This window comes from Triticum aestivum, chromosome 7B (assembly GCF_018294505.1).
Source record: "Triticum aestivum cultivar Chinese Spring chromosome 7B, IWGSC CS RefSeq v2.1, whole genome shotgun sequence".
Lineage (NCBI taxonomy): Eukaryota > Viridiplantae > Streptophyta > Magnoliopsida > Poales > Poaceae > Triticum > Triticum aestivum.
In genome coordinates this window covers 92,462,004-92,534,092 of record NC_057813.1, presented here as the reverse complement: position 1 = coordinate 92,534,092, position 72,089 = coordinate 92,462,004, and the positions used below count along the sequence as shown (strand labels likewise).

General features: G+C 47.0%; 1 protein-coding gene across 1 annotated transcript; it reads left to right on the top strand.

The window, feature by feature from the left end:
• The first annotated feature begins 14,233 nt into the window (after nucleotides 1-14,233).
• LOC123162967 (putative laccase-9) lies at nucleotides 14,234-21,983 on the top strand. The gene is made up of 5 exons (XM_044580731.1): nucleotides 14,234-14,478; nucleotides 14,554-14,708; nucleotides 20,332-20,576; nucleotides 20,661-21,746; nucleotides 21,853-21,983. Exons 1-5 carry the CDS (start codon nucleotides 14,368-14,370, stop codon nucleotides 21,981-21,983), a joined length of 1,728 nt encoding a protein of 575 aa, XP_044436666.1. The 5' UTR covers nucleotides 14,234-14,367.
• The last annotated feature ends 50,106 nt before the right edge of the window (nucleotides 21,984-72,089 follow it).

Sequence of the window (72,089 nt, the reverse complement as noted above, 5' to 3'; positions counted from 1 at the left end):
TCCACCAAATCCTGTAGTTGAGATGTTGTGGCCTTCCTGATCGTGAGCGGCATGCCCAAATACTTGCACGGAAACATCGTGCTTGAGCAACCAAGTTTGGTGGAGACCAACTGCAACTCCTCTTGGGAGCAACGAATCGGCACGACAGCACTCTTGTTCATGTTGACAACTAAGCTCGATGCCTGCCCAAAAAGGTGTAAGATTGCTCCACATGTGTTTGTTTCCAGCTCATTGGGTTTGAAAAATATGACGACATCATCCGCAAACATTGAAACCCTTTGGTGCACACGAGACCGAGTCAAGGGCGCAAGTAGGCCGCGCTCTGTTGCGTGCTTGAACATAGCATGCAAAGGCTCCATGCAGAGAATGAAGATCATGGGCGAGAGAGGGTCCCCTTGCCTTAAGCCTTGACATGCGAGAATTGGTTTGCCGGGTCGCCCATTGATCATGATCCTAGTGGAGGAGGTGGCAAGCAGTCCACATATCGATGCTATCCACTTTTCCCCAAAACCAAATCTCCTTAAAACCTCAAGCACGAAAGGCCAACTGATGGAGTTGAAAGCTTTGGTAATATCCAGTTTAAGCAGTACCATAGGGGATCTCAGAGCATGAAATCTCCTTGCAGTGCATTGGACAATCATAAAATTGTCGTGGAGGGAACGGCCCTTAACAAACGTGCTCTGATGCTGCCCAATTAGCTTCGGCAAGTCCTTCGCAAGCCTAGTGGCAAGAATCTTGTCAAATATTTTGATTGGGCCACTAATAAGGCTCACTAGGCAGTAATCCTTGATATCCAGCGCCCCGACCTTCTTTGGTAACAGAGAAACTAGGGCTTTGTTCACTGCCCCCATACCACGCACATCCTCCTTGTGAAAGTGCTCAAGTGCCCTCATGAAGTCAGACTTAATGACGTGCCAACATGTTACGAAGAATCTCCCGGTGAATCCGTCAGGCCCAGGAGCTTTGTCGAACGGCATGCCCTTGATGGCCCTGTGGACTTCCTCCTCCGTGAAAGGTGCTTCGAGGTGCACCAAGTTCAGAGAAGGTAGGTCCAGAGCATCAAGATTTATTGTGGTTTCTCTGGCTCGTGTCGATCCGAACAGATCCTGAAAGTACTTATCGGCCACCTTCACTATTTCCTCTTGTCCCGTGCAGATAATCCCTTCATGTTGTAGCTTGGTAATGGTGTTCTTCCTCTGCCTGTGTCTTGCATGACGCTGAAAAAGTGCCATGTTAGCATCCCCCACTTTCAGGTGTAACAATCGAGAGCGCTGCCTCGCCATCGTTCGCTCCAATGAGCATAAACCCAACAATTTCTGCTTGAGAAGTTTCTGAAGCCCATGTTCCTAGTCCGACAGGGCCCTCGGCTCCACCGCCATATCTAGGTGTGATATGACTTCCATGGCAATGGAAATCTGAAGGCGAATGTTACCTATCCAACAATCACTCCAGCTTTGCAAGGCTTTAGCAGTGGCATGCAGCTTATTGTCCAGTACCACAAATGGTTATCCACAGAGGGGGTGGATTGCCAAGCCTGCTGAACTATGTCCAAGAACCCATCCACTTTGGGCCAAAGACATTCAAACTTGAAGCGCCGACCCACCTCAAATTCTGCATCAACATCCACCAGGAGCGTGCAGTGATCAGAGATTGCAGAGCCGAGCGACGTGAGGAGGCTCCTACGGTATATATCCTCCCATGAATTGGTGAAAAAAACGTGGTCAATCTTCTCCATAGTCGGATCCCGCTGTTCATTGCTCCACGTATGCCGCTTCCCTTTGAGGCACAACTCCTTCAGTTCAAGTCTATTCAGCATTGCCCGGACACGAGCCATCACGCGCCTGTTTATTGTGGCCTTGTTCTTATTCTCCGGGTTGACAAGCAAAGTAAAGTCCCCAACTATCGCCCATGGACCTGCATGAAAGTCTCGCACCTCCCGGATTTCCTCCAGGAACACCACCTTCCTCGCGTCACCTTGAGGCCCATACACTCCTGTTAGCCACCAGATTGGTGTCCCATCTTGCTTGATGAGCATCGTTAGAGTGTTAGGCTTAATGTGCCTACTCGTTACGGACACGACCAGATGATCCCACGCAATTAGGATTCCACTCCTAGTGCCGGTCGCTGGGACGTAATAGAAATTTTCAAATTTATTGCCAAGGCATTGTCGTACAACCTCGTCTGAGATCACCTCCATCTTCGTCTCTTGTAGGCATACAATGTCCACCTTTGCCGCCACTACCATTTGATAGATAGTGCTTCTACGTGCCGGAGAGTTTAGGCCCCTCACATTCCACACTAAAATCTTCAGTGGTTGTGTAGTCATCGGAGTAGACCCACATCCACAAGCTACCCACACGGCATTACTGCCCCTGCACCACCATGTCTTCGTCCCCTTGTAAAGGCAGGATCGACGCATCCCAACCAAAGAGTGCCAAAATGGCCTTTACGTGACAGTCCAATAGTGGCTTGTCAAAAAGCCTCGCATATGCTTGAAGAACTTCGTCCCTGATCGCACCCCCCTCATTCGCAAGGCATAGCTTCTTGATTGGAACTGCCCCTTGTTTGGATGCCTTAGAGCCCCGTCCACCCTTGGCTAGGCGAACACTCCGTCTGGGGGTCGTCACCTGAGGTTTCTTTTGGCGCGGCTTCCTCTGTTTAGCAGCCAGACCCCGGGTAGTGGGTTGCTCCAGGAGGTGGGTGATGGGGTCACGTAGCTCGGAGCAAAACTGGTCGACACGATCTTGGAGGGCTGGTGTAGGAGTGTCCTGGGTAGGTGAAGCCTTAGGAATGTCATGTTGTTCGGAAAGATTCACCAGAAACCAACCAGCATCACGAGTGCATGGCGGTGTCACATCACCGTGCAGATCCGGCCCCACCACCGGTGTCTCTTCCTCTGTCCGGCCAGGCAGATTGCATAGAAAAGAGTTGGCCAGAATGGCGCGAGATGCTCCAGATGCCCGTCCTCGATTGGCGTGGCTGCCCCCTCATTAGGCAGACACAGATCCCACCCCCACTCTGATATGCTGCAAATCTCCAGCATGCAAATCATGCATGGGCCCCGGGAGCGGAGACTGGGAACCCACCACTAATTCGCCATGCCGTCCACCAGGGCCAACCTGTGGCGCTCCACCTGGTTGGGGGACAGATCCCAAACCTGCCTCTCGAAGCAGCTGCGTTGGCCCTGAAGGAAATATGCCCTAGAGGCAATAATAAAGTTATTATTTATTTCCTTATATCATGATAAATGTTTATTATTCATGATAGAATTGTATTTAACCGGAAACATAATACATGTGTGAATACATAGACAAACAGAGTGTCACTAGTATGCCTCTACTTGACTAGCTCATGAATCAAAGATGGTTAAGTTTCCTAACCATAGACATGAGTTGTCATTTGATTAACGGGATCACATCATTAGGAGAATGATGTGATTGACTTGACCAATTCCGTTAGCTTAGCACTTGATCATTTAGTATGTTGCTATTGCTTTCTTCATGACTTATACATGTTCCTATGACTATGAGATTATGTAACTCCAGCTTACCGGAGGAACACTTTGTGTGCTACCAAACGTCACAACATAACTGGGTGATCATAAAGGTGCTCTACAGGTGTCTCCGAAGGTACTTGTTGAGTTGACGTATATCAAGATTAGGATTTGTCACTCTGATTGTCAGAGAGGTATCTCTGGGCCCTCTCGGTAATGCACATCACTATAATCCTTGCAAGAAATGTAGCTAATGAGTTAGTTACGGGATGATGCATTACGTAACGAGTAAAGAGACTTGACGGTAATGAGATTGAACTAGGTATTGAGATACTGACGATCGAATCTCGGGCAAGTAACATACCATGACAAAGGGAACAACATATGTTGTTATGCGGTTTGACCAATAAAGATCTTCATAGAATATGTAGGAGCCAATATGAGCATCGAGGTTCCGCTATTGGTTATTGACTGGAGACGTGTCTCAGTCATGTCTACATAGTTCTCGAACCTGTAGGGTCCGCACGCTTAAAGTTAGATGACGGTTATATTATGAGTTTATGTGTTTTGATGTACCGAAGGTAGTTCGTAGTCCCGGATGTGATCACAGACATGACGAGGAGTCTTAGAATGGTCGAGACATGAAGATTGAATATTGGATGACTATATTCGGACATCGGAATGGTTCCGGGGGTTATCGGATATATACCGGAGTAACGGGGGGTTACCCGAACCCCCCGGAGGTTAATGGGCCTCATTGGCCCAAGTGGTGGAAGAGGAGAGGTGGCCAAGGGGCAGCCTCGCGCCCCTCCCCCCCAAGTCCGAATTGGACAAGGAAGGGGGCGACGCCCCCCCCTTTCCTTTCCCCCTCTCTCTCCTTCACTCTGCTCTCCTACTCCAACAAGGAAGGGGGGGAGTCCTACTCCCGGTGGGAGTAGGACTCCTCATGGGGCGCGCCAAGGGTGGCCGGACCCCTCCCCCTCCTCCACTCCTTTATATACGGGGAGGGAGGCACCCCCTAGAGACACAACAATTGATCCTTGAGATCTCTTAGCCGTGTACGGTGCCCCCTCCACCATAGTTCACCTCGATAATATCGTAGCGGTGCTTAGGCGAAGCCCTGGGTCGATAGAACATCATCATCGTCACCACGCCGTCGTGCTGACGGAACTCTCCCTCAAAGCTCTACTGGATCGGAGTTCGAGGGACGTCATCGAGCTGAACGTGTGCAAAACTGGGAGGTGCCGTGCGTTCGGTACTTGATCGGTCGAATCATGAAGACGTACGGCTACATCAACCGCGTTGTGCTAACGCTTCCGCTTTCGGTCTAGGAGGGTACGCGGACACACTCTCCCCTCTCGTTGCTATGCATCACCATGATCTTGTGTGTGCTTAGGAAATTTTTGAAATTACTACGTTCCCCAACAGTGGCATCCGAGCCTGGTTTTATGCGTTGATGTTATATGCACGAGTAGAACACAAGTGAGTTGTGGGCGATACAAGTCATACTGCTTACCAGCATATGTCATACTTTGGTTCGGCGGTATTGTTGGATGAAGCGGCCCGGACCGACATTACGCGTATGCTTACGCGAGACTGGTTCTGCCGACGTGCTTTGCACACAGGTGGCTGGCGGGTGTCAGTTTCTCCAACTTTAGTTGAACCGAGTGTGGCTAGCCTGGTACTTGAGAAGGTTAAAACAACATTAACTTGACGAACTATCGTTGTGGTTTTGATGTGTAGGTAAGAATGGTTCTTGCTAAGCCCATAGCAACCACGTAAAACTTGCAACAACAAAGTAGAGGACGTCTAACTTGTTTTTGCAGGGCATGTTGTGATGTGATATGGTCAAGACGTGATGCTATATTGTATGAGATGATCATGTTTTGTAACCGAGTTATCGGCAACTGGCAGGAGCCATATGGTTGTCGCTTTATTGTATGCAATGCAATCGCCCTGTAATTGCTTTACTTTATCACTCAGCGGTAGCGATAGTCGTAGAAGCAATAGTTGGCGAGACGACAACGATGCTACGATGGAGATCAAGGTGTCGCGTCGGTGACGATGGTGATCATGACGGTGCTTCGGAGATGGAGATCACAAGCACATGATGATGATGGCCATATCATATCACTTATATTTATTGCATGTGATGTTTATCTTTTATGCATCTTATCTTGCTTTGATTGACGGCAGCATTATAAGATGATCTCTCACTAAATTTCAAGATAAAAGTATTCTCCCTGAGTATGCACCGTTGCCAAAGTTCGTCGTGCCCAGACACCACGTGATGATCGGGTTTGATAAGCTCTACGTCCATCTACAACGGGTGCAAGCCAGTTTTGCACACGCAGAATACTCAGGTTAAACTTGACGAGCCTAGCATATGCAGATATGGCCTCGGAACACTGATACCGAAAGGTCGAGCGTGAATCATATAGTAGATATGATCAACATAGTGATGTTCACCATTGAAAACTACTCCATTTCACGTGATGATCGGTTATGGTTTAGTTGATTTGGATCACGTGATCACTTAGATGATTAGAGGGATGTCTATCTAAGTGGGAGTTCTTAAGTAATATGATTAATTGAACTTAAATTTATCATGAACTGAGTACCTGATAGTATTTTGCTTGTCTATGTCTATTGTAGATAGATGGCCCGTGTTGTTGTTCCGTTAAATTTTAATGCGTTCCTTGAGAAAGAAAAGTTGAAAGATGATGGTAGCAATTACACGGACTAGGTCCATAACTTGAGGATTATCCTCATTGATGCACAGAAGAATTACGTCCTGGAAGCACCGCTGGGTGCCAGGACTGCTGCAGATGCAACTGACAACGTTAAGAACGTCTGGCAGAGCAAAGCTGATGACTATCAATAGTTCAGTGTGCCATGCTTTACGGCTTAGAACCGGAACTTCAACGATGTTTTGAACGTCATGGAGCATATGAGATGTTCCAGGAGTTGAAGTTAATATTTCAAGCAAATGCCCGGATTGAGAGATATGAAGTCTCCAATAAGTTCTACAGCTGCAAGATGGAGGAGAATGGTTCTGTAAGTGAATATATACTCAAAATGTTTGGGTATTGCAATCACTTGATTCAACTGGGAGTTAATCTTCCGGATGATAGTGTCATTGACAGAATTCTTCAATCACTGCCACCAAGCTACAAGAGCTTCGTGATGAACTATAATATGCAAGGGATGAACAAGACAATTCCCGAGCTCTTCGCAATGCTAAAGGTTGCGGAGGTAGAAATCAAGAAGGAGCATCAAGTATTGATGGTCAATAAGACCAGCAGTTTCAAGAAAAAGGGCAAAGCGAAGAAGAAGGGGAACTTCAAGAAGAACGACAAACAAGTTGCTGCTCAAGAGAAGAAACCCAAGTCTGGACCTAAGCCTGAGACTGAGTGCTTCTACTGCAAGCAGACTGGACAATGGAAGCGGAACTGCCCCAAGTATTTGGCGGATAAGAAGGATGGCAAGGTGAACAAAGGTATATGTGATATACATGTTATTGATGTGTACCTTACCAGAGCTCGCAGTAGCACCTGGGTATTTGATACTGGTTCCGTTGCTAATATTTGCAAGTCGAAACAGGGACTACGGATTAAGGGGACACTGGCTAAGGACGAGATGATGATGCACGTGGGAAATGGTTCCAAAATCGATGTGATCGCCATCGACACGCTACCTCTACATCTACCTTCAGAATTAGTTTAAACCTAAATAATTGTTATTTGGTGCCAGCGTTGAGCATGAACATTATATCTGGATCTTGTTTGATGCGAGACGGTTATTCATTTAAATCTGAGAATAATGGTTGTTCTATTTATATGAGTAATATCTTTTATGGTCATGCACCCTTAAAGAGTGGTCTATTTCTGATGAATCTCGATAGTAGTGATACACATATTCATAATGTTGAAGCCAAAAGATGTAGAGTTGATAATGATAGTGCAACTTATTTGTGGCACTGCCGTTTGGGTCATATTGGTGTAAAGCGCATGAAGAAACTCCATACTGATGGACTTTTGGAATCACTTGGTACTTGCGAACCATGCCTCATGGGCAAGATGACTAAAACGCCGTACTCCGGAACTATGGAGCGAGCAACTGATTTATTGGAGATCATACATACTGATGTATGTGGTCCAATGAATATTGAGGCTCGCGGCGGGTATCGTTATTTCTCACCTTCATAGATGATTTGAGCAGATATGGGTACATCTACTTAATGAAACATAAGTCTGTAACATTTGAAAAGTTCAAAGAATTTCAGAGTGAAGTTGAAAATCATCGTAACAAGAAAATAAAGTTTCTATGATCTGATCGTGGAGGAGAATATTTGAGTTACGAGTTTGGTCTACATTTGAAACAATGCAGAATAGTTTCACAACTCACGCCACTCGGAACACCACAACGTAATGGTGTGTCCGAATGTCGTAATCGTACTTTACTAGATATGGTGCGATCTATGATGTCTCTTACTGATTTACCGCTATCATTTTGGGGTTATGCTTTAGAGACGGCTGCATTCACGTTAAATAGGGCACCATCAAAATCCGTTGAGACGACACCTTATGAACTGTGGTTTGGCAAGAAACCAAAGTTGTCGTTTCTTAAACTTTGGGGCTGCGATGCTTATGTGAAAAAGCTTCAACCTGATAAGCTAAAACCCAAATCGGATAAATGTGTCTTCATAGGATACCCAAAGGAAACTGTTGGGTACACCTTCTATCACAGATCCAAAGGAAAGACATTCGTTGCCAAGAATGGATCCTTTCTTGAGAAGGAGTTTCTCTCGAAAGAAGTGAGTGGGAGGAAAGTAGAACTTGATGAGGTAACTATACATGCTCCCTTATTGTAAAATAGTTCATCACAGAAACCGGTTCCTGTGACGATTACACCAATTAGTGAGGAAGTTAATGATATTGATCATGAAACTTCAGATCAAGTTACTACTGAACCTCGTAGGTCAACCAGAGCAAGATCCACACCAGAGTGGTATGGTAATCCTATTCTGGAAGTCATGTTACTTGACCATGGCGAACCTACGAACTATGAGGAAGCGATGATGAGCCCAGATTCTGCAAAATGGCTTGAGGCCATGAAATCTGAGATGGGATCCATGTATGAGAACAAAGTGTGGACTTTGGTTGACTTGCCCGATGATCGGCAAGCCATCGAGAATAAATGGATCTTCAAGAAGAAGACTGACGCTGATGGTAATGTTGCTGTCTACAAAGCTCGACTTGTTGCAAAAGGTTTTCGACAAGTTCAAGGGGTTGACTACGATGAGACTTTCTCACCCGTAGCGATGCTTAAGTCTGTCCGAATCATGTTAGCAATTGCCGCATTTTATGATTATGAAATTTGGCAAATGGATGTCAAAACTGCATTCCTGAATGGATTTCTGGAAGAAGAGTTGTATATGATGCAACCAGAAGGTTTTGTCGATCCAAAGGATGCTAACAAAGTGTGCAAGCTCCAGCGATCCATTTATGGACTGGTGCAAGCCTCTCAGAATTGGAATAAATGCTTTTATAGTGTGATCAAAGCATATGGTTTTATACAGACTTTTGGAGAAGCCTGTATTTACAAGAAAGTGAGTGGGAGCTCTGTAGCATTTCTAATATTATATGTGGACGACATATTATTGATTGGAAATGATATGGAATTTCTGGATAGCATAAAAGGATACTTGAATAAAAGTTTTTCAATGAAAGACCTCGGTGAAGCTGCTTATATATTAGGCATCAAGATCTATAGAGATAGATCAAGACACTTAATTGGACTTTCACAAAGTACATACCTTGATAAAGTTTTGAAAAAGTTCAAAATGGATCAAGCAAAGAAAGGGTTCTTGCCTGTAATACAAGGTGTGAAATTGAGTCAGACTCAATGCCCGGCCACTGCAGAAGATAGAGAGAAAATGAAAGAAGTTCCCTATGCTTCAGCCATAGGCTCTATCATGTATGCAATGTTGTGTACCAGACCTGATGTGTGCCTTGCTATTAGTTTAGCAGTGAGGTACCAAAGTAATCCAGGAGTGGATCACTGGACAGCGGTCAAGAACATCCTGAAATACCTAAAAAGGACTAAGGATATGTTTCTCGTTTATGGAGGTGACAAAGAGCTAGTCGTAAATGGTTACGTTGATGCAAGCTTTGACATTGATCCGAACGATTCTAAATCGCAAACTGGATACGTGTTTATATTGAGCAGTGGAGCTGTCAGTTGGTGCAGTTCTAAACAAAGCGTCGTGGCAGGATCTACATGTGAAGCGGAGTACATAGCTGCTTCGGAAGCAGCAAGTGAAGGAGTCTGGATGAAGGAGTTCATATCCGATCTAGGTGTCATATCTAGTGCATCGGGTCCAATGAAAATCTTTTGTGACAATACTGGTGCAATTGCCTTGGCAAAGGAATCCAGATTTCACAAGAGAACCAAGCACATCAAGAGCCGCTTCAATTCCATCCGGGACCAAGTCCAGGTGGGAGACATAGAGATTTGCAAGATACATACGGATCTGAATGTTGCAGACCTATTGACTAAGCCTCTTCCACGAGCAAAACATGATCAGCACCAAGGCTCCATGGGTGTTAGAATCATTACTGTGTAATCTAGATTATTGACTTTAGTCAAGTGGGAGACTGAAGGAAATATTCCCTAGAAGCAATAATAAAGTTATTATTTATTTCCTTATATCATGATAAATGTTTATTAGTCATGCTAGAATTGTATTAACCGGAAACATAATACATGTGTGAATACATAGACAAACAGAGTGTCACTAGTATGCCTCTACTTGACTAGCTCGTGAATCAAAGATGGTTAAGTTTCCTAACCATAGACATGAGTTGTCATTTGATTAACGGGATCACATCATTAGGAGAATGATGTGATTGACTTGATCCATTCCGTTAGCTTAGCACTTGATCATTTAGTATGTTGCTATTGCTTTCTTCACGACTTATACGTGTTCCTATGACCATGAGATTATGTAACCCCCGCTTACCGGAGGAACACTTTGTGTGCTACCAAACGTCACGACATAACTGGGTGATTATAAAGGTGCTCTACAGGTGTCTCTGAAGGTACTTGTTGAGTTGACGTATTTCGAGATTAGGATTTGTCACTCCGATTGTCGGAGAGGTATCTCTGGGCCCTCTCGGTAATGCACATCACTATAAGCCTTGCAAGCAATGTAGCTAATGAGTTAGTTACGGGATGATGCATTATGTAACGAGTAAAGAGACTTGCCGATAACGAGATTGAACAAGGTATTAAGATACCGACGACCGAATCTCGGGCAAGTAACATACCGATGACAAAAGGAACAACGTATGTTGTTATGTGGTTTGACCGATAAAGATCTTCGTAGAATATGTAGGAGCCAATATGAGCATCCAGGTTCCGCTATTGGTTATTGACCAGAGATGTGTCTCGGTCATGTCTACATAGTTCTCGAACCCGCAGGGTCCGCATGCTTAAAGTTAGATGACGGTTATATTATGAGTTTATGTGTTTTGATGTACCGAAGGTAGTTCGGAGTCCCAGATGTGATCACAGACATGACGAGGAGTCTCGAAATGGTCGAGACATGAAGATTGATATATTGGACGACTATATTCGGACACGGAATGGTTTCGAGGGTTATCGGATATATACTGGAGTACCGAGGGGTTACCGGAACCCCCCCGGAGGTTAATGGGCCTCATGGCCCAAGTGGTGGAAGAGGAGAGGCGGCCAAGGGGCAGCCGCGCGCCCCTCCCCCCAAGTCTGAATTGGACAAGGAAGGGGGGCGTCCCCCCCCTTTCCTTTCCCCCTCTCTCTCTCTCCCTCTCCTCTCCTACTCCAACAAGGAAGGGGAGAGTCCTACTCCCGGTGGGAGTAGGACTCCTCATGGGGCACGCCAAGGGTGGCCGGCCCCCTCCCCCCCCTCCACTCCTTTATATACGGGGAGGGAGGCACCCGCTAGAGACACACCAATTGATCCTTGAGATCTCTTAGCCGTTGTGGTGCCCCCCTCCACCATAGTTCACCTCGATAATATCGTAGTGGTGCTTAGGCGAAGCCCTGCGTCGGTAAAACATCATCATCGTCACCACGCCGTCGTGCTGACGGAACTCTCCCTCAAAGCTCGGCTGGATCAGAGTTCGAGGGACGTCATCGAGCTGAATGTGTGCAGAACTCGGAGGTGTCGTGCGTTCGGTACTTGATCGGTCGAATCGTGAAGACGTACGACTACATCAACCGCGTTGTGCTTCCGCTTCTGAGGGTATGTGTACACACTCTCCCCTCTCGTTGCTATGCATCACCATAATCTTGTGTGTGCATAGGAAATTTTTGAAATTACTACATTCCCCAACAGGCCCGCCTTGTCCTGGTCTGCATGGCGTGTGGCCGAATCTGATGCCCCCGCGAGGCCGACCCTGCTTTCCACCAACGGCATGACCCTGCAGGTCGAACCGTCCAGAGCGCGGTTGGTTGCCAATGGTCGATCCACACTAGCCGCGTCTGTCCCACTGACCTCACCCACGATCATGGCCTCGCCAGCTGTGTCCCATGACTCAGCATCTGTACGGTCTCCCCTGGTCTATTGACTGTCCACCCGATTTTGAAAATCAGCCTGACGAGCATATCTCCCCTGGTCTGGTGACTGTCCACGGGGTAGCTTGAAACGGGACATAGAGTACACTGGCACTTCTTGTGCAACAAACTTGACGAGCACATCTTTCCCTCCCAAGAGAGAATTGTTTTCATTCATCCCTTAACTTTGTTCCAAACACTTTCTTTGAGATATTTGAAACCTCTGTTTTTGTTGTTTCTAGACAAGTTTTCATTGGGGACATCGAGTATTCCTTTCACCTCATTCCTGATAAGCTCAGAACATCCTTTACTAAAGAATACCGAAGACTTAGAAAGGTTTATTTATTTTGTCCTGAAGCCTAACAATAAGTGTCCAACAACGAGGTTACCAAAGTTGCACCCTCACCTTCAGCCTTGACGAACAACAGGTTGTCATCTGCAAAGAGTAAATGGCTTACCGGTGGTGCCGGCTCTTCCACTTTCATCTCACTAATATGAGATGGCCGATTCTGACTTTTTAAGAGGCATGATAGGCCCTCTGCTGCCATCAAGAAAAGGTAGGGCAAGATTGGGTCTCCCTGCCGAATTTTCCTTGTAGGTCTAAATTCCTCGAGCTTCTTTCCATTAAACAAAACTGAGAATTTAACAAAGGTCACCATTTTTATCACAGAAGAGATCTAGACAGGTGCAAAATCCAGCTTGGTCATCATAACTTGAAGATATTTCCATTCCAAACGAACCTCACCTACCTCTGTTTGATCTGATTCCCTCGTGGGTCATTACAGGGCCCAGGTTGGCCCTCACATAACTTCGTCAGTGGTTGTTTTGTATACTAGTCGAATGCCCCGTGCGTTGCTGCGGGAGTTTATGTAAAATAAAAACTGCGTTGAACTAATCAACTTAGGTATTGTCTTTACGGTTTCTCCTATATCAAGATAATTTTTATCAATATTTTACTAATCAATGAATAAATGTATATCTCTATGTATAAGTTCAAAATTGGATGAAAACAAAAGAAAATATGCATGTATGCATGACTTTCCTTCCATATATCACTGGAGTATCAGGTGCATGCATGCGTCAATTTTTGTCTTGATTATACACTATTTAGATGGCAGTTACTGCATATGCATGCGTCATTTAGTACATGTGATTTGTCCAGCAGTTCTTAATGTGCAGATCGGATGACTATTGTGGACTCATCTAGTACCTCCAATGGCTAAATTAATTTGGATGGTGTGGCTTAAGGAGAAGCGGGAGAATTCCTAATAATGGGGGCTAGCTATTTAGATATTAGTAGATTAGTAGATTAGTAGATTCAATGGTGGTCCTAAAAGATTATATTCAATGGTCACACCGCGGTTTGACAGTCCAGGTTAGTATTTCCTTGACGGCCGGACATACATGCATGATTGTTTCCTTGTGTTGATTGCGTAGTTGATCACGTCTCCCGGTTACCACAAATGTCAGCTTGACCTGCATTTCCACACGCGTTGATTAGCTTCCTCATTTCTGCTAAAGAAGCTGACACAAAGTGGTCAAAATTCTACTTTCTATGTTCGCAAATATAAGATATTTTAGATATTTAATATGAACTACATACTGGCTGAGATGAGTGACGAACACACTAAAATATGTCTATACACATTTAATTTAGAAAAAAAGTTGTAACATTTTATATTTCTGAACGGAGGGAGTAACAACGATAGCATCGAAAGCAGGACTGGATGCATGCATCCACCGCATGTTCCAAAAGCTTGTGTTGATTTTTTGATTAATTTTCGAAAAAGTACGTGTGTTTGGATAGATTAATCTACTGGAACTAAATTCTGCGGGCAGTTGCTGCGAAGGGCTCAAGGCCTTGACGCTGTCGTCGTCACAGACAGCATGCATGACACCAACGATAATCAATTCAGGGATAACTGCATGCACGCATGCATTTCACGTCGTCGCGGTGGGCGGCTCGGCCAAAGCCTCCGCTTTCTAGCGATTATATTTGACAACAAGCTAATCATATGAAACCATGCACGCGCGCACGCATCGTCGACCGGGCTCAATCCTGTCACCCTCCCCGTGTGACCTATAAATACCTCGTGCGTCTGCTTGGGATTTCCATCAGCAGTCCATTCCATCCCACACATTAGTTTCCACATTTGCTCAAGCAGCACAGCAGCTAGCGTGCGTGCATAACTTGTGGCTAGCTAGCTTCTTGATCTCCCACGGTTCACGGTCGAGCTGAGCAGAGCTCGGTGAGGGGCGACGGCCGACGGCCGGCGATGGGTATAGCTAAGATACCGGCGCTGCTTTGGTTACTTGGGGCAGTGCTATCGCTGGGAGTTTCCGTTAGCCCCGCTCAGGGCGCCAAGACTCGTCACCATGATTTCTTTGTAAGTTTGTTTGTACTTAACATGTACACATGCCATCTCAACATGTCATAAACTCACCGTCATTTTATTTTGCAGATTAAGGAGAGCAACTACACGAGCAGGCTCTGCAAGGAGAGGACCGTCCTCACCGTCAACGGCCAGTTCCCCGGCCCCACCATCTACGCGCGCAAGGGCGACCTCGTCATCGTCAATGTCTACAACCAAGGCGATAAAAACATCACCATCCACTGGTAAGTTAGTTAGTCTGGTTTCCCTAGGTTTCCCCTAGCGTAAGGCTAGGGTTTTTTATCCTCTCTGGCGATTCCGTCGCCCGTGAGTACCCGCTACTATCGATCTCCCTCCTCCCTGTAGGAGGCCTACGAACGACGCCCTCAGGTCCTGCTTCCTCTCGGTAGCGATGGATCCACCTGCGGTCGCCCTCTCAGGAACCAGTGTTGGCGGCGGCTCATCCGGGGCGTTGGATCTTGGTGATGTGCTGGAACAACTCAATTTGGAAGACGAAGAATTTGATGATCTGGTGATAGATGAAGCCGATCCAGAGATCAATGAAAGTGTGAGATGGCTTGCGCTGGCTAGGGTTTGCACGGACAAGACCTTCAGCCAGTCGGCTTTCTACAAAAATATGCGTGCAGCATGGAATCCTGCGCAGCCGGTGAGGTTCCGCCTGGTAGGTCCGAAGCTCTTTGTCGTGCAGGCGTCATGCTTGGGAGACTGGGAACGGATGATGGATCAAGGGCCATGGCTCTTCAGGAATCTACTTGTGCTGATGGTTCCATATGATGGCTTCACAAAAGCAGAAGAGGTGCCGATGGTGTTCATGCCGATCTGGCTCCAAATTCATAAGATCCTGGAGGCGTTCTGTAAGAAAAACATTGTGGAAAATCTGCTTCGGAATTCAGGAGAGATTGTAGAGATGAGGCTCAATGGTAATACTCGTGGTGATTACATTAGGGTTAGGGTTCGGCATGATGTCCGCCGACCCCTTACCAAGTTTGTCAGTGTTATGAGGGGGAAAGAACACCAGATTTATTTGGTGAGATATGAAAAATTGGCACGCTTTTGCAGTGTATGTGGGCTGATTGGACACGACTGCAAGGAGTGCGGATCCGGTGTGCATGAGGAGAAGGATAAGAAGTATGGCGCTTGGCTCTATGCGGACGGCCTAAATAAGCCTCCTTCCCATGATAGCTTTAGCCGAGGGGGGAACCAGAAGCAGTCCGCTCCTCAACCCTCGCAGAACATATCGCCAGGGGTGAAGGTGTTTGATCCGGAGACCCTGGATGCGGCAACAAGCCTGTCTAAGGAGGCATGCACAAACATGCAAGTTGATCCTGCTGCTAGGAAAAGACTCGCATTGGATGGTGACCAATCAGGGTCTAATAATGTGGCAAACAACAGTTCTCGAGGTGTTTTGGCTCTTACCGAAGGGAAGGGGGAGGATGAGATGGAGAACTCCTCTCCTTCCAGCACCAACAACAGCAAGAGAGCCCGTGTTGACTTGAGCAATGGGTCGGATGATAGATCGGCGGCCTCCTTCGAGGAGGACCGCCGGGAGCAATGAATATCCTCGTGTGGAACTGCTGGGGGGTGGGGAACCGCCGGACAGTTCGTGAGGTTTTGGCCCTCTCAAAAGCCAATTCCCCAGGGCTTGTGTTTTTGTCTGAGACAAGGCAGGCCTCTACAAAGATGGAGAGATTAAGATGGAGGTTACATATGAAGGGTTTTGCAGGTGTTTCGAGTGATGGTCTTAGTGGAGGACTCGCACTCTATTGGGATGAGAAGCTTAACGTGACTGTGTTGGATTCATGTGCATGGTACATTGATGTGCGAGTGGAGGACAGGGCGAGTGAAAAGATTTGGAGGACGACCTTTGTATATGGCGAACCTCGGGTGGAGAACCGACACCGCATGTGGAGTGCACTTTCCTAGTTGCGTGCGAGCTCTTCTGATCCGTGGTTGGTTTGTGGCGACTTTAACGAGGCTATGTGGCAGCATGAGCACATGTCAAGGAACCAACGTTCTGAGAATCAAATGATGTTATTTCGTGATTGTTTGATGGCCTGTGAGCTATGGGACTTGGGCTTCTCGTGATTTCCTTTTACATATGACAATGGTCAGCCAGGTGACCGGTCCGTTCGGGTCCGCCTCGACAGAGCATGCGCGGATGAGAATTGGAGGGAGCTCTTCCCGGCTGCGCAGGTGCTTCATCTGGCATCCTCATGTTCTGATCATAGTCCGCTTTTGGTGCAACTCACAATGGTGGAACCAAAGAGGGGTCGGGCGTCGCCCCGGTATGAGATTATGTGGGAACGGCATCCCGCGCTAGCCGAAGTTGTGGCAAGGAACTGGCGAGGAGCAATCCTGTTGGTGACCTCGCGGCGGTCCGTGAGGCCCTGCATGACATGATGAAGGGGCTCCGGGCATGGAGTAAGGAGCACTTTGGCCATGTGACACATGAAATTGAGAAACGACGAGAGGAGTTGGCTGATCTACAGCTTAGGGATGCCGACCGTGCTGAGATCCGCCAGAAAATGTTTCAGCTGGATGAACTATTGTATCGTGAAGAGATGATGTGGCTTCAACGGTCACGAATTACGTGGCTGAAGGAGGGTGAACGCAATACTGCTTACTTGCATCGGAGGGCCGTTTGGCGTGCACGAAGGAACTATATTGAGAAGCTGCGATGGTCGGATGGTACTTGGTGATCATCCCCTTCTGACATGGAACGAATGGCGACATCTTATTTCAAGGAAGTTTACACCAAGGATCCAACCTTAACTCCGGACAGTGTGCTTGAAGGAGTTCTGCCGAAAGTGTCTGAAGCTATGAACAACAGGTTGTGCGTCCCTTTTTCTGAGGAGGAGGTGTCGAATGCTCTTTTTCAAATAGGTCCGTTGAAGGCGCCCGGAACGGATGGATTTCCAGCAAGGTTTTTCCAGCGTAACTGGTCAGAGTTAAAACCTCAAATTATTGCAGCGGTGTTAGACTTTTTTGTCTCTGGTATTTTGCCTGAAGGTGTTAATGACACGGCAATCGTCCTTATTCCGAAAGTTTCTCACCCCAAAGAGCTCAAGGACTTTAGGCCGATCAGTCTTTGCAATGTTATTTATAAAATTGTGTCTAAATGCATGGTTAATCGGCTTAGGCCGCTGCTCTCAGAGTTGATATCGGAGAACCAAAGTGCTTTTATCCCGGGCCGGCTTATCTCGGATAATTCTATTATTGCCTTTGAGTGCATTCATCACATACAAAATCTAAAAGGAAACAATATTGCTGCGTGTGCGTAAAAGCTTGATTTGTCCAAGGCCTATGATCGTGTTGATTGGGACTTCCTGGAGAAGGCGTTAAACAAATGGGGGTTCTCAAATCAATGGATTTCTTGGATTATGACATGTGTGAGATCAGCACGATATTCTGTCAAATTTAATGAGAAGTTATTGGAGGTTTTTACACCTTCGAGAGGACTTCGACAAGGTGACCCATTGTCTCCTTTCTTATTTCTATTTGTTGCTGATGCTCTTTCTGCTCTCCTGTCAAAATCAGTGAATGAAGGAAGCTTGAGAGGAGTGACCATTTGCCGTGGTGCACCGGTGATATCTCACCTTTTATTTGCGGATGATACCTTGTTGTTTTTTGAAGCTTCTGGCCAGCAAGCGAACATTGTTAAAGGTTTGTTGAACACTTATTCCTCGGCGATAGGTCAACTTATTAATCCCGAGAAGTGTTCCATCCTTTTCTCTGGAAACTGTAATGCATCAGTGGTGGAGGAAATCAATAATATCTTGGAGGTGCAGCAACAAGTGTCTGAACCAAAATACCTCGGTTTGCCGGTACCTGAAGGTAGAGTGCATAAGGGTCAGTTTGAGACCCTTCAGGACAGGCTAAGGAAAAGGCTAATTGATTGGAGTGAACAATATGTTTCTGTTGGGAACAAGGAGATCCTCATCAAGGTTGTGGTACAATCAATTCCAACATATGTTATGAGTGTGTTCCGACTTCCTGCCTCAGTGTGTGATGATCTTATAAAGATGATGAGGCAGTATTGGTGGGGGGTGGAGAACGGGAAGAGGAAGATGGCATGGCTTAGTTGGGAGAAGATGATGCTTCCGAAGGCTATGGGAGGTATGGGATTTCGTGATATGAGGGCCTTTAATCAAGGTTTGTTGGCCAAGCAGGCGTGGCATCTCCTGGATAGTCCGGACAGCTTGTGTGCTCGTTTGTTGAAGGCTAAATACTACCCAAGGGGGAATTTATTGGACACGGTATTCTCAGCTAGTTCTTCGGCGGTGTGGAAAGGTATTCTTCACGGACTTGATCTTTTGAAGAAAGGCATTATATGGCGAGTAGGTAATGGTACTCTCATTAAAACATGGAGAGATGCTTGGATCCCTAGAGGACATAATTTTCGGCCAGTAACTCCCAAGGGGAATTGTCGATACAAGTGGGTGGCTGACTTCTTGGATGAGCATGGTGCATGGAATGTGCAGCGGCTCAGGGAACACTTTTGGGACTTGGATGTGCGGGAGATTCTGAAGATTCGTACTTCTCCTAGGTATGTGCAGGATTTCATTACGTGGTTTCCTGAAAAGAGTGGACACTTTAGTGTCCGAAGTGCTTACCATCTCGCAACGGAAGTTCAACATTCGGTACACTTAAGTTCCTCCAGTGGTAACCCCTCCGGACGGAGGCCTATCTGGCAGCGTATTTGGAGTTCCCAAGTTCCATTGAAAATGAAGATTATGGCTTGGAAGGTTGTTTCGGGTGCCCTTGCTACAAATGAGTGCAAGAAATATAGACACATCTCAGTTAGGGATGGATGTCCGTTATGTGGGAGAGAGAAGGAGACGAGCTTCCATGCTCTTGTATCATATGATCATGCAAGCAGAATTTGGACACACATGAGGCTGGTATGACGTCTTCCTAGCAATGATGTTTTACATGATACATGACAAGACTGGCTGTTAAATGTTCTTGCGAACTGCGATGATCAAATGAGGGATTGCACGATCATGCTGATATGGCGAATTTGGTCTTTGTGCTCAGATCTCACTCATGGCAAGGAGGCTCCCCCGTTGTCGGCGACTTCAGACTACCTCCAGAGTTACATGAACTCACTCAACCTATGCGGCAGATTTTCAACGGAAGAAATTATTAAAGGGAAGATGCCGAGGGTACAGGAGGCTCCATACGGAGTTCCCAGGCCGAGCGCCCCTTTGGCTTGGCCGCGGCCGCCGGCTGAATTTGCTGCCCTCTCGGTGGACGGTGCTTTTATGCAGGAGGACGGGTCTGCTGCGGCGGGTATGATCCTACGGCGTCAAGATGGGAGTGTTATCTTTGTAGCATACAGGTGTATATTCAATTGCAACGACGCGTTGGAAGCGGAACTGCATGCAATCATGCAAGGCATGGCACTGGCCGTGCAGCATTGTTCCATGCCAATTGTTGTGCAGTCAGACTCAGCATCGGCGTTGGCAGCATTGACCGGGAAGAGTTTAACCAGGTCAGCTTATGGACACTTGGTGACGGAGATCAAGCATCATATGGAGACTTGGGAGTTTGTTCCTTCAAAAATCAAGCATGAGCAAAATAGGGTAGCACATCAGTTGGCTTTGTATAGTCGTACGGAGTTCATCACTGCTGTATGGCTAGGGAGATGCCCTCCTTGTATTGAGGATTTGGTGCCTCTTGATTGTAACCCTATGCATATGGAATAAAACTCTCTTTCTATCGCAAAAAAAAAAAACTGGTTTCCCTGAAAAAAAAGTTAGTTAGTCTGGCGGTCGGCCGTTTACTGGAAATAACCATCCGCTAAACTTAATTTCTGACGCAATATATATATGTACGTGTACACAGGCATGGTGTGGACCAGCCACGCAACCCGTGGTCCGACGGGCCGGAGTACATTACCCAGTGTCCCATCCGCCCCGGCGGCAACTTCACCTATCGGGTCATCTTGTCCGAGGAAGAGGGCACGCTCTGGTGGCACGCGCACAGCGACTTCGACCGCACCACAATCCATGGCGCCATTGTTATCCACCCCAAGCTCGGAACCACCTTCCCCTTCAAGAAGCCACACAAGGAGATACCCGTCATACTCGGTATATACTACTCCATTACTTCCATCCATGCTTATAATAAGCTATGTTGTCGTTAACTTGATATGTTCGATCTCATGCATGCAGGTGAGTGGTGGAAGGCCGACGTGAACCATCTGCTCGAGGAGGCGGAGCGGACCGGCGGCGAGATCAATATCTCGGACGCGAACACCATCAACGGCCAGCCGGGTGACCTGTTCCCGTGCTCCAAGGCCGGCACCTACAAGATACCGGTGCAGCACGGCAAAACGTACCTGCTCCGGATCATCAACGCGGGGCTCTCCAACGACCTTTTCTTCGGCGTCCCCGGGCACAACCTCACCGTGGTCGTCACCGACGGCCACTACACTAAGCCGTTCACCGTCAAGCACATCATGATCGCCCCAGGTCAAAGCATGGACGCGCTTCTCGAGGCCAACCGCGCCGATGGCGGTCGGTACTACATGGCCGCGAGGACGTTCGCAACACACCCCGACATTGTGGTCAACAACAGCACCGCCACCGCCATCGTGGAATACATGGACGACACACCGGCGCGTGGCCCGCCGGAGTTCCCTGCCAACCTTCCGGGCGTCAAAGACATCGACTCGGCGACGGCGTACACGGCGCAGCTCCGGTCCCTGGGCAGCAAGGACCACCCAGTGGACGTGCCAAGGCAGGTCGACGAGCGCATGCTCGTCACCATCGCCGTCAACGTGCTCCCCCGCGCGTCCCACGAGACGTGCGGGGGCCCTGACGGCAACCGCCAAGCCGCGAGCCTCAACAACGTCAGCTTCGCGAACCCGTCCGTCGACATCCTCGGCGCCTACTACCGCTCCGTCCGCGGCGTGTTTGACGCAGACTTCCCCAACAAGCCGCCCTTCTTCTTCAACTTCACGGACGTCGACAACGACCCCGTCGAGCGCTGGGCCACCAAGCGCGGCACCAAGGAGAAGGTGGTGGAGTACGGCGCCGTCGTGGAGGTGGTGTTCCAGGGCACCTCCATCCTCGGCGCCGAGAACCACCCCATGCACCTGCACGGCATCACGTTCTACGTGGTAGGGAGAGGGTTCGGGAATTTTGATGAGCAGAAGGACCCGGCCACCTATAACTTGGTCGACCCGCCGCACCAGAGCACGGTCTCCATGCCCAAAGTTGGCTGGGCAGCTATCCGATTCCGCGCGGCGAATCCAGGTGAGTTTAACTTTATATTCAGCTTTTGGGCTATGCCTGCGAAATTCGTTGGAGCGAATTAATCAAGTGCCAGTCTCTAATGTTTTGTGTCTGTGCTCTTTTTTAGGTGTCTGGTTCATGCATTGCCATTTTGATCGCCATGTGGTGTGGGGAATGAGCACCGTCTTCATCGTGAAGGATGGCAAGGCTCCTGAAGCTAAAATGATGCCTCCGCCTCCCAACATGCCTACCTGCTAAATAATCCACATGAAAAATGGCGGACATATGCAGTACAATGAAGCCAAAAAATTGTTTAGTTGACTGATTTTTATCATTTATTTATTATATTGTTTATCATTTAAGCATAGTGTGTGAAATACACGGGCCAGCTGAGGCCCATGTGAATAGAAGTTGAGTTTTCTATTCGTTTGGCTGGATGGGAAAAGTAATTTTATTTTATTGTGTAAATGTTCTTGTTGTTCAATACCTATATATGAATTAAAGAATATTTTGTTGGAATATTTGTAATCCTGTTGCACTAGTTGTTTAGGTTTATTTTCAGCAAATAAACCGGTCCATGCAAACGTGAACCTGTTCACGGCTGGATTGGAGCAGTAGCTAGGTAGTTAGTATGATGCTTTGTGTGTGGTAAGGGACGTGGGATGGCGCGTTCGAATAGCTTGATCATGGCACAAACTTAGGATCATTTTGTTAGACAGTTGAGTTGTTAAATAAATGAGAGTTGCACGCAGCGCAAAATACTCTCTCTCTCTCTCTCTTGTGTGTGTGTGTGTGTTCATCGTGTGAGCTTCTCCATCGATCAGCTACAACATATTTCATTATGGATTCCGGTTATATGCATTATTGTCTTCGTTTATTGTACAAAAGGTGTGTACTTTAGCATCATGGAGTTCAAGCAATAATTTTAAAAGGGCTTGTCATTTTCTCTAATAAAAAACACTCTCTACACCCCTTTGAAGAGCGTGTCCTTTACCCTAATAAGTTCTAGGCATCTGTTATTACATAGTAAAAAAAAGTAAGTCCCGTATTGACCAAAATAGAGATTGGGGGCTGTTTGGTTGCTAACCTGAGCGATATTTGCCTGGCCGGAGCGACACCTGAAACTAGCCTAGACTCTGTTTGATTGCCTCCCTGAGCGTTTTTCCCTCACATGCAAGGTAGTCAGAATCCCGACCCGACTTCGAATCCTACGACTTCACGACCCTACGAAAGCATGTCGAGCCAAATCCCACTATGAATCCATGTCAGGTAGAATCCATGTTGAGTCGTGATCCAAATCATAGAATCCTGTACAAAATTTCACAATCCCGACTATGCTGTGGACTATGTCCGATTCTACTAATTTATCTAAGCCGTTTGTTTAGTTGTAGCAAAATAGTATGCCATCATCCAAAGCCCTTTTCATATACCTCATGGACCTTTATTCCCCACCCAAGCCCAAATGCTCAGCCGCTGACACCTTTGATCTAGCTCTCAGAAACGCTAGATCGAAATTGAGGATCAGGCTTATCGATAGATGGAATTGGCATGAAAAGGAAGTTGCTCCAAGATTGATTGGAGAAGGAGAGCAAGACCCTTCAAGGTTTAGCACTGCAGGCCAGATAGACAAGTGGTCTACTATTCACGCACTCTAAAAAGAACCTAAGTAAATTTCGCACATTGAAGGTTTAAATGCTCTATATATTTCCCAATCATATATGTTCCATACAAGCGAGCTAGATGGTAGGTTAGCCATAAAAAGAAGTGGAATACAATTAGCATTGATGGGTACGTTCTTTGCTCCTTATTTAGTGTCAAAACTCTATAGAACCCATATAATTTTTTTGTGTGCATACAAAATATCTTATTTGAGTAAATCTAGTAGAATCCTCGATTCCACGACTCGATCTTACGACTCGATTCTGTCTGAGGAAAACCAATCCGACTCCGAATCCGACTCTGACTACCTTGCTCACATGACCTGAGTTCGTCCGCCATGAAATTTTTTCTCGAATACGCACGAGCGAGTGCGTATCATTCATTATAAAAGAAAGGGTACGAAACCCATGTCCACCTTACAAGCCTATTTACATGCGGATTTTATCCGCCTACCCTTTGATCTCATAGAATGATTACTCGCTACCGTCGCACGCTACATGATCCACCTCAAACCCTAGACCATCTTCCTTGAAAAGCCCCGCCTTTGCCCAAAGCCGACCTTCCTCCTGAATTCATTGCACGGGTCGTTGAATTGATGGCGTCACTCCATTGAAGACCATGTCATTCCATTGCTTCTAGATTATCCACATTACTAGAAGACATTTAGCTCTGTGAGCCTTGCGGTTGGTTGAGGCGCCATCCTGACGTATGCACTATTGTTCAAGAGGTTCATCCTGTGTCTGGGCTGGAACTCCACTGTGTTGGTCAATCTGCTCACAGCAAGCCAAATCTGCTTCGCAAAGCTACACTCCAGCATCAGGTGGTGCATTGTCTCCTGTTGTTGATCGCACATGGGGCAAGCTGTCTGGTGAGATAAACCGCGCCGAGCAAGCCTATCCGATGTCCAGCATCTGTTCTTCAGTGCCAGCCAATTAAAGAAGCGACATCTCAATGGAGCCTTGGATTGCCATGTAAAGCACGCTGTTGGAGAAACTTGCCGTCCCATGAATCTTGCTGCATAGGCCGAGCGAGTTGAGAAGCATCCATTGTTCTCCCACACCCAACACATCGAATCTGGATTTTCATCGTCAAGCCTAATGGCCGATACTCTTGGCCATAAGTTAAGGTACTGATCCATTGCCTCCGGAGTGAGGTCAGTGCCAATGTCCAATGCCCTGCTGCTGTCTCCCATCACATCGGCCACCAGCTTAGTCTGCCTGTCTCGTTTTGGAACTGGACAGTATATTTCCGGAGCTATATCTCTGACCCGCGAGCTCTAGATCCATCTATCTTCCCAGAATAGGGTGGATTTCCCATCCCCAATCCTCGTCCGCGCAGCTGCATCCACCCGGGCCCGTGACTCCGCAGGAACAACGATCGAGAAGTCAGCCCATGGCCTTTCCTTGTTAGTTCTCTGAAGCCATGCCCATCGCGCCTGAAGTGCCTTGTTCAGCTAGTGTAGGTTGGGTAGCCCTAGCCTGCCAGCCCATTTGGGCGTGCAGACTACATCCCACGCGACAGAGCAACTTCCACCACCGGCCTCCTTACCGCACCATAGGAAACCTCTGCAGATCTTGACCAGTGCCGCTAATGTTCTCGCAGGAAGATCAAGTGCCATCATTGTATGAACCGGGATAGCACACATAACAGATTGGACAAGCAGTAATTGTCCACTCTTCGTCAGCATGACCGCCTTCCAAAGTGGAAGGCAATCCGCAACGCGGTCCACCAAATCCTGTAGTTGAGATGTTGTGGCCTTCCTGATCGTGAGCGGCATGCCCAAATACTTGCACGAAAACATCTGTCACGACCGGTTTTCCAATAAAAAAACTTATTGAGAAACCGACCTTTATATAGACCAGTATAGGAAAATCCTCCTTACTGGTAGACAAATCCTTGATACAGAAATCCAGTAGTACCAAATATTATACAGGGTTGAGCTGAGGTTGCTCAACAATTTATTACAAGCACGCCAATATTATACATAAGGGAGGATATGACACAAGGGTGTGGTGGCATACTACTGACTCGTAATAAAAGTGGTGGTGGATATGTCACAGTGAAGTGGGTGACATGACTCCTAATCTTGCAGCTCATCGAACGTCGAAGTGAGGCTCGATGATTTTATTCGGGTAGCAGAAGCGTATATGATACAAATGACCAATTCCAGGATCGCACGGGACTGACTGGGACTCCTCTAGGCGTCGGACTCGCTATCGTACTCTTCATCCATAAGATCGCCTTCGTCAACATCTGGCCAAATCGACAAGCCAGGTGAGTACTTTGAATGTACTCACAAGACAGTTCGGACATGAGATATAACAAATGCAAACATGATGCACAATGAGCAGATAGCAATGCACACTCAAGTAATAAATTTGCATGGTATGTTAAGTAAAAAGGAAGTCAGGCGGTAGTCCTCCCGAAATCCCAATAAAATAACTGAAAACCGATCGGGTGTCTGAAGAGACACCTCGAAAGGTAAAAATAAATTAATATGCCGCAGTCGGGCGTCTGAGCGATGCCGCATAAAGGGCTTATATTGAAATGTAAATGACAGTGCGTGCCACAGTCGGACGTCTACGCGACATCTCGGAAAGGGCTTATAATGAAAATAAATAACAGTGATGCCACAGTCAGACGTCTAAACGACATCACATAAAGGGCTTATATCGAAAATAAATAGCAAGAGTGCCACAGTCGGACGTCTGAGCGACATCACATAAAGGGTTTATATCGAAAGTAAATAATAAGAGTGCCACAGTCGGACGTCGTAGCGACATCACAGAAAGGGCTTATATTTTAACATTCGTATTCAATAAATTCATGAAGTTAAATCACTCCAAGAAAATACTCAGTACATAATAATAAACGGGTTAGTCCATCCACAGGAGTAATCATTCCGCCGGATATTAACACTCATGTTCATTCATCGGAGATTATCACTGAAACTGACAATGAGCTGACCAAGACAAGTTGAACACAGTCTTTGACCATAGATACGATTACTCGAATGATTTTGACTCTACAGAGGTTGTACTATTTAACCACAGCCAACGGATTTCAGTAGTCACGAAGGACTAGTTCCGTTTATGGTATTTCAGAAGAAACACATCTAACCAGTACACACCCATTCCACATCCCGATGCCAGGAATCACCCTAGGCAACGTTCAAGAAAAACTTTGAGACGGGGAGGCCACAACCTCGAGTAGCATGGGATCAAATTTATATCACGCGCTCTAAGGGGTGCCCCCTCTCGGTCCCAACCGGAAACACCCATGCCCCCTGACCGGATGACTGACTTTAATCCAGGGCCATGGAACCGTCATCACGGCCCCTCTATTTTGTGTGTACGAGGAAAGAGGTTTGCAACTTACTAAACCATACTCATTGCAGAAAACATGTGGTAGCACAAAAAGGAAATGGATGGTAACGTGACTTGATCCACGTCAACACTGGAGTTGATTGGTTTGGCATAATACTGGCATGCTTCAACAATACCATCTTACCACTTTTCATGTCACCACATGATCATGTAAACTCACATCAAATAACCCATCGAGTTTCGAAGCTCACTTGTATTAGCTTTGCATGCAATATAACACTGACTGCTATTCATATAAACATGCCATGAAATAACTACTCAAGCAAACATGCAAAACACTCATCATATCAAAGGTTCAAACATGCTTGCCTGCTTCGGAGTAATCGGAGTCTAGCTCGGTGAAGTTTGCGGTTCCGTCACCTCCTCCGGTATCTATGGTATAAAGAAAATACGTACTAACGTAAATACCGTGTGTGCACAAAAAGTGTTCCAAATATTTTTCACATAAATATGATAAAAAACTAGACAGAAAAATAAAGATGACAGAAAAAGAATCAATCAAAAATCATTTCCTGTTTAAAACTTATTAAAGTTTTAGTCTAGAGACTTATCTGTAATGAAACAGAAAGTTTCCAGGGGGTAGAACAGAAAAAGATAGAAAAACGTTTCAGTTAGAAAGCGTATTTGCCCGAAGGCGTTTTCAGAAAACGGTTCAAAAAAAGAAAAAGCTGATGGGGGGGTCCCACCCGCCAGGTTTAAACGCTGAAATAGAGTCACCGGGGCCCGAAGGCTGCGGTGGTGGCCGGCGGCGATCCACGTCGAGTTAGGAGAAGATGAGGGTACCTACGGCCTCCTTGGGTCCTTCCGCACCTGTGGGTGGTGGAGTTGGTCGTCGGCGAGCACCACGTCGACGACGGCCTCAACTCTGGTGGACGGTGGTTCGGGTGTTGGTGGATCTTGCCGGGGAGGGCTGTAAAGGTCGAATTGGGGCTCGGGTTAGAGCACTGGGTGCACTAGAGGGTTGCTGACGCGGTTTGGGAGGCGGGGATGGTCTCACCTGAGTGAATCAAGCCGGAGCCCGAGGTGGATCGGGGCGGCCGGAGTCGGGGAAGGAGACCTCCTCGGGGTCCTCCTAGTGGCTAGGCAGGGCTCTGGTGAGGTGGAGGAGTGGTGCGGGGTCGAGAAGAAGCTCGAGGGCTCCTTTTATAGCTGGTCCGAGGCGGTGGCAGCGAACGGGATAACTCCGGTGACGATTACGGCGGTGCAGTGGTCGGTCAGGTGATTTAGGGGGCTAGGCATCATCACGATGGTCGACTGGTTCCGTTCAAGCGCTAAGTTTGGCCTGCCTTGGGTGGTACTCCACGTTTACGACGGAATGGCTCACGGAACTCGGCGGCGGCAGAGAGCATGCTCTGCGCTGCTCAGGCCACGGCGACGGTGCCGCAGCATGCACAGGTAAGAGGACAGCCACGTGGAGGCTTCGGGTGGCTTGGGCGGTGCTGGACGGCGCCGAAAGGTGGTGCTGGTCCCTGCTGGCCGCCACGGGTGGCTCTGCCACCGCAGAACTTGCCGGCATCGGTGAGACACGTCACCACCGACGATGGTGCTCGTCCAAATGACCATGCGGCACTCTGGATAAGGAGGGGGAACAGGGAGCAAGGTGCCACTGCAGTTACTGGTGAGATCGACGCCGTGCTCTGAAGAAAACGACACTGATGGTGAAACAGAGACACTGAAACTCTGAATTTTCTGAATTTGAACAGCAACAGTGCATGCCAGGTGTTCGATGAAATGTTTTTGGCATGTGGATATTTCTTCTAGAGCTGATCTTTGGTCAGATGACCTCTCAATGCACCTGGGGGCTGCCTGATTTATCCCAGAATTTTTGGAGAAGAAAAATATTGAATTTCACCAAAAATGACAAATCTGGTCCAAACTTGCAGTGAGCAAAACTTGAAAATTTTGAATTGTGGGAGAGTGGATCTTGATGGATCTAGGTTGGGGGTGCTAAGGACTAGTCGGAGGAGTTGGTTTGGGATCAAAACTCAAAAGAAATCAGGCACTTCCTTTGTAAATCACCTAGGTCCAAAATAAAAGACAAAAATAGTTTTGGGGATAAAATAAATAGAATAAAAATAAAAAATGGGTTGAACTTGCTGGGATTGTACATTATACTTGACCGAAAGTGGAGGGAGGGGTTTTGGAAGAAATTTTTAAACATGAGGCACGACAAAAGAGAGTGGTTTGAATAAAAAGAATAAATCAAAAACCCATAGGATTTCTTTTTAATTGAAAAACTTCCAAAATTAATTGTGATGAGTCAACACCAATGAAAAGCCTTCAAAACCAACCATCAAGGTTGAGGATGACCCAAAATAAAAAATTTGTCATAAGAGAAAATTTTGAGAAGGAGAGCCCTTTTTAGAATGATTTTAAATAGCCTCCTTCAAATCAAAATAATAAAAAAATTAAAAACCAAATCAAAAATTTTGGAGTGTCACAACATCGTGCTCGAGCAACCAAGTTTGGTGGAGACCAACTGCAACTCCTCCTAGGAGCAACGAATCGACACGGCAGCACTCTTGTTCATGTTGACAACTAAGCCCGATGCCTGCCCAAAAAGGTCTAAGATTGCTCCACATGTGTTTGTTTCCAGCTCATTGGGTTTGAAAAATATGACCACGTCATCCGCAAACATTGACACCCTTTGGTGCACACGAGACCGAGCCAAGGGCGCAAGTAGGCCGCGCTCTGTGGCGTGCTTGAACATAGCATGCAAAGGCTCCATGCGAAGAATGAAGATCATGGGCGAGAGAGGGTCCCCTTGCCTCACTACAAGAAGTATGTCAACTAGTGACCTTCTGTCAGTGACCCTGGAAGAATTGTTCATAGATCTATGACCATTTGAGACCAATTGGTCAAAAGCTGTTCGGGGGGGCTCCAAACCCTAAACTATAACGACCATTTTGGTCAGAAAGGTCATAATTTCCTAACACGAAATGGTCATAAAGCAGATAGTACTAGTCCGCTGCCTTATTTCTAGCTGATCATGACCAATATAGATGGTCATAACCTTATAAATTGTGGTGGGTTGCTATGACTAGGCACCACCTCATTAGTTTTGCCTATGTGTCATGTCCATGTGTCAGTTTTTGCCCTAGGTTGTGAAGCAACCTATATTTCTGTGATTCCCTAAATTCCCAAAAAATCTCATAAATTATTTGGGTCATATCTTTATCAAATATGTAAAACACCTACCTTGCCTAGTCCAAAAATAATTCAAAAATATTCATTTTCCTATTCCATTCAGAAAAACACTTTGTGAAGGAAGTGCTATTTATATATTCTTGATTGCCCTCAAAATTTTTGGGCACTATTTCCTATCCAAATCATTGCCTCATGAAAAAATTCAGCTCGATTTGCCCAGTAAATCTTCCTCGGCAAATTTCCAAAGTTTTTGTCACCTAGAACCTTTGTGAAAGAAGTACTAGCTATGCATATCCTAATGAGTTGAATTTTTTCCACATATTCTATATGCCTATGTAACTTACCTACACCAAATTTGAGCTCATTTCATTTAGCCAACTTCTCTCACTAATTTTCCGAAGTGTTTGTCCAGAGAAGAGCATTGTGAAGGAAGTACCACTTTGGCATGTCCAAATGGTATCCATTTTCTACAGTGCTTTCCTATGCCCAAATAACCATCCTCCACCAAATTTCAGCTCAATCCATTCATTATTTTGAGCCCAGTTTCAACATTTGTATTTATTTCTAGTGTGGTACTTTGCAAAGCAAGTACCACCTAGGATCCTCCTTTTGAGCTGAAAATTTGTAAAGACATTCTTCTTAGTATATGATCATCCTCAGCCAAAACTCACGCCCATTAGCCATGTGCATTTTCTGTACCGCTAATCAAACACTTGGTTGCTAATTCATCTTTGAGCATAGTTCGGTCTCCTCATGAGAACCTTATGTTGTAATTTTCTTCCTAGCACCTACCTGGGGAGTGCCCAACCCACTAGACATGCCTAGGCCGCCCAGAACGCATGGCAACGCCACGGTCACGCGGTGACCACACGGCGGGCATGCGAGCTTATCCGCTCTAGAGTTGGGGCCCTCGGCGATGTCTCACCACAAAACCATGTATTTCTGATTAAATAGATACTTATTTACATAGAAATGATTTTTGGAAAAAATAAAGATCAAACTATGAGGCAGCTGCAGTTCAAATTTGACCCGCTTCCTACTCAATCGACGGGAATTTGTCTTTTTCACCAGAGGTGGATCAAAACTTTTGACATCCAACCATTTTGTCAATTGTGCATTAAATATTGCCTAGTATTTTAGAAAATTGATTTGGTCCAATTTTGCAACAAATAAATGGTAGGTCCTTCACACAAAAAAAACTCATTTCAGGCACTTGAAAAATGGAAAATGAATTTTCCATGCAAAGAAAATGAAAACTCCCTTAGGCAACATTGTTTGGAATTCCAAGATGCACCCTTGTGCACAATATGAGATCATTTGAACAAACTATGCCATGAATGTGGCCATAAGATTGATCATTTGGCTTGAAAGCCATGAATCTTCACGCATGATAGCTCATTTTTTAGAACACTTTTTTAAAATAAATTCCGTATTACAAGTTTATTATTTTTTCTGGAAACTTGGTCACATATAATGACAATGCGAAGGTTTTCCAAGTTTTTTGAATTTTTTATGCCCGTTTCAAAATGCGTTCAAAACGACGGGCTTGACCGTTCCTAGCTAGTGGTTGAATCTTAGAAAACTTTTGATGTTTATCTGATTAAATAGATACTTATCTACTTAGAAATGATTTTCGAAAAAAATGAAGAGCAAACTATGAGGCAGCTGCAGTTCAAATTTGACCCGCTTCCTACTGAATCGGCAGGAATTTGTCTTTTTACCAGAGGTGGATCAAAACTTTTGACACCCAACCATTTTGTCAATTGTGCATTAAATATGGCCTAGTACTTTAGAAAATTAATTTGGTCCAGTTTTGCAACAAATATATGGTAGGTCCTTCATAAAAAAAACTCATTTCAGGCACTCGAAAAATGGAAAATGAATTTTCCGTGCAAAGAAAATGAAAACTCCCTTAGGCAACATTGTTTGGAATTCCAAGATGCACCCTTGTGCACAATATTAGGTCATTTGAACAAACTATGCCATGAACGTGGCCATAAGATTGATCATTTGGCTTGAAAGCCATGAATCTTCACGCATGATAGCTCATTTTTTAGAACACTTTTAAAAATAATTTCCATATTACAAGTTTATTATTTTTCCTGGAAACTTGGTCACATATAATGACACAATGCGAAGGTTTTCCAATTTTTTGGTTTTTTGAATTTTTTATGCCCGTTTCGAAATGCGGTCAAAACGGCGGGCTTGACCATTCCTAGCTAGTGGTTGAATCTTGGAAAAATTTTGATGTTTCTCTGATTAAATAGATACTTATCTACCTAGAAATGATTTTTGGAAAAAATAAAGAGCAAACTATGAGGCGGCTGCAGTTCAAATTTGACCCGCTTCCTACTAAATCGGCGGGAATTTGTCTTTTTCACTAGAGGTGGATCAAAACTTTTGACACCCAACCATTTTGTCAATTGTGCATTAAATATGGCCTAGTATTTTAGAAAATTGATTTGGTCCAATTTTGCAACAAATATATGGTAGGTCCTTCACAAAAAAAACTCATTTCAGGTACTCGAAAAATGGAAAATGAATTTTCCGTGCAAAGAAAATGAAAACTCCCTTAAGCAACATTGTTTGGAATTCCAAGATGCACCCTTGTGCGCAATATGAGACCATTTGAACAAACTATGCCATTAATGTGGCCATAAGATTGATCATTTGGCTTGAAAGCCATGAGTCTTCACGCATGATAGCTCATTTTTTAGAACACTTTTTAAAATAATTTCCGTATTAGAAGTTTATTATTTTTCTGGAAACTTGGTCACATATAATGACACAATGCGAAGGTTTTCCAATTTTTTGATTTTTTTATGCCCGTTTCAAAATGCGGTCAAAACGGCGGGCTTGACCGTTCCTAGCTAGTGGTTGAATCTTGGAAAACTTTTGATGTTTCTCTGATTAAATATATACTTATCTCCTAGAAATAATTTTTGGAAGAAATAAAGAGCAAACTATGAGGCAACTGCAGTTCAAATTTGACCCCCTTCCTACTGAATCGGCGGGAATTTGTCTTTTTCACCAGAGGTGGATCAAAACTTTTGACACCCAACCATTTTGACAATTATGCATTAAATATGGCCTAGTATTTGAGAAAATTGATTTGGTCCAATTTTGCAACAAATATATGGTAGGTCCTTCACAAAAAAACTCATTTCAGGCACTTGGAAAATGGAAAATGAATTTTTCGTGCAAAGAAAAAGAAAACTCCCTTAGGCAACATTGTTTTGAATTCCAAGATGCACCCTTGTGCACAATATGAGATCATTTGAACAAACTATGCCATGAATGTGTCCATAAGATTCATCATTTGGCTTGAAAGCCATGAATCTTCACGCATGATAGCTCATTTCTGAGAACACTTTTTTAAAATAATTTTCGTATTACAACTTTATTATTTTTCCTGGAAACTAGGTCGCATATAATGAAACAATGCGAAGGTTTTCCAATTTTTTGATTTTTCTTGAATTTTTTATGCCCGTTTCAAAATGCGGTCAAAACGGAAGGCTTGACCGTTCCTAGCTAGTGGTTGAATATTGGAAAACTTTTGATGTTTCTCTGATTAAATAGATACTTATCTACCTAGAAATTATTTTTGGAAAAAATAAAGAGCAAACTATGAGGCAGTTGTAGTTCAAATTTGACCCGCTTCCTACTGAATCAGCGGGAATTTGTCTTTTTCACCAGAGGTGGATCAAAACTTTTGACACCCAACCATTTTGTCAATTGTGCATTAAATATGGCCTAGTATTTTAGAAAATTGATTTGGTCCAATTTTGTAACAAATATATGGTAGGTCCTTCACAAAAAAACTCATTTCAGGCACTCGGAAAATGGAAAATGAATATTCCGTGCAAAGAAAATGAAAACTCCCTTAGGCAACATTGTTTGGAACTCCAAGATGCACCCTTGTGCAAAATGTGAGATCATTTGGACAAACTTTGCCATGAATTTTGACATAACATTGGCCATTTGCCTTATAAGAGAAACACAAAGAAAAAAACTACTACACAAGCTTAATTCTGATTGGTGGAATCACTTGTGCCTTGGATTGATGACATGGCAAACATCCGTCCATCCATCCATCCAACCCACGGCAGCAAACCCTCATCTCTCTCTGGCGAACCCCACCCAACCCCTCGCGCCCTCCTCTCTCTTGCATGAACACTAACTCAGATCCCCTCCTCTCTCCTCCGATCCACTCTCGCCGCCGCCGCCCCTTATCCCCCAGACCGGGTGCCGTAACACACACATAGAGAGAGAGAGAGAGGCGCCGACTTGGCTGGCTTGCTCGCCGGCGCGCGCGTGCGTGCTTCAATGCACGGTGCTCCATCCTCCCGATTCCACATCGTCTCCCACCACCGCCAACAACATCTTTACCCCTGTCCTCCCATAGCTCGCCGCCGGGCTTCCCCCTCCCCTCCTCGCAGCTCCATAGCTGCCAGATCTGCCGCTCTCTGACCCCTTCATCCTCGACTGGATCCGCCCCTCCCACTATCTGAAGCTAGCCGCAACCCCTTGCCCATGGCTAGGGTTGTGGCTGCGGTTCTGCATCCATCGATGGTGCATCTCAGGCGGCTCTTCTCCGTGCATATCTCCGGTGAGCGATGTCGAGCCACAAGGCATGCTGCGGGACCATGTTCTGGGTGTACCTGCTGTCATGCACGGGGTTGGTGATGTTCGCGGGGATCATGTCGGGGCTCACCCTCGGCCTCATGTCGCTCAACCTGGTGGACTCGGAGGTGCTGGCCAAGGCCGGCACGCCTCAGGACCGGCGCAACACCGCCAGGATCCTGCCCGTCGTCAAGAACCAGCACCTCCTCCTCTGCGCGATGCTCATCGGAAACTCCCTCGCCATGGAGGTGCTCTGTTTTTACACTCTGATTCAGTGCTCTATTTCCCCCCTTCTTCTTCTTGCTCCTGACCTACTGATTTGATGGTTCCATTGGTCCTGCAGATCATGTCGCAGGCCATCTGCACACGCTACGGGCTAAGCATGGGGGCCAAGGCGGTGCCCATAGTCTGGGTGCTCCTCGTCATCTTCTTCCTGGTCGCCTACCCCATCAGCAAGGTACGCCCAATTTCTTCTTCTGCTTGCAAGAATCCGGGAGCAACTACCAATTTTGAGTGCGCTCAGTCGAAATTGGGCTGAGAGTTCAGACATCCCAAATGGGCGCCTGTCTGCAACTGCAAGTGCGATGTCGATCATGCTTCCTCATTAACTAATTTTCCATGCTCATCTAGTCATCAGAACTACCCACATAGGTCAACATGCCCTGTTTATATGAATTGTTTTGTATCTAGTGACTAGTTGTCACACTGATTAAAATCTCCGCGCAACGAGCAAGTAATTAGTGGCCTGAAGCAACGTTTATAATATTTGTATCCTACCATGCAAAGAAGTAATACTTGACTGCTTGCTAGCAAGATTTCAATCATAATCTGTGCATACTTGTTTATGATATTTGTGTGCCCATGTAAAACGTATGCGGTTCATCCTAGGCTAGATCCCAACCCGCGTTAGAGCTGCACACTATGATTTCCTCTTGCCAGTGAGATCTATTCGTACTTCTTAGTAGTCGATGGGATGCTCAAGCTTCACTGCTCTATATTTTTTGTAACCCATGTTTCTGCTTGCAATCAGCATACAATTTTGCGTCAAATGGTTAAATGTTTCCACATTCTGTAGGATTAGTGTGTCCTGTTGCTTGTTGCTAGCTGTAGGATCTGACTTTTGGTTGTTGTTTTGGTGATGTAGGCCAAGGGAAATGACTACTGTTCCAGGGTCTCCGGTCTGGGAGCTCGTGAAGAAGAACAACTACTTCTTGATCTAGCAGTTCGGCAACAGCAACACCAAGGTGCAGTTCAGCAAGGAGCCCAACAACCTCTACAATGTCCACTCCTACAAGTTCTCGGGTCCGTAGCTCTTTGCACTATTTTTAACCCTTTTTTGCAAGTGTCTCTGCAAGGAGCTAACTTGCTGTGGGGCTAATGTGGTTTCAGGCTTGGCGAACAGCAAGACCGTGGTGCTCCAACCATCAGCGGGAGAGGACAAGGCTGTTATCCTATCCACGACCAAGACCAAGAAGCAAAACACCCCTGCTAAGCTCCAGCACAAGACTCTGATGCGCAAGGAGTTCCGCAAGATGGCCAAGTCTGTCAAGAACCAGGTATTAACTCCAGAGTTTTGGACTTGAATTGCCCTTATGCTTGGATTCTAAGCTACAACTGTAAGTCATGGCTTGTCTCTGCTTCCTCTTTGAGTTCAGAGTTGTGGCATGGCATGCTTGATTTTTTGGTGGACTTGTGTCCCTGATGATGCACCGTTGCTGCACTGCCAACTATCAGATGCACTAGTTGCTCCTGCTTGCTACTCCACTGCTGCCGCTCGTTGTTTTGCTACTGCTCCTACTAGTTAGTCACCGATGCTGCTCCTAAGCACTGCTCGTAGATGCTGCTACTTTCCGCTGTTGATTCCTCCTACAGCCGCTGCTAGTTGCTACTAATAACCATGGCCAAGTGTGTGTGCAGAGCCTCACGACTGGATGTGCAACACTACTAGTTCAGTTAACCTTGATATAATTAAGTTGGTGGAAGAATTGAACTGATAATTATGTTTGGGTTTTCAGTTTTAAGGAAGGTAATTTTTCGGAAACCATCCTCAAATCTGTGCTCATTTTTACAGTTTGGTGCTACAGTTCTGGCCTTATCTAAAATATTTGGCATGAAATTAAATCTGGCTGCTTGTTTACATTCAAAGTCCCTATATATCATGATGTAATCACTGATGACTATGTAAAGAAAATCACTGATGCTAAATTAATTTTTGTTCTATGTAACTTTGAAAAATATTGAATTCGTTGTGGTGCTAGGTATAAAGCTTGCTGGCTTCCCCTTCTTGCCAAGCACACCAAGGCCACTGTTGCAGATGAGCCTTTGGTTGTTCCGCTTGACTGCGAATGGATATGGCACTTCTGTTAGCTACAACAAAAAATCTTTGAATTTGGTACTGCATGATTTTTTTACTACTGCTTACACAGAGAGTATTTGCTACTACTAAAATAGCGATTTTGTATGCACCGCTACCTGATGAGTGCTATCTTTGTAATATTTTACATTGGCATGCATATGTTTGTTCGGTTTGAACTTTGCATGACATGATATAATTATTTATAGTGTTTTTCTCAACTTATTTTCATTGACACTTGATATATACTTAGCTTGTACTTGAAGTTGTGGGTTAATGTGGTGATTTTGTTATACTTGGATGCATTGGTACCCCCATAATCGAGCACATGATGCAATGGCAAGAAGATCATGCCTGTGCGCATCATCAAGCACACCACGGAGTTAATCGACCTCCTCACCGATGGTAACTCAATCTAGATCATCACTTTATACTCTCCTACCTTTGTGATGTTAGTATGCTTCTACTAACTATGGAATGTGACTTAAAATTCCTAGATGTGCATACTATAGACTGTTGACTGTAGTGTGGTACACTTCCTGTAGCATTGTAATGCCTTACCAAGTAGCAATTGCATGAAGACAGTCCACAACACAAAAACTATGTGTAATGGATCCATGACTTACAATCTGTATGCGAATACCATGTGTAATGACTGTTATTTTTTGCATCGTCTGAACTTTTGTTGCTGCTGTATTGTTTCTCACTCATGATTGATCTACTGCCAGGTGAAGGTTTTCAAATGTTGAAGGAGGAGGACAATAGGAATTTCTGTGATGGCTTGTTGTCTATTTTCTTTTCTTTGCTATAGAATAGTTTTGTTTCGCACTTACTGGTTCCTTGGACATAAAGATATGTAGTGCTAGAATGAATGCATGTAAAGATATTTTGGGCTCCAATAATATTCCATGTTGCTTTGAAAATGTATCGGAACTAGGCTAGGCCCAAGACAACTTGTAGTGTGATGTGTTGTAATGTCAATGGCATAATAAAAGAAGTTGGATTGGATCAATTATTTTGGCCCAGCCCAAGATATATTGAACAATTATTTTCAAGGGGAAAACTTGAGAGGCCCGGCAAAGAAATGGCCCAGAAAAAACAAGACCAAAAAAATCTGTCAAAAGGGATAGGCAAAGAAATTTAAAAGGCCAAATTACTGGGCCAGGCCCATGTAGCTAGCCAAAATTAACAGAAAAATATATTAAAAATGCTGAATTAATGGGCTCGGTCCATTTAAAGCACCGAAATGGACCAGACTGATTCTAAGTAACGACCTTTTCAATTGGTCGCAATTTTGCCACGTCAGATTGCCACGTCGGATCCGACGTGGCTTGGGCAGACAACCAATGACCAAAACAAAAGGTCATGGGTTCAACGACCTTTTTTTGGTCGTAAACGTCTACGACCTTATCCCGAAGAAGGTCGTTAATTTCACTTTATGACTGCCAGCTTTTGACCTTCTGTTTTTGGTCACAAAAATGTCACAAATGAAAAACAATGACCATTCAGTGACCAATAGTCAAGGCCATAAGTTGACATATTTCTTGTAGTGCCTTAAGCCTTGACATGCGAGAATTGGTTTGCCGGGGCGCCCATTGATCATGATTCTCATGGAGGAGGTGGCAAGCAGTCCACATATCCACGCTATCCACTTGTCCCCAAAACCAAATCTCCTTAAAACCTCAAAAACGAAAGGCCAACTGATGGAGTCGAAAGCTTTAGTAATATCCAGTTTAAGCAGTACCGTAGGGGATCTCAGAGCATGCAGTCTCCTTACAGTGCATTGGACAATCATAAAATTGTCATGGAGGGAACGACCCATAGCAAACGCGCTCTGATTCTGCCCAATTAGCTTCGGCAAGTCCTCCGCAAGCCTAGTGGCAAGAACTTGTCAAATATTTTGATTGGGCCACTAATAAGGCTCAACGGGCAGTAATCCTTGATATCCAGCGCCCCGGCCTTCTTTGGTAACAGAGAAACTAGGGCTTTGTTCACTGCCCCCATACCACGCACATCCTTCTTGTGAAAGTTCTCAAGTGCCCTCATGAAGTCAGACTTAATGACGTGCCAACATGTTATGAAGAATCTCCCGGTGAATCCGTCAGGCCCAGGAGCTTTGTCGAACGGCATGCCCTTGATGGCCTTGTGGACTTCCTCCTCCGTGAAAGGTGCTTCCAGGTGCGCCAAGTCCAGAGAAGGTAGGTCCAGAGCATCAAGATTTATCGTGGTTTCCCTGGCTCGTGTCGATCCGAACAGATCCTGAAAGTACTTATCGGCCACCTCCACTATTTCCTCCTTTCCCGTGTAGATAATCCCTTCGTGTTGTAGCTTGGTAATGGTGTTCTTCCTCTGCTTGTGTCTTGCATGACGCTGAAAAAATGCCATGTTAGCATCCCCCACTTTCAGGTGCAACAATCGAGAGCGCTGCCTCGCCATCGTTCGCTCCAATGAGCATAAACCCAACAGTTTCCACTTGAGAAGTTTCTGAAGCCCATGTTCCTAGTCCGACAGGGCCCTCGACTCCACCGCCATATCTAGGCGCGATATGACTTCCATGGCCATGAAATCTGAAGGCGGATGTTACCTATCCAACAATCACTCCAGCTTTGCAAGGCTTTAGCAGTGGCATGCAGCTTATTATCCAGTACCACAAATGCGTTACCCACAGAGGGGGTGGATTGCCAGGCCTCCTGAACTATGTCCAAGAAACCATCCGCTTTGGGCTAAAAGCATACAAACTTGAAGCACCGACCCACCTCAAATTCTGCATCAACATCCACCAGGAGAGGGCAGTGATCAGAGATCGCGGAGCCGAGCAACGTGAGGAGGATCCTACGGTATATATCCTCCCATGAATTGGTGAAAAAAACATGGTCAATCTTATCCATAGTCAGATCCCGCCGTTCATTGCTTCACATATGCCGCTTCCCATTGAGGTACAACTCCTTCAATTCAAGTCTATTCAGCATTGCCCAAACATGAGCCATCACGCGTCTGTTTACTGTGGCCTTGTTCTTATCCTCCGGGTGGACAAGCAAATTAAAGTCTCCAACTATCGCCCATGGACCCGCATGCAAGTCTTGCACCTCCCGGATTTCCTCCAGGAACGCCACCTTCTCGGCGTCACCTTGAGGCCCATACACTCCTGTTAGACACGATCTTGTAGGGGCGGTGTAGGAGTGGCCTGGGTAGGTGCAGCCTTAGGCACGTCATGCTGTTCAGAAAGACTCACCAGAAACCAACCAACATCACGAGTGCATGGCGGTGTCACATCCCCGTGCAGATTCGGCCCCACCACTGGTGTCTCTTCCTCTGTCCGGCCAGGCAGACTGCACAGAAAAGAGTTGGCCAGAATGGCGCGAGATGCTCCAGATGCCCATCCTTGATTGGCGTGGCTGCCCCCTCATTGGGCAGGCACAGATCCCACTCCCCCTCTCTGATATGCGGAAAATCTTCAGCATGCAAATCATGTGTGGGCCTCGGGAGCGGAGACTGGGAACCCACCACTAATTCGCCCGGCCATCTACCAGGGCCCACCTGTGGCGCTCCACCTGGTTGGGGGACAGATCCCAAACCTGCCTCTCAAAGCAGCTGCATTAGCCCACCTTGTCCCAGTCTGCATGGCGTGCTGCCAAATCTGATGCCCCTACGAGGCCGAACCTTCTTTCCACCAACGGCATGACCCTGCAGGTCGAACCGTCCAGAGCGCGGTTGGTCGCTAACGGTCGATCCATACTGGCCGCATCTGTCCCACTGAACTCACCCACGATCATGGCCTCGCCAGCTGTGTACCATGACTTGGCATCCATACGGTCCCCTGGTCTGTTGACTATCCACCCGATTTCAAAAATCAGCCTGACGAGCACATCTCCCCTGGTGTGTTGACTATCCACGGGGTAGCTCGAAACAGGACATAGAGTACACTGGCACTGCTTGTGCAACAAACTTGACGTGCACATCTTTCCCTCCCAAGAGAGAATGGTTTTCATTCATCCCTTAACTTTGTTCCAAACACTTTCTTTGAGATATTTGAAACCTCGGTTTTTGTTGTTTCTAGACAAGTTTTCTTGGGGACATCGAGTATTCGTTTCACCTCATCCCTGATAAGCTCATAACATCCTTTACTAAAGAATACCGAAGACTTAGAAAGGTACCTAAAGCCTAACAATAAGTGTCCAACAACAAGGTTACCAAAGTTGCACCCTCACCTTCAGCCTTGACGAACAACAAGTTGTCATCTACAAAGAGTAAATGGCTCACCGGTGGTGCCAGCTCTTCACTTTCATCTCACAAATATGAGATGGCCGATTCTGACTTTTTAAGAGGCATGATAGGCCCTTTGCTGCCATCAAGAAAAGGTAGGGTAAGATTGGGTCTCCCTGCCGAATTTTCCTTGTAGGTCTAAATTCCTCGAGCTTCTTTCCATTAAACAAAACTGAGAATTTAATAGAGGTCACCATTTTTATCACAGAAGAGATCCAGACAGGTGCAAAATCCAGCTTGGTCATCATAACTTGAAGATATTTCCATTCCAAACAAACCTCACCTACCTCTGGTTTGATCTGATCCCCTCGTGGGTCATTACAGCGAGCGAGGGCCCAGGTTGGCCCTCACAAATCTTCGTCAGTGGTTGTTTTGTATACTAGTCGACTGCCCCGCGCATTGCTGCAGGAGTTTATGTAAAATAAAAACTGTGCTGAAATAATCAACTTAGGTATTGTCTTTATGGTTTCTCCTGTCAAGATAATTTTTTATCAATATTTTACTAATCAATGTATAAATGTATACCTCTATGTATAAGTTCAAAATTGGACGAAAACAAAAGAAAATATGCATGTATTCATGACTTTCCTTCCATATATCACTGGAGTACCAGGTGCATGCATGCGTCAATTTTTGTCTTGATTATACACTATTTAGATGGTAGTTACTGCATGCATGTGTCATTTAGTACATGTGATTTGTCCAGCAGCTCTTAATGTGCAGATCGGATGGCTACTGTGGACTCATCTAGTACCTCCAATGGCTAAATTAATTTGGGTGATGTGGCTTAAGGAGAAGCAAGAGAATTCCTAATAGTGGGGGCTAGCTATTTAGATATTAGTAGATTAATAGATTCAATGGTCGTCCTAAAAGATTATATTCAATGGTCACACCACGGTTTGACAGTCCAGGTTAGTATTTCCTTGACAGCCGGACATACATGCATGATCGTGTCCTTGTGTTGTGTCGGAGTAAATGACCACGGGTAGCCTAATCGGCTCCCCTGGTTCTTCAAAAAACATCGGGCCGACTGGGCCCTCAAACATCCAAGACGCATGGCCGCCTTCTGTTGGCCGGCTGTCCTATTGGCCGGCTGCTGGAAGGCGGCGAGGCTCGATGATCCCTCCCGAAGTGGGCCGACTCCTAGCAGGCGGCCACCAGAGTGGCCGACTCCTAGCAGGTGGCCTGAGTATACACTCAAAGTTTGCACCCACATAACGGCGATAAGATGGGACGTGGCTACAATAAAGCCTGCCACCCCCGAATCCTGGAGCAAGCGTGGCCACAGTGCGTTGTACTGGGCGGCCATCCCCAGTCTGACGCAGCACTGTTGCCACGTTGACCATGACGTCGCCCACGACAGGCTGTCAATACGGCCCGCAGGCGGCGAGCCCCTCCTGCCAGACAGCTACCAGAGGGCGGCTGGACTTGACCAGTCGGCACGTGGGGAGTCCGGCTCCCAACAGCCGGCCTGCCCCTGCCCTAGAAGTTTGTGCACCATTAAGCAGACGACAAGGGGTAAGGCTACAGTGAATGCCCACCAGGCGGTGGTACTGTAGCCATGCTTACCCCGACAAAGCCATCGTCACCAAGAGTGAGGCTATAGTAACTAGCAGCCAACAAGGCCCCCGGGCGGTGGGCCCAGCCTGTCGCCCAAGAGGCCGGTAGCCAGTGGGGCCCACCAGTTGGTGGGCCCCAGTGGCCGGCGGAGAAGCCGGCGACCATAGACACTGATGGCCTAGACCCACATCCAGCCGGATTACCATTGTGCCCCTGGGGGTAGGCCTATATAAACCCCCCAGGGCACCCATGCAAAGGGTTGACCCATTAGAACTACACACACCACATAGAGAGAAGAGGAGAGCTAGCCCTGCCCTTCTTCTTCCTCTAGCCAAACAGCTCAAGGAGCATCTTGTAGCTACTTGCTGATTTAGTGATCATGCGGAAACCCCACAGAGCAGGACTAGGGGTGTTATCTCCTAGGAGAGCCCCGAACCTGGGTAAGATTCGCCAGCGTGCATGTCTTCGCCTTATCCCGTTTCCAGGCACCGGCGATGTCTTACTGGCTCTCACAATGATTAGCCACCCGTTGGCATATGTCGCACCTACCACCCAATATTTGGTGCCCACCTTGGGGCTAGCTGCACCATCGTCCAGAGACCTGCTCTGGATGGGAACCCTCTTCCTTCCTAGCGAGCGTAGCCTGCCTGGCATGCCCGATGGCGCTTGCACCGACATGCTGCATGGCGTGAACGACGCCTCTGCAGCGAGCTGCCTCGCCGACCTTCTCGGTGAGGTCTGCCTCTCTGACGAGCCCGCGCTAGGCGTGGGTGCAACCAGCTCCGAGAGCTGCCTCGTCGACTTCCTTGGCAAGCTCAACATCGCCAAGGAGCTCATCTTCGACCTGGAGTCGATCGGCTCCATCGACCCGATGCTCATCGACTCCGACATGGCATCCCTTGATGCCTTCCCCACCAATGTTGTGGTCATCGACGATCCCCTCCCTCGAGCCGATAGCTATGGCAGCAACGTCACCGAGGTACTAGTCATCATTCATGGCGCCGCGTCCGGCGGAAACGTCCACGACACTTTGCAAACGGCGCTGCATGATTTGTCCGTCCCCATTCCGGCTGACGCTGACGCCGATATGCTGGAGGCCCACCGCCTTGCCCTCATCGAGAACGGCAAGAATATAGCCTCCATGAGACACCTCACCGAGGCTTATCAACGCGAGGTTGATCGTGCCGCCTCTGGAACGCCGCCTGCTGGCGGACCCAGCCGGATTGGCGCTATCAAGAAGCGCGGCTCAGCCATTGCCAGCATGCTGGGCGCTGACTGCCCAGTCTACGCCACACCACTCGAGAACCTGCATGCCGCTCAAGCAGCAGTAAACGATCTGGAAGTGTTGGAAGGCGATGAGCTTCACTACATGACCAGACGCGTCCAACAGCTCATCGACGCGACCACAGAATGACACGAAGCCGGCGCCCGTGCCGAGAGTCCTCCTCCATGCTGCTACCTCTTGAGCATGCATTGGTTTTTCCCTTGAAGAGGAAAGGGTGATGCAGCAGAGTAGCATAAGTATTTCCCTCAGTTTTTGAGAACGAAGGTATCAATCCAGTAGGAGGCTCCTCAAAAGTCCCACGCAATTACACAAACAAACAAGAACCTCGCAACCAACACGATAAAGGGGTTGTCAATCCCTTCACGGTAACTTGCAAAAGTGAGATCTGATTGAGATAATATGATAAGATAAATATTTTTGGTATTTTTATGATATAGATTGGAAAATAAAAGATGCAAATAAAAGTAGATGGAAAACTTATATGATAAAAGATAGACCCCGGGGCCATAGGTTTCACTAGTGGCTTCTCTCAAGATAGCATAAGTATTACAGTGGGTAAACAAATTACTGTCGAGCAATTGATAGAAAAGTGCATAGTTATGAGAATATCTAGGCATGATCATGTATATAGGCATCACATCCGTGACAACTAGATCGAAATGATTCTGCATCTACTACTATTAATCCACACATCGACCGACTCCTGCCTGCATCTAGAGTATTAAGTTCATAAGAACAGAGTAACGCATTAAGAAAGATGACATGATGTAGACGGATAAACTCATGCAATATGATATAAACCCCATCTTTTTATCCTCGATGGCAACAATACAATACGTGCCTTGCTGCCCCTGCTGTCACTCGGAAAGGACACCGTAAGAATGAACACAAAGCTAAGCACTCTTCCATTGCAAGAAAGATCAATCTAGTAGGCCAAACCAAACTGATAAGTCGAAGAGACTTGCAAAGATAACCAATCATACATAAAAGAATTCAGAGGAGATTCAAATACTTCTCATAGATAAACTTGATCATAAACCCACAATTCATCGGATCTCGACAAACACACCGCGAAAAGAGTTACATCAAATAGATCTCTAAGAAGATCGAGGAGAACTTTGTATTGAGATTCAAAGAGAGAGAAGAAGCCATCTAGCTAATAACTATGGACCCGAAGGTCTGTGGTAAACTACTGACAACTCATCGGAGAGGCCTTGGAGATGATGTAGAGGCCCTCCGTGGTCGATTCCCCCTCCGGTGGAGTGCCGACGAAGGCTCCAAGATGGGATCTCACGGATACAGAAGGTTGCGGCGGTGGAATTAGGTTTTCATGGTGCTCCTCGATGTTTTCAAGGTACGGGAGTATATATAGGCAAAGGAAGTACGTCGGTGGAGCAACGAGGGGCCCACGAGGGTGGGGGGCGTGCCCACCCCCTTAGGGCATCCTGGGCACCCTCGTGGCCGCCTCGTTTGCAGCTTGACGTCCACTACAAGTCTCCTGGATTGCATTTGTTCCGAAAAGATTGCTCCCGAAGGTTTCATTCCGTTTGGACTCCGTTTCTTCGAAACACTGAAATAGGCAAAAAAAACAGCAATTTGGGCTTGGCCTCTGGTTAGTAGGTTAGTCCCAAAAATGATATAAAAGTGTAAAGTAAAGCCCATAAACATCCAAGCGGGTAATATAATAGCATGGAACAATCAAAAATTATAGATACGTTGGAGACGTATCAAGCATCCCCAAGCTTAATTCTTGCTCGTCCTCGAGTAGGTAAATGACAAAAACAGAATTTTTGATGTGGAATGCTACCTAGCATAATCCTTAATATAATTTTCTTTATAGTGGCATGAATATTCAGATCCAAATGATTCAAAATAAAAGTTCATATTGACATAAGAAATAGTAATACTTCAAGCATACTAACAAAGCAATCATGTCTTCTCAAAATATCATGGCATTAGAAGGTTCATCCCTACAAAATCATATAGTTAGGCTATGTTTCATTTTCATCACACAAAATACTCCCATCAAGAACAACCCCTGTTTCAGCCAAGCAATTGGTTCATACTTTTTAACGTGCTTCAGCCTTTTTCAACTCTCACGCAATACATGAGCGTGAGCCATGGATATAGCACTATGGGTGGAATAGAATATGGAGGTTGTGTGGAGAAGACAAAAAAAGAGAAAGTCTCATATTGACGACGATAATCAACAGGCTATGGAGATGCCCATCAATTTATGTCAACATGAGGAGTAGGGATTGCCACGCAACGGATGCACTAGAGCTATAAGTGTATGAAAGCTCAACAAAAGAAACTAAGTGGGTGTGCATCCAACTTGCTTGCTCATGAAGACCTATGGCATTTTGAGGAAGCCCATCATTGGAATATACAAGCCAAGTTCTATAATGAAAAATTCCCACTAGTATATGAAAGTGACAACATATGAGACTCTCTACATGAAGAACATGGTGCTACTTTGAAGCACAAGTGTGGAAAAAGATAGTAACATTGTCCCCCTTTTATTTCTTTTCTTTCTTTCTTTTTTTGGGCCTTTCTTTTTTTGGCATTTTTTTCTTTGGCCATTCTTTTTTTTCTTTTTGGCATTTCTTTTTTCTTCTTATTTTTAAGGGACAATGCTCTAATAATGATGATCATCACACTTCTATTTATTTACAACACATTAATTACAACTCAAAACTAGAACAAGATATGACTCTATATGAATGCCTCCGGCGGTGTACCGAGATGGGCAATGAACCAAGAGTGACATGTATGAAAAATTATGAAGGTGGCTTTGCCACAAATACGATTTCAACTACATGATCATGCAAGGCAATATGACAATGATGATGTGTGTCATGATAAACGGAACGGTGGAAAGTTGCATGGCAATATATCTCAGAATGGCTATGGAAATGCCATAATAGGTAGGTATGGTGGCTGTTTTGAGGAAGATATAAGGGGGTTTATGTGTGATAGAGCGTATCGTATCATAGGGTTTGGATGCACCAGCGAAGTTTGCACCAACTCTCAAGGTGAGAAAGGGCAATGCACGGTACTGAAGAGGCTGGCAATGATGGAAAGGTAAGAGTGCGTATAATCCATGGACTCACATTAGTCATAAAGAACTCATATACTTATTGCAAAAGTTTTATTAGCCCTCGAAGCAAAGTACTACTATGCATGCTCCTAGGGGAAGGGTTGGTAGGAGTTAACCATCGCACGATCCCGACCTCCACACATAAGGAAAGCAATCAAAAGAGCATCCTATGCAACAAATTTCTTACACAACTTTTACCATGCGTGCATGCTATAGGACTTGCCAACTTCAACACAAGTATTCTTTAAATTCACAATTACCCAACTAGCATGACTCTAATATCACCACCTCTATATCTCAAAACAATTATCAAGTATCAAATTGATCATAACATCCAATTCACTTCCTATGATAGTTTTTATTATACCCAACTTGGATGCCCATCATTCTAGGACCAATTTTATAACCATAGCAAATACCATGCTGTTCTAAAAGACTCTCAAAATAATATAAGTGAAGCATGAGATATCAACAATTTCTACAAAATCAAGCCACCGCCATGCTCTAAAAGATATAAGTGAAGTACTAGAGCAAAACTATCTAGCTCAAAAGATATAAATGAAGCACATAGAGTATTCTAATAAATTCCAAATCACGTGGGGTTCTCCCAAAAGGTGTGTACAGCAAGGATGATTGTGGTAATCTAAAAAGCAAAGACTCATATCATACAAGATGCTCCAAGCAAAACACATATCATGTGGCGAATAAAAATATAGCTCCAAGTAAAGTTACCGATAGACGAAGATGAAAGAGGGGATGCCTTCCGGGGCATCCCCATGCTTAGGCTTTTTGTTATCCTTGAATATCTTGGGATGCCATGGGCATCCCCAAGCTTAGGCCCTTGCCACTCCTATTCCATAGTCCATCAAATCTTTACCCAAAACTTGAAAACTTCACAACAAAAAACTCAATAAGAAATCTCATAAGCTCCGTTAGTGCAAGAAAGAAAAACCACCACATAAGGTACTGTAATGAACTCATTCTTTATTTATATTGTTGTTAAACCTACTGTATTCCAGCTTCTCTATGGTTCATACCCCCCGATACTAGCCATAGATGCATCAAAATAAGCAAACAACACACGAAAAATAGAATCTATCAAAAACAGAACAGTCTGTAGCAATATGTAACTTTCGAATACTTCTGGAACTCTAAAAATCCTACCAAAATATGAAGTCCTGGGAAATTTGTCTATTGATCTACTGCAAAAAAGAATCAACACAAAAGAACGTTCCTGTGATTTACTAAAATTATTTTCGTGCGTGCAAAAGTTTCTGTTTTTCAGCAGAATCAAATTAACTATCACCGTAGGTTATCCTATAGGTTCTACTTGGCACAAACACTAATTAAAACATGAAACCACATCTAAACAGAGGCTAGATGAAATATTTATTACAAAACAGAAGCAAAAAGCAAGAAACAAAAATAAAATTGGGTTGCCTCCCAACAAGTGCTATCGTTTAACGCCCCTAGATAGGCATAAAAGTGAGAATAGATCTAAGTAGTACCATCTTCAATTTTTAATTTTTTTAGCGGAGTCTTGCTCGAATCCGGGAGGTTCTTCATGTTTCCCCTCATACTCAAAATTTTTTAGATCTAAAGAATCCAACCGCTTATTACAAAGGGTAATCAACATATTCATGCGGTGAAGATTTCTGCTAACACCCTTAAGAGGTTCAAGGGACTTTTGTAAAAAAATTGTTACTTCGCAAATTTTTTCAAAAACTTGTGTCTCCTCCGGGGTATGATGTGATCCCCCCTTTTTGAGGTAGTGTTCCCACTATTCCCTCTATGACTTCATGCGCAATACTGGGATCAATCTCGATAAAATTTCCTTAGGCAATGCAATCCAAGAGTTGTCTATGGGACATATCTAGTCCAACACAAAAATTGTGAAGAACAATTCTAAAATTCACCTCTAAAGTGCAGTTACGATAAGATTCCATCATCCTAAACCAAGCATCTTTCAAGTTTTCTCCTTGCCTTTTCTTGAAGTGAAGAACTTCAAACTCGGGAGACAAAGGAGTAGATAGAGAACTAGCCATAGCGACGAGCACACAAAAGACAAGCGAAAGAAGTTGAAGATTGGGAAAGAGAGTGCGAATAAAACGGCAAGGGTGAAGTGGGGGAGAGGAAAACGAGAGGCAAATGGCAAATAATGTAATGCGAGGGAGATGAGTTTGTGATGCGTACTTGGTATGTCTTGACTTGAGCGAAGACCTCCCCGGCAACGGCGCCAGAAATCCTTCTTGCTACCTCTTGAGCATGCGTTGGTTTTTTCCTTGAAGAGGAAAGGGTGATGCAGCAAAGTAGCGTAAGTATTTACCTCAGTTTTTGAGAACCAAGGTATCAATCCAGAAGGAGGCTCCTCAAAAGTCCCACACACCTACACAAACAAACAAGAACCTCGCAACCAACGCGATAAAGGGGTTGTCAATCCCTTCATGATAACTTGCGAAAGTGAGATCTGATAGAGATAATATGATAAGATAAATATTTTTGGTATTTTTATGATATAGATTGGAAAATAAAAGATGCAAACAAAAGTAGATGGAAAACTTATATGATAAAAGATAGACCCGGGGGCCATAGGTTTCACTAGTGGCTTCTCTCAAGATAGCATATTACGGTTGGTAAACGAATTACTGTTGAGCAATTGATAGAAAAGTGCATAGTTATGAGAATATCTAGGCATGATCATGTATATAGGCATCACGTCCATGACAAGTAGATCGAAACGACTCTACATCTACTACTATTACTCCACACATCGACCAACTCCTGCCTGCATCTAGAGTATTAAGTTCATAAAAACAGAGTAACGCATTAAGAAAGATGACATGATGTAGAGGGATAAACTCATGCAATATGATATAAACCCCATCTTTTTATCCTCGATGGCAACAATACAATACGTGCCTTGCTGCCCCTGCTGTCACTCGGGAAGGACACCGCAAGAATGAACACAAAGATAAGCACTTCTTCCATTGCAAGAAAGATCAATCTAGTAGGCCAAACCAAACTGATAAGTCGAAGAGACTTGCAAAGATAACCAATCATACATAAAAGAATTAAGAGGAGATTCAAATACTTCTCATAGATAAACTTGATCATAAACCCACAATTAATCGGATCTCGACAAACACACCGCGAAAAGAGTTACATCGAATAGATCTCCAAGAAGATCGAGGAGAACTTTGTATTGAGATTCAAAGAGAGAGAAGAAGCCATCTAGCTAATAACTATGGACCCGAAGGTCTATGGTAAACTACTCAGAACTCATCAGAGAGGCCTTGGAGATGATGTAGAGGCCCTCCATGGTCGATTCCCCCTCCGGCGGAGCACCGGCGAAGGCTCCAAGATGGAATCTGGCGGATACGGAAGGTTGCGGCGGTGGAATTAGGTTTTCGTGGTGCTCCTCGATGTTTTCAGGGTATGGGAGTATATATAGGCGAAGGAAGTACATCGGTGGAGCAATGAGGGGCCCACGAGGGTGGGGGGCGCGCCCACCCCCTTAGGGCGCGCCGGGCACCCTCGTGGCCGCCTCGTTTGCAGCTTGACGTCCACTCCAAGTCTCCTGGATTGCGTTTGTTCCGAAAAGATTGCTCCCGAAGGTTTCATTCCGTTTGGACTTCGTTTGATATTCCTTTTCTTCGAAACACTGAAATAGGCAAAAAAACAGCAATTCGGGCTGGGCCTCCGGTTAGTAGGTTAGTCCCAAAAATGATATAAAAGTGTAAAGTAAAGCCCATAAACATCCAAAATGGGTAATATAATATCATGGAACAATAAAAATTATAGATACGTTGGAGACGTATCACACGCCGAGAGCACGGCGCAACCTCCCGGACGCCGACTGCTGGTGGTGCCCGCGAGCGGAAAGACAAGGAGCCGACTGCTAGCCGCAGTCGGACGCGCCTCACCATCAAGCGTGATGCAAAAGGCCGCCCCCAAACCGTGGAGCGGTGAGGCAATAACCCGGCGCCGCCTCTGCCCTGCAGGGAGAGATATCCCTCCCTGCTGCCTGTTGAGCATCCGACGCTCAGCGGCCGACTGGGCCGCCGTGAAGGAATCGGCGAGAATGACGCCCACCATCGGATTGACCGCCTGGCGCGATCCCTGGCGCTAGAAGAAGAAGATGATGTCGGCTCGCCCTTTTTCGGCCCCCGCATCTGCGATGAGCCTTTTTCCAAAGGGTTCTTGCTCCCAAGAGACACGCCCAAATACAATGGCTCGGTGAAGCCGGAAGACTGGCTGATAGACTAATCCACTGCAGTCAGCATAGCAAACGGCAACATGCGCATTGCCGTGTACGTCCCACTCATGCTTCAGGGCACGACACGCACTTGGTTGAACAGCCTCAAGCCTTACAGTGTCAACAGCTGGCTGGACTTCACAGAAGTCTTCATCCGCAACTTCACCAGCACGTACAAGCGGGCACCGAAGCCACGTTAGCTTTCCTTGTGCGTCCAAGGCCCGACCGAGTCCAGTCACGACTATTTGACGCACTGGGCAGAGCTCCGTAACTCCTGTGAAGGGGTGCATGAGGTGCAAGGAATAGAGTACTTCATAGCCCGGTGCCGAGAGGGCACCCTCCTCAAGCACCGACTTCTCTGCGACGAGCCGGCTACACTCGACGAGCTGCTGATCATAGCAGACAAGTACGCCACCGCCGACTCCTCAATGAAGACCGAGCTCCGGGTGGACGCCTCCGGAAAGGTGCTTCCTCCAGCTCCAAAAACGCCGGCTGGCGACTCCAATCGGTGCCCGCATCAGAACGACAACAAGCGCAAGGCTCTGATGCCAACTTCCACCAGTCGGCAAGTGGCAGCGGTCGGGATGAGCAGCCTGAAGGGAAGCCTATGCCCAAGCGTCCGAAAGGCGGCAGGCCGGCTTGGCAGCCTATGCCCAAGCGTCCGAAAGGCAGCAGGCCGGCTTGGCAGCCTGCTTTCTCCTACGAGCAAACCCTTGATGCCCCCTACAAGTTCCACAGTGGTGCGAAGCCGTCCAATCACATAACCCGAAAGTACCATTGGCTCACTCGAATTTCTAAGGGTGAAGGACTGTTGCCTCCTCCGCCTGCTGGCTAGCCGCCTCCGACTCCTCAACAGCTGCCCGCCCAGCAGTCGGAGCCATTCAAGACGAGTTCCGTGACGAGCATGCAACCTATGTCATCTTTACAAGCCAAGCTGAAGACAGGCGTAGCCGGCGTCGACAGTACCAAGAAGTCAATGCAGTCGCTTCCAAAGATCCAGAGTTCATGCATTGGTCTGAAAAGCCCATCAACTGGAGCCGAGCTGATCACCCAGAAGTGATGCCTTTGCCCGGTTCCTATGCCTTGGTGTTGGATGCCACCTTTGCAACAGAGAGGCGATCTGCTCGTTTCTCCCGGGTTCTGATTGATGGCGAAAGCAGCATCAACATCCTGTACCGTGACACCATGGAAAAGCTGAATGTCAAGACAAAGCAACTCTTGCCCAGTCAGACCATCTTCCATGGCATTGTACCCGGCCTATCATGCTCACCAATTGGCAAGATCAAGATAGATGTCCTCTTCAGAGACAAAGATCACTTCCGCCATGAAGCCCTTTGGTTTGAGGTAGTGGATCTAGAGAGCCCATACCACGCCTTGCTTGGCCGACCTGCCCTGGCCAAGTTCATGGCTGTGCCCCCACTATGCCTACCTCAAGATGAAGATGCCGAGATCCAAGGGCATTGTCGGTGTCAAAACCGGCAGATCTCGGGTAGGGGGTCCCGAACTGTGTGTCTAGGCGGATGGTAACAGGAGACAAGGGACACGATGTTTTTACCCAGGTTCGGGCCCTCTCAATAGAGGTAAAACCCTACTCCTGCTTGATTAATATTGATGATATGGGTAGTACAGGAGTAGATCTACCACGAGATCAAAGAGGCTAAACCCTAGAAGCTAGCCTATGGTATGATTGTTGTTTGTCCTACGGACTAAAACCCTCCAGTTTATATAGACACCGGAGAGGGTTAGGGTTACACAGAGTCGGTTACAATGGTAGGAGATCTACATATCCGTATCGCCAAGCTTGCCTTCCACGCCAAGGAAAGTTCCATCCGGACACGGGACGAAGTCTTCAATCTTGTATCTTCATAGTCCAGGAGTCCGGCCAACGGTGATAGTTCGGCTATCCGGACACCCCCTAATCCAGGACTCCCTCAGTAGCCCCTGAACCAGGCTTCAATGACGACGAGTCCGGCGCGCATATTGTCTTCGGCATTGCAAGGCGGGTTCCTCCTCCGAATACTTCATAGAAGATTTTGAACACAAGGATAGTGTCCGGCTCTGCAAAATAAGTTCCACATACCACTGTAGAGAGAATAATCTTTACACAAATTCAATCTGCTGACGTATTCTGCAGCGTGACATCACACCACGGCCAAGCCTTTATTGGAATCGTTTTTACTGTCCCACCTCAGCGTGTTTAGCCAGGCGGTTTCTTTGGCACGTCTTGTCAAAGCAGAGATCGTGTCCCCTTATTCCGGGATTCTCATTAATACGGGTGTGGGTTATCCAACCATGCCATTGATTACGATGCTTGGGAGATAAGCGAGTTTTACCAGGCTGGTGGGGCACGCATAGCTTCGTCCGTCCATATAGGGGATAAGGATCCACCTTTTCACCTACGCCTTCTTCCTCCTTTGCTCATCCATTTCCGCACACTCGAGCTCCAGCGCCCAAGTCCGCACATCCCTCCTCAACCTTCTCTAGCCATGTACGGGGCGGGAGGCAAGTGGATGGTCTCCTCCGTAACGGAGGAACAAGTCAAAAAACTGCGGAAGGCCGGATACTTGTCCAGCGACATCGCGCATCGGCTCCCCGACAAGGGGCAGCTCCTCCCCACCCCCAGGCCCCATGAGAGGGTGGTGTTCGTCACCCACTTCCTCCGCGGACTAGGTTTTCCACTTCACCCATTTGTCCAGGGGCTCATGTTCTACTATGGCCTAGATTTCCACGATCTGGCCCCGAACTTCATCCTCAACATCTCGGTGTTCATCATCGTGTGCGAGGCCTTCCTCTGCATCCAGCCCCACTTCGGCTTATGGCTGAAGACTTTTAATGTCAAGCTGAAGGTAGTGGGCGGCCGCCAAGCGGAGTGCGGAGGCGCCATGGTGGGTCGTATGGCCAACGTCCTATGGCTCGAGGGCTCGTTCGTGGAGACAATAAAGGGGTGGCAATCGGGGTGGTTCTACATCACCGAGCCGCGCGACTCCAAATGGGCGGCAGCCCCCAAATTCCGATCTGGTTTCCCCACACGGCTCACCTCCTGGAAAGAGTCGGGCCTAACGTGGGAAGATTCGGAAGAGCTAACCGGACTTCAAACCTGCGTCCAAAATCTGGTGAACAAGAATCTCAAGCTTGTCAACGTAGTCCAGGTCATGCTCATCCGCCGGATCCTCCCATGCCAACAACGGGCCTTCAAATTGTGGGAGTTTGATCTGGCACAGCACCAAACCTTGCGCAAGCTCTTCGACACTACATACGAAGATGCCTGGAAGGTGTTGTTTAAGGGTGCCGAGGCCCCCGCGTCCGCTACCGAAGATCGCGGATTCAGCTCGCGACGTCAGGCCAGCGAGGTAAGCTATTCTACCCTTTACGGGACTCTTGTTTTTCATAGTCTGACTCTATGTGGGATCTAAACTCCCTTACCTTTGACAGGACTGGCTGAAGACGTCCGGGCAGGTTAACTGTTCGGCTCCTTTGCTAGAAGACCCAGCGGACGCCCGCTTGACGGGGCTGCTGGTTCCGGCACCTCACGTGGTGCCGGAGAAGAAGGCCAAGAAGAAGGCCACGGGAACTCGAAGGAGTGCCCGGCACCAGGTGTTGTCGGACTCATCGTCCGACGATTCCGAGGCAGACTCCTCCCGTGAAGATGAGGAGGAGGAAAAAGAGGCCTCTCCCCCAGCGGGGGGAGAGAAGAAAAGGAAGGCCGCCCCAGCTGGGGGGTCGGAGGGTCCAAGAAAGGAAGGACCCTTCCTCCGGACTTTTCCACCAATGCCGACGACGGCGAAGAGGAGTGGCCCTCGAGGGCCATGCCCCTGGCGAGATCGTAAGTGTCCGGATTCCAGAATAACTCATGATTTCTCATTTGTCGCATAGTGTCTTCTAACGCCGAATACAACCATGTAGGCCGCCCAAGGACGAGCTCCCCGCTTCGTCGAGCGGCTCCCTGGATTCGTCAGATGTGAATAGCACTTCACTTCCGACGGCTTCCTCCCCTCGTGACGCAGAAGACGCCGCGGTGGACTCCCAAAAGGGGCCCAACCAGGAGGAGGTGGTTCTGGAGGCGCCGCAAGGCGACCTCCCGGACTCCAGGTGCAAAGAGGGCAAAACCCCAGAGGGCTCTAAGTCCGGCCCTGTGCCGGACTCCATACCGGAACCTACAGTGGTTCTGAAGTCCGGCAGGCGGCCCCTTCGTAAGAAGGGCAAGACTGCGACGCCGGTGGCCTCCGTGCAACCGGAGGCACAGGATAGCTTGCTGGAGGCGCTTAACGGCACCTCCATCGATGAGGAGCACCGCATTATCATGAGTGCGGTGATCCAGAAAGTTCAGTCCGCCAAGAGCGGGCTGACTGAAGCCTGTACCAGCCTTCTAACATGCTTTGAGGTAAGTTTTTAAGATATGTAAGAATATTACCGCATAGATAGTAGCCCCTAATGCTTAGTTCGGTGTTCGGAAAGAAAAGCCAAGCTGAGGATCTAAAAAGATATACGCATGAGTCTAACATAAATATGTCAATATGGGAACGCAGGCTGCGCTGCTGACCTCTGCCGCACTGACTGCGGAGGTCAATGCATTGAAGGAGAGCCTCGAGCGGTCCGAGAACGAGCTCGGCCTTGCCAAGAAGCGGCTAGAGGATAAGGAAGGTAAGTAATACCTTATTAAAGTAATACCTTATAGAAAGGATTTGGTTGCAAAAAATGACAGGAATAACATGAGTATTGCAGGTGCCACGAATGAGGTGGCGACCCTGAAGAAAGCGGTGTCCAAGGCCAAAAACAGTAAGGCCACGGAGCGCACCGAGCGAGAGAAGCAGGAGGCGCGGGTGGCGGAGGTGCGGCAAGAGCTCCAGGCTCTCATGGAAAAACACAAGAGTTTGGAGCGTGACTCGAAGACTCGAGAGTCCGAGCTCGCCTTGTCTCTTGAGAGTGCCAAAGCCGCTAAGGCCGAAGCCCAGAAGGCCCTCCAGGAGATCGAGGCGATAAAGAAGATAGCGGCGGGTAAGGCACTCTTTATGCAAAGCAAGCATGTAAAAGTGAATTATCTGTTACTTACCCGAATCCGGAGCTCTCCAGGAGCGTTCGCCGATCTGCCCCGTAGTGTGTCCGATGTTGCCGCTTTCTACCGAGCCGAGGAGGGGAGCTCGACGGAAAAGGTGTTCTGGTCTAAATATGCTGAGGCCGGACATCCGGTGCCCCTGAACGACCAGCTGAAGCAGCTGATCGAGCTCCACAAGGTGGCCGAACAGGCCGTGAAGGGCCTCATAGTTCGGATGTGGCCTAAAGAAGCCATGCCTGGGAGCTACTTCAGTCTGGTGCGACGGCTGGTGGATGCCTGTCCATGGATTGAAGTCATCAAGCGCTCCATCTGCATTGAAGGTGCCCATCGGGCCCTTGCCCGTGCTAAAGTGCAATGGGGCAAGATGGACGTCGAGAAGCTTGTGATGGACGCGCCACTGCCGGGCAAGGAGTATCGCAAGCCCGAGATGTACTATGAGGGTGTCCTGAAGGGTGCCCGCCTTATAGCGGGTGAATGCTCCAAAGATGTAATTTTTGAGTAGACTCGCATGTGTTATCCTATACGCTGAAAACTTTGTTCATATGTGCTAAGCAACGCTTGTTAATTTAAAATATTACCTTCTATGCGGCCGTTTATCAAATTTGAGAGATGGCGAGTCGTTGGCTTCAGCCCCCATGCCATGAGTGCTGGGGTGTTCAGGATAAACTTGAGCGCTCTTGTTTCCATTCTTGGGTCCTTCGAGGGAGGCGTTCAACACGAAGAACGAGGCAACCGGACTATAATGCTTGAACACTCTCACTTAGCCATAGAATTCAATAATTTTAAATTTCGGAGAAGCCCCTGGTATTCGGGAGACCGAGTTCGGGGCGCTATCCATGCCTTGGCCGGACACTGCCGACTCCTTGCTCTAAGCGGCATAAGTCTTTAGGGACCCGAAAAACCTCTCGAACAGCGACCGGCTCTCGCCCTATCATGACGGTCAGTTTTAGCTTTCTCCACTGAGGTGCTCAACCCAGCTCAACCGGGGCACAATCGCAGTGGTTCTCCCAGCGCTACCTTAGCCTATATAACGGAACATAAGGTACCAAAACATGGGAGCCGGACAAACCCAACTATTGACCCAAGACATGATTCGAAGCCGATGCATATAATGCCATAAGTTCGGGGTGCCGCACTTGTGAAAGTGTTCAGACTTATCACACCATGTTTTGGGGTACTTAAGCCCCTGGTGTATTGACCATACCAAGTTGTACGGGTGCAACATGTCATAGATGAACATTTTATTGGGAAAAAAGGAATGCAATAATAAGCAGAAGCTATGTATTGTTTATTCAAAAGATACTACAATGAAAGCAGAATGATACAAATAGTGCGATAAGCAAGGGATGGGACTATTTAACATGTCCCCCTCTAGGGGTAGGCTGCGGGATGGTATGTAAAACAGGTATACTGCTCGTAATAGAGACCACCTGGACACTCGACATAGCTTTTCTGCTTCCCTGGTTGTTGCATCGTGAGTTCGGCGATTCTACTGCCCGGCAGGGCTTCTGGAAAACAGAGTCCTGAGAATAAGAAAAAAAAGAATGACACAATTGGGAGACCCTGGTGCGGTTGAGCCGCACTCTGGGCATGTTGTGGTCGTGCCCCTCCCCCTATGCCCATGGTATCTCCAGAGCATAGTTATGTACGCGTGGTACTGATTTCACAATTTCGCGAGGGCTGGTGTTGGGGCCGCATTGCTACGCATGCTCGGAACGTGCCAGGCGGTCTTGTTGTAGGTTGCTCCGGGCGCGCTTGACGGTGTCCGGACATTTAGTAGTCGGACTCGAGAATTGCCTTAAAAGGCTGCTTTGTACTTCCGCCGCGAGGGCCGCCGTATGCTCCTCCGTTCAGAGAGAGTGTTCGGTGTTTCCATTGACCGTGATTACTCCTCGAGGGCCTGGCATCCTGAGCTTGAGGTATGCGTAGTGAGGCACTGCATTGAACTTTGCAAATGCGGTTCGTCCGAGCAGTGCGTGATAGCCGCTGCGGAACGGGACTATGTCGAAGATTAATTCCTCGCTTCGGAAGTTATCTGGGGATCCGAAGACCACTTCGAGTGTAACTGAGCCTGTACAGTTGACCTCTACACCTGGTATGACGCCTTTAAAGGTCGTTTTTGTGGGTTTAATCCTTGAGGGGTCTATGCCCATTTTGCGCACTGTATCCTGGTAAAGCAGGTTCAGGCTGCTGCCGCTGTCCATCAGGACTCTAGTGAGGTGAAATCCGTCAATGATTGGGTCAAGAACCAATGCGGCGAATCTGTCGTGGCGGATGCTAGCGGGGTGGTCCCTTCGATCAAAAGTGATCGGGCAGGAGGACCACGGGTTGAACTTTGGGGCGACTGGCTCCATCGCGTATACGCCCCTTAGTGCAAGCTTTCGCTCCCTTTTAGGTATGTGGGTTGCGTATATCATGTTCACCGTCCGCACTTGTGGGGGAAAGCCCTTCTGTCCTCTATTGTTCGGCGGCCGGGGCTCCTCCTCGTCATCGCCATGCAGCCCCTTGTCGTTGTTTTCGGCATTTAACTTGCCTGCCTGCTTGAACACCCAACAATCCCTGTTGGTGTGGTTGGCTGGTTTTTCGGGGGTGCCATGTATCTGGCACGAGCGATCGAGTATTTGGTCCAAGTTGGACGGGCCCTGAGTCTTTGTTTTGAACAGCTTTTTCCGCTGACCGGGTTTAGAGCCTCTGAATCCGGCATTGAATGCCGTATCTTCAGCATTATCGCCGTTAATGCGGCGCTTGTGCTTGTTGCGACGCGACCTGCCATTGCTATCCTTGGTATCCGAACTACCAGGGTTTTTGGTCAGGTTGTTACTGCGAGCTAGCCAGCTGTCCTCTCCGGCGCAGAAGCGGGTCATGAGTGAAGTGAGGGCTACCATGGATTTCGGCTTTTCCTGTCCTAGGTGCCCGGCAAGCCACTCGTCGCGGATGTTATGTTTGAAGGCTACAAGGGCCTCTGCATCCGTACAGTCAATGATTTGATTTTTCTTGGTTAAGAACCGTGTCCAGAATTGTCTGGCCGATTCATCTGGCTGCTGAATTATGTGGCTTAGGTCATCAGCATTTGGTGGACGCACATATGTGCCCTGGAAGTTATCAAGGAATGCGGCTTCCAGGTCTTCCCAACAACCAATTGATTCTGCTGGCAAGCTGTTGAGCCAATGCCGAGCTGGTCCTTTGAGCTTGAGTGGGAGGTATTTGATGGCGTGTAGATCATCACCGCGGGCCATGTGGATGTGAAGGAGATAGTCCTCGATCCAAACCGCAGGATCTGTTGTGCCGTCGTATGATTCAATGTTTATGGGTTTGAAACCCTCAGGGATTTGATGATCCATTACTTCGTCTGTGAAGCATAGTGGGTGTGCGGCGCCTCTGTATTGGGCTATATCACGACGGAGCTCAAATGAGCTTTGTCTACTGTGTTCGGCCCGGCCGGAATTGCTGTATCCGTCATGACGGTTGTCATCACGTGTCGTGGGGCGCCCACGCGATCCGTAGATCGATCTTATTTGCCTTGCCTTGTCCTCCAATATGTCTCGCAAGTCTGGCGCATTTCCACGTGGCTTTGTACTTTTCGAGCGACGCCAGGGTGCGGCTTTAGTGGAGGGCCTAGAGGCCTCTCTGTCGCGGCCACGAGGTGGCCGGTCGGTCGCGTCATGCGCTGGTGATGTAGGTTTGGGTGCTTCCTCCTCTAATTGGGGTAGCAGCCTGCGTTTTGGGTAGCTCTTGGAGGGGCGATCGAGTTTGTACTCTTCGGCTGCAAGGACTTCGGTCCATCTGTCAGCTAGCAAGTCTTGGTCAGCTCTAAGCTGCTGCTGCTTTTTCTTGAGGCTGCTTGCTGTGGCCATAAGCCTGCGCTTGAAACGCTCTTATTCGACGGGATCCTCGGGCACGACAAATTCGTCGTCGTCGAGGCTTGCTTCATCTTCGGAGGGAGGCATATAATTATCGTCCTCTACCTCTCTGTCTGCCGCTCTATCATGAGGGCTGGCTTCTCCCTCCTCCTGTGCTGAATCCTGCTGGAGGGGGTTGTCTTCGGCACTGTCCGGGGTGTTATTATCTCCCATGCCGGAATCACCGTTTTTGCTGTGGCGGGATTTAGAGCGGCGCCGCTGACGCCGGCGCTTGGGCTGTTTCTTGGAGGGGTCATCCTCCGCTGTCCCATTGCCATTACCATCTTTTTGGGTGTCCACCATGTATATGTCGTATGACGAGGTGGCCTTCCAGTGCCCTGTAGGCGCTGGTTCTTGGTTGTCTCCTGCATCATCATCCATACCGTCGATGTCTTCGGAGTTGAAGTCGAGCATGTCGGTTAAATCATCGACAGTGGCTACAAAGTGGGTGGTGGGTGGGCGTTGAATTTCTTCATCGTCCGCATCCCAACCTTCCTGACCATAGTCCGGCCAGGGATCTCCTGATAAAGAGAGAGACTTTAGTGAATTCAGGATGTCGCCAAAGGGCGAGTGCTGAAAGATGTCCGCGGCAGTGAACTCCATAACCGGCGCCCAATCGGATTTGATTGGCATGGGCGCGGGAGGTTCAGAGTCCGGAGAGGAGTCCGGCACCTTGGAGTCACGGTCTTTGCAAAGGAAAGGGATGGTGTTTGGCTCAATCGCCATAGAGATCGTAGCCCCCGAGGCGGTGTCTAGCCACTCGTCCTCGATCGGCGAAGTCGGCTCCGAGCTAAGGGTCGGAGTGGACGCTGGTGCGGCCTCCAGGGGACTGTTCGGCGGCAGAGCTAGATCATACCCATCGAGACAGTGCGGCGCGCTTGGCTATGGCTCGAATCCGTCGAAGATCAAGTCTCCGCGGATGTCAGCCGTGTAGTTCAAACTCCCAAATCTGACCTAATGGCCAGGGGCGTAGCTTTCGATCTGCTCTAGATGGCCAAGTGAATTGGCCCGCAGTGCAAAGCCGCTGAATACGAAGATCTGTCCAGGGAGAAAAGTCTCACCCTGGACCGCGTCGTTGTTGATGATCGAAGGAGCCATCGGGCCTAAAGGTGACGATACAGAGGAACTCTCAATGAAAGCACCAATGTCGGTGTCAAAACCGGCGGATCTCGGGTAGGGGGTCCCGAACTATGCATCTAGGCGGATGGTAACAGGAGACAAGGGACACGATGTTTTTACCCAGGTTCGGGCCCTCTCGATGGAGGTAAAACCCTACTCCTGCTTGATTAATATTGATGATATGGGTAGTACAAGAGTAGACCTACCACGAGATCAAAGAGGCTAAACCCTAGAAGCTAGCCTATGGTATGATTGTTGTTCGTCCTACGGACTAAAACCCTCCGGTTTATATAGACACCGGAGAGGGTTAGGGTTACACAGAGTCGGTTACAATGGTAGGAGATCTACATATCCGTATCGCCAAGCTTGCCTTCCACGCCAAGGAAAGTCCCATCCGGACACGGGACGAAGTCTTCAATCTTGTATCTTCATAGTCCAGGAGTTCGGCCAACGGTGATAGTTCGGCTATCCGGACACCCCCTAATCCAGGACTTCCTCAAGCATCATCACCATAGTCGGAGACTACAAGAAATCCTCCCCTTGCGCTGCAGCCAGCAGCCAGCTGGCCGAGTCCCTCGTGATTGCTGTTGAGAAAAAGATCCTTGACCGGGTTGTGGCCATGGCCGGCAAGCAGCCGGATCTATCGACCGATCCCAAGGAGTCGAAAGCTCAGGGCTCCTTCCAGCCGGCCAAGGAAACAAAGAAGATACCTCTGGACCCGGAGCACCCGAAGAGGTTTGCTGTTCTAGGAACAAACTTGGACAGCAAATAGGAAAGCGAGCTCGTCGATTTCCTTCCTGAGAATCGGGATATCTTTGCATGGTCCCCCAAGGACATGCCGGGTGTTCCGACGGATTTCGCCGAGCACAAGCTACCTGTCTGAGCAGACGCTAAACAGGTGAAACAGCCCCTCCGCCGACTGTCGAGGGAGAAGAGAAGAATTGTTGGTGAAGAGATAGCCCAGCTTCTGGCAGCCGGCGTCATTATGGAGGTGTTCTTTCCAGAATGGCTTGCCAACCCAGTCCTTGTACTGAAGAAGAACAAGAAGTGGCGCATGTGTATAGATTATACCAGCCTCAACAAAGGTTGCCCCAAAGATCCGTTTGCTTTGCCCCGGATTGACCAAGTGATAGACTGCACAGCCGGATGCGAGCTATTGAGTTTTTTGGATGCCTACTCAAGTTACCATCAGATCAAGTTGGACCCAGCCGACCGCCTAAAGACCGCCTTCATCACACCATTTGGAGCTTTCTGCTACCTGACTATGACATTCGGCTTGAGAAATGCTGGTGCCACTTTTCAGCGTTGCATGCAGAAATGCCTCCTCAAGCAACTCGGCAGAAATGCCCACGTCTATGTAGACAATATTGTGTTGAAGTCGGAGAAGGGCGGCAGCCTGCTGGAGGATCTCAAGGAAACATTTGACAACTTGCGCCGATTTCAGATCAAGCTCAACCCTGAGAAATGCATGTTCGGGATACCAAGCCAACCAGCTCCTTGGCTTCCTGGTCTCTGAACGCGGCAATGAATGCAACCCGGTGAAGATCAAGGCCATAGAAAGGATGGAGATTCCCACCCGGATTCGAGACGTCCAAAAGTTCACCGGGTGCCTGGCCTCCCTTAACCGCTTCATCAACCGGCTAGGGGAGAAAGCTCTTCCCCTGTATCAACTCATGAGGAAATCCACTCACTTCGAGTGGAACAACCAGGCGGACGAAGCTTTTCACAAGCTAAAGAAGATGTTGACCATGCCGCCTGTCCTGGCGGACCCGACTGAGAAAGAGCCTATGCTCCTTTACATCACAGCAACTAGCCGAGTGGTCAGCACAGTCATCATGGTTCAGCGCCTGGAAGAAGGCAAAGCTCAGCTGGTCCAGAGGCCGGTGTATTACCTGAGTGAAGTGCTATCAACCTCGAAGCAGAACTACCCCCACTACCAGAAGATGTGCTATGGCATGTACTTTGCCGCCAAGAAGCTCAATCCCTACTTTCAAGAGCACCCCATCACGGTCATTTGCACTTCCCCGCTTGCCGAGATCATGGGCAACCGGGGTGCATCTGGCCGGGTGGACAAGTGGGCCGTTGCACTGGCTCCTTGCACCATCTTCTACCAGCCTTGCACCGCCATCAAGTCCCAAGTGCTGGCCGACTTCCTTGTCGACTGGGCCGAGACCCAGTACCTGCCACCAGCACCCGACTCCACCCATTGGCGGATGCACTTTGATGGATCCAAGATGCACACCGGTTTGGGAGCCGGCATCGTCCTAACCTCTCCCAAGGGCAACAAGCTCAGATACATGTTGCAAATCCACTTTGCCGCCTGCAACAACGTGGCCGAGTATGAGGCGCTCATACATGGGCTCCGGCTGGCCAAAGAACTCGACATTCGCCGGATCCTGTGCTATGGCGACTCAGACTTGGTGATTCAACAGTCATCTGGTGATTGGGACGCCAAGGACGCAAACATGGCGAGCTACTGCTTCCTCGTCCAGCAACTCAGTGGATACTTTGAAGGGTGCGAGTTTCTCCACGTGCCACGGGCCGACAACGAGCAAGAAGATGCCCTGGCACGAATTGGCTCCAACCGGCGTCTCCCTTCAGCGCCTACTCAAGCCATCTGTCAAGCCGTCTCCAAAATCAGACTCTATCTTCGTGCCGCCTGACCCTGATGCAGTCGGATCTGACTTGGGGAATTCAACAGGCGGCTTGGGGACTTCGGCAGGCGGCTCGGGGACTGCTATGGTCGCACCCGGCCTGGGGACTTCAGAACCCGGCCCGGGGACTGCAGCAGTCGGCCCGGGGACTTCAACGACACAACAGGCGGTGGCCGACTCCAACCCACCACCTCCCAACCCAACCCCCCTAGTTGCAGTAGCCGTGTTGGCAATACAAGAAGTCGCAGCTCCATCATGGGCCCAACCCATCCTCAACTTTCTAGTGAACAGAGAGTTGCGTCGAGCCAGAGAAGGGCATTGCAATCCTCAAAGACATCCATTAAGGCGAGTGCGGCCACCATGTGGCCTCAAGATCACTCGTCGCCTAAGCTTTCCGCCATGGTTTCTTCTGGCCGACTGCTTTGGAAGACGCCAAAGAGCTGGTCAAACACTACAAAGGGTGCCAAGTTTCAGTTCCAAGCAACACTTGCCGGCTTCCGCACTCAAGACCATCCCCCTCACCTGGCCCTTTGCCGTTTGGGGGTTGGACATGGTGGGCCCATTCAAGACGGCACGCGGCGGCATGACACATCTGCTTGTTGCCATAGACAAATTCAACAAGTGGATTGAAGCAAAGCCAATCAAGAAGTTGAATGGGCCGACTGCTGTGACAATCATCACAGACATCACCACCTATTATGGCATACCACACAGCATCATCACTGACAACGGCGTGAATTTTGCCAAAGGAGCATTGGCTCGTTTCTGTGCGACGTAGGGCTGATAACCCACAAGTATAGGGGATCAATTGTAGCCTCTTTCGATAAGTAAGAGTGTCGAACCCAACGAGGAGCTAAAGGTAGAACTAATATTCCCTCAAATTCTATCGACCACTGATACAACTCTACGCACGCTTGACGTTCGCTTTACCTAGAACAAGTATGAAACTAGAAGTACTTTGTAGGTGTTGTTTGATAGGTTTGCAAGATAATAAAGAGCACGCAAATAAAAAGTAGGGGTTGTTTAGATAAAGAAGCAATAAAGTAAATATAGCAAGTGTGGAAAAGTTGTGGTAGAAGTTGTGAAATTGTCCCTAAGCAATTGACTACTTTACTAGACTGATAGCAAGTTTTATGTGGGAGAGGCATAAGCTAACATACTTTCTCTTCTTGGATCATATGCACTTATGATTGGAACTCTAGCAAGCATCCGCAACTACTAAAAATCATTAAGGTAAAACCCAAACATAGCATTAAAGCATCAAGTCCCCTTTATCCCATACGCCACAACCCCCTTACTCGGGTTTATGCTTCTGTCACTTAAGCAACCCACTATAAGCGAATCATGAACATATTGCAACACCCTACAGCGGGAATCCCTCACGCTTGCGCGACACAGAGGGCACAATAGGACAGCAACATAACCACAAGCAAATTAAACCAATCATAGCAATTCACCAATCACCGATAGGACAACGAAAATCTACCCACACATCATAGGATGGCAACACATCATTGGATAATAATATGAAGCATAAAGGACCATGTTCAAGTAGAGGGTACAGCGGGTTGCGGGATAGTGGGCCGCTGAATATAGATGGGGGAAGGTGATGGAGATGTTGTTGAAGATGGCGGAGGTGTTGGTGTAGATCACGGTGATGATGATGGCCCCCAGCAGTGTTCCGGCGCCACCGGAAGCAAGGGGGAGAGAGCCCCCCTTGTTCTTCTTCTTCTTCCTTGACCTTCTCCTAGATCGGAGAAGGTTTTCCCCTCTGGTCCATGGCCTCCATGGCTTGGGAGGGGAGAGAGCCCCTCCGAGATTGGATCTGTCTCTCTGCCTCTCTCTCTGTTTCTGCGTTTTCAGATTCTGCCCTTTCACCGTTTCTTATATATCCGAAGATCCGTAACTCCGATTAGATTGAAACCTTCACCCAGATTTTTCTCTGAAAATTAGCTTTCTTGCGGCAAAAGAAGAGCGTCAACTGGCTTACGGGGTGCCCACGAGGGTCAGGGGCGCACCTGCCCCCCTAGGGCGCGCCCCCTTCCTCGTGGCCCCCTCGGGCACCGTCTCGCGTTGATTTTTCTTCTAGAAAATCTTAAATATTTCAAAAATATTCTCTGTCTGTTTTTATCTCGTTTGGACTCCGTTTGATATGGGGTTTCTGCGAAACATAAAACATGCAACAAACAGGAACTGGCACTGGGCACTGGATCAATATGTTAGTCCCAAAAATAATATAAAAAGTTGCCAAAAGTATATGAAAGTTGTAGAATATTAGCATGGAACAATCAAAAATTATAGATACGACGAAGATGTATCAGCATCCCCAAGCTTAATTCCTGCTCGTCCTCGAGTAGGTAAATGATAAAAAAGATAATTTTTGATGTGGAATGCTACCTAGCATAATCTTGATCATATATCTAATCATGGCATGAATATTAAGACATGAGTGATTCAAAGCAATAGCCTATCATTTGACATAAGAACAATAATACTTCGAGCGTACTAATAAAGCAATCATGTCTTTTCAAAACAACATGGACAAAGAAAGTTATCCCTAGAAAATCATATAGTCTGGCTATGCTCAATCTTCATCACACAAAATATTCAAATCATGCACAACCCTGATGACAAGCCAAGCAATTGTTTCATACTTTTGACGTTCTCAATCCTTTTCAACTTTCACGCAATACATGAGCGTGAGCCATGGATATAGCACTATAGGTGGAATAGAGTATGATGGTGGAGGTTGTGTGGAGAAGACAAAAAGGGAGAAAGTCTCACATCAACGCGGCTAATCAACAGGCTGTGGAGATGCCCATCAATTGATGTCGATGCGAGGAGTAGGGATTGCCATGCAACAGATGCACTAGAGCTATAAGTGTATGAAAGCTCAAACTGGAAACTAAGTGGGTGTGCATCCAACTTGCTTGCTCATGAAGACCTAGGGCATTTAAGGAAGCCCATCATTGGAATATACAAGCTAAGTTCTATAATGAAAATTCCCACTAGTATTTGAAAGTGAAAATATAGGAGACTCTCTATATGAAGAACATGGTGCTGCTCTGAAGCACAAGTGCGGTAAGAGGATAGTAACATTGCCCCCTTTTTTTCTTTTTTTTGGGCTTCTTTGGCCCCTTTTTTTATTTTGGCTTCTTTGGCCTCTCTTTTTTTATTATTCTTTTTATGGGGCAATGCTCTATAATGATGATCATCACACTTTTATTTACTTACAACCCAATATTACAACTCGATACTAGAACAAAGATATGACTCTATATGAATGCCTCCGGCGGTGTACCGGGATGTACAATGATCTAGCATAGCAAAGATATCAAAAAATGGACAAGCCATGAAAACATCATGCTAGCTATCTTACGATCATGCAACGCAATATGACAATGAATGCTCAAGTCATGTATATGGTGATGATGGTGGTTGCATGGCAATATATCTTGGAATGGCTATGGAAATGCCATGATAGGTATGTATGGTGGCTGTTTTGAGGAAGATATAAGGAGGCTTATGTGTGATAGAGCGTATCGTATCACAGGGTTTGGATGCACCGGCGAAGTTTTCACCAACTCTCGAGGTGAGCAAGGGCAATGCACGGTACCGAAGAGGCTAGCAATGATGGAAGGGTGAGAGTGCGTATAATCCATGGACTCAACATTAGTCATAAAGAATCACATACTTATTGCAAAAAATTATTAGCCATCAAAACAAAGTACTAAGCGCATGCTCCTAGGGGTATAGATTGGTAGGAAAAGACCATCGCTCGTCCCCGACTGCCACTCATAAGGAAGATAATCAATAAATACCTCATGCTCAAACTTCGTTACATAACGGTTCACCATACGTGCATGGTACGGGAATCACAAACTTCAACACAAGTATTTCTACAATACACAACTACCCAATAGCATGACTCTAATATCACCATCTTTATATCGCAAAACTATTGCAAGGAATCAAACATATCATATTCAGCGATCTACAAGTTTTATGTAGGATTTTATGACTAACCATGTGAATGACCAATTCCTGTCATCTCTCTAAATAGATATAAGTGAAGCAAGAGAGTTTAATTCTTTCTACAAAAGATATGCCCACGCTCTAACAAATATAAGTGAAGCAAAAGAGCATTCTACAAATGGTGGTTTTCTATGTGAAGATAAACAGGCAATCCAAACTTCAAATGATATAAGTGAGGCACATGAAGCATTCCATAAAGCCATACTCAAAAGATTTAAGTGAAGTGCAATGAGAATTCTATAAATCAACTAAGGACTATCTCATACCAGCATGGTACATAAAAGAAAAGTGAAAACTAAATGCAAAAGACGCTCCAAGACTTGCACATATCGCATGAACGAAACGAATCCGAAAACATACCGATACTTGTTGAAGAAATAGGGGATGCCTTCCGGGGCATCCCCAAGCTTAGACGCTTGAGTCTCCTTGGATATTTACTTGGGGTGCCTTGGGCATCCCCAAGCTTGGGCTCTTGCCTCTCTTCCTTTTCCTCATATAGAGACCTCCACGATCAAACATTTCATCCACACAAAACTTCAACAGAAAACTCGGTAAGATCCGTTAGTATAATAAAGCAAATCACTACTCTAAGTACTGTTGCAAACCAGTTCATATTTTGTTTTTGCATTGTGTCTACTGTAATATGGCTTTTCCGTGGCTTAATCCACTGACTGAAATTGATAGTTTCATCAAAACAAGTAAACTATGCATCAAAAACAGATTCTGTCAAAAACAAAACAGTCTGTAGCAATCTGAACATTCACCATTCTTATGGTACCCTAAAAATTCTACCAAAATTAGGAAAAATAAACAATTTGTACAGCAAGACAGTGCAAAAAGTTTCAGAACCGTTTGACGTTCCAGTAAAAAAAATGTAAAATCACGCACTATAGCCAAAGTTTTTGTCCTGCACCGTACAAACCAACAAGCATTGTAAACATTCTAAAGGCAAACCTTAGCACATTATTTTTATAATACAATGGAAATGTACAAGGGGATAATTCATTTTGATGAAAAGTTTCTGTAATCAAGATTCACAAAGTTTCCGTGAGCATCAACAAAGTTCAAGGAGCTCTCCCACTTCAACAATGCTTGTATCTCTCACTTTCACTTTCCTTTTTGAAAAAGTTTTGGGTTCCCCTCTTTATTTTTATTTTGTTTTTAAACTATATGAAAGCACACAACAGAAATAAATGACTCTCTAAAACTTCCGGGTTGTCTCCCTAGCAGTGCTTTCTTTAAAGCCATTAAGCTAGGCATATAGTGCTCAAGTAATGAATCCACCCGGATCCCAAGGTATATCAAAGCCAATTTTAATTAACAATGATTTGTAATTTAGTAGAGAGCACAAAGTAACATATATCATGTAATGACGAAGTATAACTCTCTTCCTATGCATCAGCATGTCATAAAAGAACAATTCGTGCACACATAGTAAAGGCCAATGCATAGTATAAACAGTTTCTTGCAATTCTATTGTATTGGAAACATAGAGAGGTCGAGATATAGTTCCTCTCTCATAATAATTGCAAGTAGGGGCAGCAAGCACATGCACATTATATCTATCAAAATCATCATGTGTAGTAGTATAACGCAACTGTCGATGTACAAAAGTATGGGCTCCCCTTTTGACCCCTTTACTTGTCCACGGGCAGTCAGAGCCATGCGCCATGGCCGCACATAACAGGGCAAAGGAGGGAAGCCGGAGAGAAGCCGAAGGCTCGAGACAAACAAGGCAACATTAAGGACCAAAGCCACAAAGTGCAGATGGGCGAAGCAGGTTTCCCCGGCAAGGCCCTTGCCGGGGCAGCCTCGGCAAGCCCCTTGCCGGGGCAACTCGCCCACACCAGCGGCGCGAGCCACCCTTGGACCCACGGCCTCCAATGTCAACAACCACGTTGGACCAGGGCTCGGGAGGTGCTACGTCTTGAGCTTGTGTTGGTTTTCCTCGAAGAGGAGAGGGTGATGCAGCAAAGTGTAGCGTAAGTATTTCCCTCAGTTTTGAGAACCAAGGTATGAATCCAGTAGGAGGCTCCTCAAAAGTCCCACGCACCTACACAAACAAATTGAGAACTCGCAACCAACGCAATAAAGGGGTTGTCAATCCCTTTACGGCCACTTGCGAAAGTGACATCTAATAAAGATAGTATGATAAGATAAATATATTTTTGGTATTTTATAATATGGATGCAAAAAGTAAAGATAAAAATAAAAGTAGATTGAAAGCCAATATGATGAGAGATAGACCCGGGGGCCATAGGTTTCACTAGAGGCTTCTCTCGAGATAGCATAAGTATTACGGTGGGTGAACAAATTACTGTCGAGCAATTGATAGAAAAGCACATAGTTATGAGATTATCTAGGCATGATCATGTATATAGGCATCACGTCCATAACAAGTAGACCGACTCCTGCCTGCATCTACTACTATTACTCCACACATCGACCGACTCCTTCCTGCATCTAGAGTATTAAGTTCATAAGAACAGAGTAACAAATTAAGCAAGATGACATGATGTAGAGGGATAAACTCATGCAATATGATATAAACCCCATCTTGTTATCCTCGATGGCAACAATACAATATGTGCCTTGCAACCCTTTCTGTCACTGGGTAAGGACACCGCAAGATTGAACCCAAAGCTAAGCACTTCTCCCATGGCAAGAAAGACCAATCTAGTAGGCCAAACCAAACTGATAATTCGAAGAGACTTGCAAAGATAACTCAATCATACATAAAAGTATTCAGAGAAGATTCAAATATTATTCATAGATAAACTTGATCATAAACCCACAATTCATCGGATCTCGACAAACGCACCGCAAAAAGAGTTTACATCGAATAGATCTCCACAAGAGAGGGGGAGAACATTGTATTGAGATCCAAAAAGAGAGAAGAAGCCATCTAGCTAATAACTAGGGACCCGTTGGTCTGTGGTAAACTACTCACAACTCATCAAAGGGCCAAGGATGTTGATGTAGAGGTCCTCCATGGTTGATTCCCCCTCCGGAAGAGTGTCGGCGAAGGCTCCAAGATGGGATCTCGCGGATACAGAAGGTTACGGCGGTGGAAATTGTGTTTCGTGGTGCTCCTGGATGTTTTCGGGGTACGTAGGTATATATAGGAGGAAGAAGTACGTCGGTGGCCGCCCGAGGGGCCCACGAGACAGGGGGGCGCCCTATAGGGGGGTGCGGCCCCTTATCTCGCGGGGCCTTCGGAAGCTTCTTGACTTGCACTCCAAGCTCTCTGGATCACGTTCGTTCCAAAAATCACGCTCCCGAAGGTTTCATTCCGTTTGGACTCCGTTTGATATTCCTTTTCTTCAAAATACTGAAATAGGCAAAAAAACAGCAATATGGGCTGGGCCTCCGGTTAGTAGGTTAGTCCCAAAAATGATATAAATGTGTAAAATAAAGCCCATAAGCATCCAAAACGAGTAATATAATAGCATGGAACAATCAAAAATTATAGATACGTTGGAGACGTGTCAGGAGGCACCTCCATGGTGGCATGCAGATCTTTGTGAAGACAAAGAATACCCAAGATCAGATGAGGATTGGAGGGCAACACTCCCCGTCAAGATCCTTACCGAAGAAACCCACAAGACCCCCGGGAAGATCCTTGCCACGGACGCCAGCGCGCCACGGCAAGACCCTTGCCGGGCCACCCGACAAGACCCTTGCCAGAGGCGACAGCAGGGCCACTGCCAGGCCCGCACCAACCATACCCCCGCTGCCGTTCGCATGCAGCTGCCAGCCCAACCAGCTGGGCAGGCACCTGCGTGGCAACATGCAGCTTCCAGGCCAACTCAGCACACAACTGCGTGGCGGCATGCAGATCTTCGTGGAGGCTCCACCACCGCGCCACCTCAGCTGCTTGCCTGCCTACATGGCACGGCATGCATCACTGACCAGGGCGCGTGTCGAAGCGAGGAGAAGCGGCGACGGTTGGGACGGGCCTCGCTCCCATCCC

Coding starts and splice junctions, on each gene's coding strand:
- LOC123162967 (XM_044580731.1), top strand. CDS start 14,368: ATGGGTATAGCTAAGATACCGGCGCTGCTTTGGTTACTTGGGGCAGTG. Junction 14,479..14,553: donor CTCGTCACCATGATTTCTTT/GTAAGTTTGTTT, acceptor TTTATTTTGCAG/ATTAAGGAGAGCAACTACAC. Junction 20,577..20,660: donor GGAGATACCCGTCATACTCG/GTATATACTACT, acceptor TCATGCATGCAG/GTGAGTGGTGGAAGGCCGAC.